This window comes from Phragmites australis, chromosome 5 (assembly GCF_958298935.1).
Source record: "Phragmites australis chromosome 5, lpPhrAust1.1, whole genome shotgun sequence".
In the NCBI taxonomy this organism is placed as follows: domain Eukaryota; kingdom Viridiplantae; phylum Streptophyta; class Magnoliopsida; order Poales; family Poaceae; genus Phragmites; species Phragmites australis.
The window spans coordinates 3222281-3290860 of NC_084925.1; the positions used below are offsets into that span (position 1 = coordinate 3222281).

A 68580-nucleotide genomic window follows, 5' to 3' on the forward strand; every position below is an offset into this window, starting at 1 on the left:
GTGGAGATTTGAATTTGAATGTCTCTCAAATTCAAATCTACTCTTAGATTCTATTCAGCTCAAATCCAATTCAAATTCAAATCCCTTGATTAAAATCATCTTAGGAAGCTCAAGATTCAAGTTCTAATAATTCAAATATGTTTAATTGAATTGATCTCAATCCAAAGTCAAAATTCAAATCACACATTTGAATTTAATCTCAAAACCAAAATTTCTTTCGTGTTCTCCTATTCACTCAATCTCTTGCTCCCTCTCTGTTTTGGCCCAAGCGCCGGTATAGCTCCCTCTCATCTCTTCCCCTACGCGCGCTCGTCCAAGCTCCCGCGCCAGCCCGCGCTCCGCGCACCGATCGACCATCGCGCATCTCCCTCCTTTCTCCTCCCTCCAACACGATGCGCCCATCACTGGCCGCCGTTTTCCCCTCTCCGGCAAATATCCTGCGTGCCCAATCGGACTCCGCAATCTCCGCTCTCTCTCTCTGCTGCCCATGCTCACGCGCCCATATCCTGCCACCGCATGACTTCCGCGTCCACCACCACGCGTGGATAGCGCAGAGCGCCTACGCTGCGGGAAATATGGTGGGAGTCGCTCCGCCACCTCATCACCATGCTACCGCCGACGATCGCACGATGTTATGCGCTGCATCGCCTTGCCGTGCTCCCTCTCCCTCAATAAATAGAGTCATTTGGCCTCTCTCTCTCCGTTTCGCCAAATCTCCACCACAGCTCACGCCACCGTGCCATTCTCTCCATTGCAACTCCACCGTCATCGACCTGCCACCACGTGCTGCCGAGGAGTCTCAGGACCTTACCGCAATCCTTGTGCTACCGTCCATTCATTGGAAGCCCGACGGGAGCCCGCCCGCATCAGTAGCCGAAAAACGCCGCCACCACCTCTTCGACAGATCACCAGCCGCTGCCCCGTCTGCCATCGTTCTTGCGCTTGGTGAGCCTCACAGTCCCCTCGTGCGTCCTCGTAGATAGCATGTCGCTGCCTCGAGCCCTTTCTTGCCCATTTGGTCGCGTGCCACCGTGTGTTGCGTTCCGCTGGCGTGCTGGTGCTCCACGTGTATAGCCGACCTTCGTGCCGTGTTGCCTAGGGGCCTCAGGCCCCGTTTCTTTGCAGGTTGGAACTTCCTAGTGCAGGAGAGGTGCTGCCCATTTTGCCCGCGCCGCTTTCCTTTCCTTCGGCCGCTGTCTGGTGCTATTCTCGTCGCTGATCGCCATCGTTGAGCCCTTATACGCGTTCCCCATAGTGCCTAGGTCACCGGCGTGTGCTTCCCATTGAAGAACTCCAACGGGGGCACGTCTATAGCGAAGTCCCCCGTACGCGCCACCGTGAGTTCCTCGCCGCTAGCCATTTCTCCTTCCCCTCCGCCCCTTGCACACCCGCATGCCTGTGCGCCTGCGCGTATCGACCAACGAGCCGTAGCTCAACCTAGTGGTTGGCTGGCTAGCCTGGTCGGCCCAGCCACCCACTGGGCGCACCCCATGGGCCGACCCAGCTTCCAAGCCCATTAACCGGCCAGCCTAACACGAGTGGGCTAGTACTGTGTAGCCAGTACTATGCACCCCAAGCCCAGCCTGGCCCATCCAGGCTCGGACTTGGCCCAATTCGAGCTCAATTCGGCCAACCAGTACTATTCATATGGGTCCTACTGAGTCACTGTTCATGTGGGCTCAGGTTACTGTTTAGTGGGCCCCACATGTGGGTCCCACCTATGAATAGTGTTATTTCGTAATTTTCCCGATTTAATTTTTTATTAAATCTTTTGGACCCATAACTTCTCCGTTCTGGCTACGATTTCGGCGATTTTTTCGCTGAAATTCATCTCAAGTCAAGATCTACTCATCTGTCACATTGTGATATCTATTATGTCTCATTTGGCTTTCCATTTGGTGTTATTTGATTCTTCTTTAGTATAGCCCTTATTGATCATAATCGCAATTGCAAAGCAACCACAGTTCTACGAGTGCTGCGCAGGAAGTGTCAGGTGCGAGTAGGATCCTGACTACAACTAAGAATTCAAAGAGAATTTCGGAGAAGGCAAGTCCTATTTTATTGATCATATTGAACTTATATTTTCAAGTAATCTACATGATCAACTTAAAACTGGACTAATATTGCAAATCTATGTATTGCGTTTTTACAAACGACGTCTTGATATCTAGCATACTTACGATTGAATACGTCTCCTTGGAGATGTCACTTTTCAAACACCTCTCCTCGAAGATAAGATTTACTATTATCAATGATAACTCGTAAACCATGAATCCTTAATGGTTGTGAATTCTGTGATGGTTGTGAAATCCTTGATGTCGTGTGGGATATGGTGGAAGATGTGTAAAAATGGGTTAAAACTACTTTGGTAGGGGCAGATAGAGTATTACTCTGGACGATGATGCTTTTGGGGGCTTGAGTTACCTTCGTGATATTCATTGCTAGAAGATACATGTCCAAGCCGTTTAAGGACCGAGTCATTTGTAGCCATGTCTTAGTAACCCCGTGCAACCATGCGTCCTAAATGGGCAGGACTTGACTTCCCCTTCACTAGACTGAGTTGGGTATTTGTCGGTGACATGGGAACCAGGGGTCCCCGAGTTCCGAGGCCAGAATAGCAGAGTGCCACGTGGCGACCTCCCTCAGGGATTATCTCCCCGAGGTCCGAGAAGACCAAGTTCCGGGAGAGGGTGCTCGGGGCTATGAACAGTGGTCCCCGAGTACCCGAGTTCCCCGATGACCCGACAAGATCAAACTCCGGGAGAGGGTGCTCGGGGCCATGAACAGTGGTCCCCGCGCACCCGAGTTCCCCGATGACAAGAGAAGTCAGTTCTGGGAGAGGGTGCTCGGGGCCATGAACAGTGGGGCCGCTCGGTGGTTGCCCGGCGGGCCCTCCCTGCTGCACCCGCCGAAAAGCAAAATGATGACGACAAAGACCGGACGGTGTCGGTGTATCAGGAACCGGGGGTCCCCGAATCCCGAGGCCAGGCCAGCCATCCACCACATGGCGCCATCCCGCGGAATCTCTCCCGCGAGGTGAGAAAGAGCGAGTCCCGAGAGAAGGAGCTCGGGGCCGCAGTCGGTGGCCCCCGAGTACCCCAGTTCCTCGCTGATCCACGAAGTCTAAGTACCGGGAAGAAAGTGCTCGGGAAGGTGTACGGTGACCCCCGAGCACCCTAGTCCCCCGACGACCAGGAGAGCTAAGTACCGGGAGAAACGTGCCCGGGGCCGCCGGCCGTGGCCTCTGGGCACCCAAGTATCCCGAGGATCCACCAAAGGAAGTTCCGGGAGAGAGTGCTCGGGGCTACGTGCAGCAGCCCCCGAGCACTCGGTTCCCCGAGGATCCGTACAAGTGTGCCCGGGAGAGAGTGCTCGGGGAGGTGAACAGTACCCCCGAGCACTCGGTTCCCCGAGGACAAGAAAGGGCATTCTCGGGAGAGAGTGCTCGGGGAGGTGAGCAGTACCCCCGAGCACTCGGTGCCCCGACGACCCAAAAAGCCCCCTGGCAGAGGTCCCTGAGGGGCCGCCGATGAGGTGTCAGCCAGTCAAAGGCCCGAGGCCGCATTTAAAGAGCGTGCGTGGCCTGTCACCTCCAACTACTCCCGCCGCGCTCAGCGTCAGTTCCTACCACGTTCTGGCAGAGAGGCGTGGGGTTATTAATTGCACGAGTCCCATCCCGTGCCATCCGGCCCGTCTCAGGATAACGTCGTAAGGACCGAGGCGTTCCGTCTGCCGCGCTGCTGTGGCAGGGGAACAAGACAGGGCGGGCACGCTGGGTCGCTCTGCGGCTGCCCGGTGGGCCCTCTCCACGGTGCCCGTTGCCAGGGTATTTATTGTGACGGATGACCGGGCGTGTTCCGCATTTTCCACCTCCGGTCACTTCGCCCAGAGGAAATGATGATGCCCTTTCCATTTATGGTGTCTCAGAACTCGTGCTCCCCTCCCGTTCGAGGCACGTTGCTGCCGGCGGGTATTTAGAGCAGCCGGCGGCACAGAAGAAAGAAGGGGAATGCATCTGGAAGATATCTGGAATAGATCCTTAAGCACAGAAGAATACAGCACAAGAGAAGCCACGGCTGAGAAGTGAGCAGCACGAGATAGGCCGAAGAACAAAGAGCCCCAGGCTCTTAGATAGACCAAGATTCTTGTAACCAGCAACATCCTTAAGGGACTTCCTCAGGACAGTTATAGTATCCATACAAGAGTAGGGTATTACGCCCCCGTGCGGCCCGAACTTGTTTAAATTCTGGTGCATTTACTTCTTCCTACACTAGGTCATTCCACCACCCCCGGCCGTTGCATTCATTCCCATTTATTTCTCCGACGAACATACTCAGGATCATCCCCCCGGCCGAATCTCTAAAAAGGGGTCTCTCGGGATCCCTGCGACTGGAGTTAATCCTCCGACAGACGGGGACGCGTTTTCAACCCTCCCCGTCACCTCGAACTGCAGCCCATGATGGTTGCTTTCCATTTATGGCGCCTTGGAACTTGCGTCACCCTTTCTGGGCACGCTACCCGCCCCGACGGGTATAAAGGAGGGGCGGGCTTCCCGGAGAAGGAGAACGGGGATCGGACGGAACACACCGAACGAGCTCAGAAGACAAGCCGATGAAGAACAAGGAGCACAAAGATCTAGACTTAGACAAACATCCTTGTGACACAGCAGATCCTCAAAGAGACATTCCCTGAGCATTTATAGCACCCACACAGGAGTAGCGTATTACGCTCCATGCGCCCCGAACCTGTCTAAAATCCCCAGAGCATTCATTTCCTCCTGCATCCGATCATCCATTCTACCTGCACCTCATTTACTCCTATTTATTTCACGTATGAGGTAGATTCAGAATCATCCCCCTGGCCGAATCTCGAAGGGGTCCCTCTGGATCCCCGCTTGTGGAGTTCATCCTCCGACAGTATCATACTAGGAGGTTGGGAGCAGTGAGCAGTTAAGTGATCATCTGTCTCTTTGTTTGGATATTGCTAGTACCAACCTAGTCTTAAAAAGGGGACTGGTCTTCAGTACATGGACTATGGCGCTTGGGGTAAATCTCGTAGAAAAGCACGATAGGAAAGGTGTTTTGACAGTCTTGGTATAATTCGCTCCTTCACTTGTAATGGTTGAAGACTGAGTATATCGTGTTAATAAAGTTGTATAACCTTTACAGAGTGTAAATCTATTCGAATAGCCGTGTCTACGGGACATGCGAAGGCAGAACCTTTCTGACTAGACTCTAGTGCGTGTGTCTTAATGAGTGAGTGTGTGGACTAGATGTTCGTATGATGAGGTTGCTGGCTAAATCCGCTAGGATCTGTGTGGTGCTAGAAGTACACCAGATGTGATGAAAGGTACTACGGAGTGAGGTGTAGCTCTCCCAAGGCCGAGAAACCCCAGATATAGCTTGTTACTTAGTTTTAAACTATTTAAACTGTTTTAAAGTCAATCATAGATGATACAATTGAATATCTACATAAACTACTTTACACTTAAAACTATAACGTAAAACCTTATCCTCGAATCACCCCTTTATGAATCTATCAAATCCTTGATGTAGTATATGGTTTGGTGAGTACCTTCCGTACTCATTCTTGCTGTCATTCAGATAAAAAAGCCGATGGTGATTTTGCCGCAGGTGAATGCAAGGATAAAGAATAGTTTTAGAAGTCGCGTTTGCACCCTAAGTTGCTTGTGGTTTGAACTTTTGCTTGTCGTTGTGTTTTGTTGGTCTCTCGGTTAGGTTTGTAATATACAGTATAGTTTGTAAACCTTTTGTACTATGAACCATAATACTTATGTACGAAGTTTGACTGTGATACTATTATCATTATACTATGCGTATCAGCTACTTGATCTAAAGACTGATACAGGAGGTAAAGGAGATCCTGGGTTTAAGGTCTTATAGTGTGAAACTATAATTTATGTGTAACCCATTTTATCTTCTTTGACCCAAAAACCATAAGCCAATTTCAAATAAAATTTCTTAAAATGGCAACATTTTATAACGTGTTGCAATTTTTATTCTCTCAAAATAATTCTCAAAAATTTAAAAAAAATCACTAATATCCTTTTAAAAAATAAGTCCATTTTAATTCCTCGAACTATCATATTTGTCCAGATAACCCCTGAACTTTTAAACCGTCCATTTTACTCCCTCGAACTATCAATACCGTCTATTTTACCCCGCAGAGTAGTTTTTCTCGGTGGTTTTGATGACGTGGTGGTGGTTTCGCCAAGTGACAGTCCTAGTTAGCGTGCTGACATCAGCGTCGCGCAGTAATTTGATTTTTCTTTTGAAAAATTATTTATAAAAATAGATTATTCCAAAAAAAATAGGTTTTATGTTTAGAAAAAATCCAAAAAATATAAAATGATTTATATAAATATTTTCATATGTTTTTAGCACTATTTTTATTTCTGTAAATAATATTTAATGTTTTATAGTGTAAAAATTATTCCAAAAATGTTAGAATAAATGTTTTAACTTGGAAAATAGTTTAGAAAATATTGATTAATTTTGATAAAGTTTAAAAATATTTTCTCTTATAAAATAAATACTTTTAATATGTTTTGTTGTATATAAATTTAGTTTTAATTCTAGAAAAATAAGGTTTAATTCTAGAAAAATAGTTTTCATCATTTTTAGCTGTAGTTTTCGTGTTGTTTCTTGCTGTTTAAAATTAGTTTAGCCGTACTTTTTAACATATTTTGGGTATATTTGAGCACATTTTGAGCATATTTTAGCACATCTGACACATTTGGTCATATTTTAGCTACATTTGGGCACATTTGTTCACATTTTGGTCATATTTGAGTACATTTGAGCCCATTTTAAACACATTTTTGATACATTTTTGCTAAATTTGGACACATTTAGTCATATTTTGGACATATTTGAGCACATTTGGGTACATTTTGTCATATTTGACCACATTTAGTCATATTTTATCCAAAGATACCCAAAATATGTTCAAAATGTGCCCAAATATATCCAAAATATACTCAAAATGTACCCAAATATGACTAAAATGTGTCCAAATATAACCAAATATACTAAAATGTGCCCAAATTATTCTAGCCCGTTAAATGAGCGACGATAGCCTATACCTACCATTTTTTGAAAATTATATATATATATATATATATATATATATATATATATATATATATTATGTCCGCGCATCCCGTCACCTACTAAATTAAGCCCAACAATCCCCCTAAAAAGAATTAAGCCCACACGAGCACTGCACCACTCTTCTTTTTGAAACGAACACTGTACCACTCTTCTCTCCCTTTTATGCACCCCCTATCAACCATTTCTCGCCCTCTCAAGAAAATCACGTGCGCCTCTCGGAAAAGAAAATAAAGTTTAGTTTAACAACGCCGTACTGACTAAATACTCCCTCCATTTTTTAATATTTATCACTTTTGACTAAACACGTAAATATTTATCACTTTTGACCAAACACGCATACAAGTCTTACCAAAGTTAATACCAATTTCAAATAGAAAGTGACAAAAATACTCTTAAAAACTAGCCCAAATATTCTAGAACCTATCGTAAATAGGTGGGTAAAAGATATTTTATATAAATAAAATTAAAAATTACATCTAAAGTAATAAGTATTTAAAAATAAATAAAATGATTAAAAGTGACGAGTATTAAAAAACGGAGAAAATATGTAGTGAAACCAGACTCATAATTTCCTTCCCTGATTAACAACGCCGTACGGTCGCCGTCGCTCGAGGAAGATGGAGGTGGCGGACCTTCTAGAAGTTTCGAGAGCTTTGACTGTTACACTTGCTCGACGTATCCATGTCTCCAATTCGACGCGTCTGCACATCGGCAGTTGCAGTACTGTACTACTCTCGATGGCCCCACAGAGAGAGAGAGAGACCCCACGACGTGTACATACGTAGCTCCAAGTCCAGAGGTGCACGCAGCAAGATGCCGGACAACGACCGCGTCGGGAGGCTGCACCAGACGCCAGTCAAAAAGATCAGGAGACGTTTTTCTCCGCGAAATCTCGTACTGATCGACTGATCCATCAAGGCACCTATCAGTTGAGCTCTCCAGAATAATACTCTCTCTGTTTGCTCTCCAGAATAACACTCTCTCTGTTTCGAAATATAGATGTATTAAGATTTGAAAAGTCAGGCTTTATAGATTTAGATTGACAATTAGTTAAGCACATGTGCATATTTAGTGTATAAAATATATATCAATAAATTCATATTTCACAGATATTATGATAAAATATTAGTTTCAAAGCAATCGATATATTATAAAAAAATAATGATTAAAATATATATTTGAAATATTTTCCTAAATTTATTGGATTTTATCCTTACATAAAAATTAATAATGAAGTAGCATGACATAAAAGATAAAAATTCTCTCACGCATCATGCTAGTCTTTAGGATTAAGTTAGCAGAGAACCATGATCGAGTCTTCCATTAGACTTATACGTATAGCAGGCTCGTTAAGGCTTGGATTGAAAGCGTGTCCTCATGGATATAATAAGTTAGAACAGGCTGCTCTGCACACCTGATACATTCTATATAAAAAAGAAAATGAGCTAGTACTAAGTATAAGCGCGTTGGATTTTTTTTAAGGGAAATAAGCGCATTTCTCGCGTGGCTGTCAGAAAGGATCGTTCCATTTTCCAGGGCGAGCGGCGAACGGAACCATGGAAACACACGAGGGGCCTCGAAAGTCGCGCGTCACTTTCAACAAAGGACCGGTCGAATTACGTACATGTCGTGGTACGGGAAGGATGCACGAAAGCTCTCTTTTTTCTTTTCGATCGCTCTTGAAAGAGCACGCGTGGCTGTGGAAAATCTAGTCTAGTAATAAAATAAAATGATCGAGAAAAAGTTGCGGACGCCTGTGTACGTAGGAGTAAAACCTTTTACCAATCCACAACATCGTGAGTTTTATTGCAGTCTCCTCCTACCACTTTCCAGCTAAATATTTTTTAACCAGGGAGAGAGAAAAAAAGAGACGGAAAAGGAGAGGAAGAGGAAAAAAAGAGAGAGATTGAGATAGATATGAGCCCTGCTCGCTCCTTGGCATCCGCCGCTGCCATGATTTCGGACTGTACGGTATTGGGTCCATGTGGACTTGGGCACAGTTGCTGCTGCAGCTGCCATGAACACGTCACTCGATTCCTGACGGGTCAGGATGGGCCCATGCATGCTCGCTTGCTTCCATGTGGGGTCCTGACTTCACACGCTCCTCGACCACGATACTACGTCTACTTCTACTACTATGCTGAGGTATTAAAAACTGTAAATAGAATCACAAGTCTACGTCGCGGGTTTGGAGAAGAAAATATCTCGGCACGTATGGAAGAGGAAGCAATGCCGGTGCCGGTGCCGGTACGTCTCGCTCGGTCGCCGCCGCCGGCGCCCCAGAGTCTCCGGCCGTACGAGCCGGACTACGGACGCGGCACGGTCGGTCGCTCACGGCGTCAGCATCAGAAATTCAGAACCATCGGTCGGAGGCGCCGGCCGCACCAAACTAGCTAGAGGCGCAGCACCACGCGCAGGGAGCAGCGACCGCCCGTGGTGGGTGGATTGAGATTCTCTAACTTCAGTATGAAGTCACAGATATACAGTAAACTGAGTCTGATGAGCATAGGTACTGTTCACCAATACTGTAGCGTGATTTTACTGTTTACCGAATACTGTAGCACTAAATCGAACTGTTTATCTACGATCCAATGGCTCAGATCCACTTAAGTCACCTGACTTCACATATGTGTGAAATCAGAGGATCTGAATCCCGGCCCTATACCGCTCGATACACGACCGGTACTAACTTTTTGTTACATTCCAATGCTTTGAAATTTAAAACATTATTGAAATAGTAATGAAATTTTTTTAAAAAATATATAGTATAGATGATGTTATAAGGTCTTTAAAAGTTTTTGGACAAAAATATTTTATTGCAATTTATCTTTTTTCATTGCATAGTAATTGTTGGAGTTAAATTTTTGAACAACTAGATAATAACATTCTTTACACCATGAAATTATTTATAATTTTTCATGATTATTTGAATAGTATTTTGAATTTTAAGTATATTGATACTAATATTTTTTAAGTTTTAAATATATCACTAGTCCGTTAGATATAAAATTTTCAAAACCAACTCATATATTGCAATTTTTATTTAAAAATAAAAAACCGGGAACACGACCGGTATCACACCTTGTACGTCCCGTCCCCTCTCTCTCCTCTCTCTCTTCCATCTTTTATAAAGCGCGACGCACCATAGCCAGCAGGTCCAGCACAACCGCTGCCAAACGCCTCGGCCCTTGCGCTCCAGCTCCGCCGCCGCCCTCCCGAGCTCCAAGAAACCGAACCGCCTTTCTCGTCCTCCTCCTCCTTACCGCAGCCGTCATGAAGCGCCTGCTCAGGCGGCTCTCCCGCAGCTTTGCGGCGGCCGAGGACGGCCACACGGTGGCGGGGGTGGCCATGGCGGCACACAGACGCAGGCAGCTCCGGCCGAAGAAGGACAGGGCGGCCGGCAGTCTGCCGGAGGGGCACGTGCCAGTGTGCGTGGGCGAGGAGGGCGGGCCCGTCGAGCGCTTCGCCGTGCGCGCCGAGCTGCTGGGCGAGCCGGCCTTCGCGGCGCTGCTCCGCCAAGCCGCGCAGGAGTACGGCTACGGCCACCCCGGCGCCCTCCGCATCCCCTGCCCCGTCGCCGAGTTCCGACGCCTCCTGCTCCGTCTCTCCGACGACCCTGCCGCCGCCGCCTGCCGCCGGATGCTAGCCCGCTAGGCGCCATCCCTAGCTCCCCGTCTCCTCGGCCCTTTCTTGACCGCGATATTTACGGCTACATCTCCTCTTTTACGGTTTTACCCCTGGGTAGAATTGTATAGAATGTACAGAGGCTGAGGCATAGTGGAGGGCAGAATGGGGATTTCAGAATGAGGCTTAGTAGCTGATTGATGGAATAACTATGGTGTCCTTTTTTTAACCCCTTTCTAGTTCTAGGATTTGCAGTGTGTGCGTTGTGCTACGGATTTGTGACATTCAATATTAACTAGTGTTAATACTAAACATCCGTGTCTATTTTTTTTAATCTCGAATTCAAGTCGGACTTCATCACCTGTATTGGATTTCAAGTTATATTTGAGTGTCCACTTTTTTTTTATTAAATCGGATACTGAATTCGAATCGGAATCTAACATCCATATCTATATCTAGTGTTTATATCCAGGTAATACTGATATTAACCATACATGTAATCCTTGATTGATGCTACCTTCATGTGATATTATGGAGCTAGTAATTATTAGCACTACATTGTTGTGTTCCTACTTTTCCTTTGCATCTTTGAGATCTGATCCAGGGCTTCGACAGCCCCGTTTGGAAAGCAAGATTTTCACATACATTTTACTACAAACCATCCATCCAAATTCGCGTCGATTTGCCACCCTTGGGACACAGTATTTTCTTTATCTACCTTGTTTAATTGCACTGCACTTTGGGGCAAAAGTTGCCATTGATTAATGCTGTGATGCCAAGACGATGTTGGTGGTCCGGGCAAAGCAAACCTACTGATCTGAGCAAAAAATTCTAAAGGAAGCTGGGCACTGTCTGCATGCAGCTTCAGTCAACACTGGCTTCCCGGGCAACAGTACAAAACGCAATTTTATTGCGTCAGGAGTCACGACAACCGTGTTTCAGCCAGTCGTGCATCTAGTTCGACAAGATATTTATCAGAATTTGGAAGATTCATCGAGCTTGAATCTTGAAAAGGAAAAAGTTGCAGCCTCTGAAATTCTGAATTATACTGTCCTCTGGAAATGTCTGAATGAGCAGTTACAAATTGTGTGACAAAAGTTGGTCAGTGCTTTTCTCAAAACTACCAAATCGTACTGATTGTGAGAGTAAAAACTATATAATCTCCAGTTTAATAAAAGCACATATTCAGTTTAATATACCAGATGAGTTTCTTTTCCTTCAAAAAATCCAAGATTTTACAGGAGTATCATTTTGGCATGCTAGACGAGAAGATATATATGGCCAAGACAGACGCAGAGCGAGACGGAAGACTCGTGCAGAGATGCAGTCCTTTGTTGGCACGGCATTTAACTGATCGTCAGGCTGTCATGAGAACCATAGTTTTGGTTGGCACAACTGAAACAAACAGGGACATGAGACAGCCGAGACGGATTACCTCACTGATCACTATCTTGTTCCCTCATCAAGCCACGAAACATCAGTGTCAAAAAAAATATTTTCTTCCCCCTCCCCTCCAAAAAAATAAAACAAGTACTTTCTGTTCCAAGATAAGAAAGGGCACTCTTGGTAATCACATGCCACTTCAGGTATGCAATGTAGCGCAACAATTTGACACCTCCGTCAGCCGTACCAAATAATAATGTTCCAAATTTCTACACGAGGCCTCCCTGAAATTTCAGAACCCATATTAACGTGTTGCTTGATATATATATATATTCTGTAAGTATGTTCATATTCTGTAAGTATGTTTATGTAGTTCATGTCTGCGGCACACCTCACAAGTTGTAACTCATAGTGTTATCTTCTCGTGTTGTAATTATATATTTATGTACGTGAAGTTGTAACTGATCTACCTAACAAGTTGTAACTCACAGTGTTTCGAGTTGTAAATGGGGGTATGTGCAGTGCGAATAACAAGTTGTAACTCACAGTATTAGCTTCTCGTGTTGCAATTATTCATTTCTGGACGTGAAGTTGTAACTGATCTACCTAACAAGTTGTAACTCACAATGCTTCGAGTTGTAACTGGGGGATGTGTGCAGTGCGAATAACAAGTTGTAACTTACAGTGTTAGCTTCTCGTGTTGTAATTATGTATTTCTGGTCGTGAAGTTGTAACTAGTCTACCTAACAAGTTGTAACTCACAGTGTTTCGAATTGTAACTGGAGGATATGCGCAGTGCGAATAGCAACTGCGCATAGACGCAGAGTAGCCTCCCTGTGTGTGTATATATATATAGAGAGAGAGTACAACGTGAGCTAATTCATGGACTGTCAAGCAGCCCCATGTGCAGAGGCATTGCCCAGTACAGTTGACAACTAACAACTGCTCAACTGTGAGTTAGCTCAGAGGGAGGATTCAGCGTAACTGCAGAGCCTAGTTGCACTCAATGCGACCAATCTCTTCCAAATCGCTGTGCCAGATCCTATGTCAAACTGTCCCTGAGTCGCCTGCCCGAATAAACTAATAATGACATACATCATATACAGAGCAGGTAAGCTGCTGCACATAATTTCTTTTCCCTGTTTGAACAGATGAGAAAAGAATGGCTTACATAAGCGACTGAAGCATTGCAACTGGATGGAAGATGTCGTCATTTCTTCTTTGATTCTCACATGGCAAGCAGCAGGAAGTTTCTCCAGTCTCCACAGCTCGTTCCAACCTGTTTGTTAATCACCTGCACTTGCACAAGTGCGGAAATGGAGGTGAGGTATGGGGGAGAAAAATGTCAAGTGAGAGGAAATAGAGAATGTTACCAGCATTGGTGCCTGAGATGAGAGTCACTGAGTACTCGAATACCACACATTGCCAGGCTTCACTTTGGTTGAGGTCATGTGCATGCGCAGCTAGCAACTGCAGTGCAGGCCACATTGAAGGGCGCCCATCCATCCAAGCAGCAGCAGCAGCAGCAGCACATTTCAGGGCAGACACATGATGGGTCCAGAGGCTTCAGAACACCCTCCTGCCGCTGCCATTTCCGGCGGCATCAAAGTGGAGGCCGGATGATAGCAGCATCCGCCGAGAGGATGGTTTACTTTGAAGCATTTTCGGAACGAAGCAATTTCAAAGCTATTCTGTTGGAAGTTCACATGCCAATGTTGCATTCCTGCAAAAATAGAGTACTTCCAGATTGGTTGTAGCAGAACAAGAGTAGCATATCGACCACGATAAGAAGGGCTGTCACGCGGTATATACCTCAAGTACTTCCAGATGAACGCAAAGATGAGTCACGGTTGCCAGAGGCCAGAGCTAACAATCTAATCCAGATCCCAGACAAGAACTGCCCATAGATTGTACTGTTACCTGAAGCCGGGGCCGTAGCTCTGGTGAGATGGAGCTGGGATTTCGTGCTAACCATCCCGGCCTAGAATCAACCCTAGATTACGCTAAGCACATATACAATATGATGCTTAGAGAATATACTTATGAAATAAAACCAGGTTTTTTCTCTCAACTGTACTGGTATAGGTTACTTAGTCAAAGAACAAGTTGCTTACTTAAGCACGCAAACAAGATAATTAATCAGGTTGAAGCACTTGTAGCTTTTATTTGCATTGGACACTAATTTTTATATGGATGATTAACACTATCTATCCTTAAGCACCTAGCATTGTTCAGACCTAATGGGGACGTTTTGGGCTCCCAAAAATTGCCAGTTTCAAGCGTTTGCCAATGGCAACAGCATACGCGCGAATGCAGAGTTTGCCGCGGTTTGGTTGGGCAAGGAATCTGCAACCAGACATCTCAAAGGCACATACCATACCAATGTTCCCAATAGAACAGCATCACAGTTTCGCATTATCATTACCGCAATTGAATTTTCACATCCAACGCCATCTCTACTGAATTACCACCAGATTTTGTACAGAATACCCAGCATTCAAAAACCAGCCACTGATATCAGAATTTGGCCTGCAGATTTCCACCTGACAATCATGCGGAAAGGGCAATGGAATGTATAAACCTCTCAGCTGTGCCATCCATACTATCTCGGGAACGAAATGATTGGGCACCGCTATATCAACTAGCAAAGCAAGGGCTGACGCACATGTACCAATTTGAGTTTAACCTATTTTCTACCATATACAAAATCCAGATTTTATTCACTGCGCACTGAGCTGTACTTCTCAGCGAGTGCAGGAGTGGCCAGTATCCTGTTCATCAGATTCTTGAACTGCATACTGTAGTCGCTGCCACTGCAGAAGATAACACAAATGATGAAAAAGTAATATTTCAAGATAACTGTAGATGAGGATGAAATGATATTCAGAAAACGAAGTAATAAAAGCTAATGATAAGGATTGATCAATTATTATCTGACAGGAAAGGTACAGGGTAGAATCAAGCCTGACCTTATGCGGCTTAAAGAAGCAATGGCTCGAAGAGCGCTACGAATCATGTCTTCATTCCGATCAACCTCCTGCTTCACCGCATCACCCTTGGGTTTGTGATTTATAGTTTTCACAATAGGTTCAACTAAGGAATCCAAAGCTGAAACGGCATAGCAACAATATTAGAAGAGCAGTTCAGAAAAAAAAAGGAAGAGCATCTGTTACCTGTGAAACATCACTTGAAGGTTTTAAATTAAAACAGACCTGCAACAACGGCAGAAGGACACTTGTCTGCCAGCTTTGAGAGAATCAGATGGCAAGGCATTTTTACATCATAATGGTCTGCAGAAAGCACTATAGTAAGAATCACTGAAAAATAATAACCTTAACAAGCCCGTGTTCAGAAGCCCATTGGACTAACGAAGCTAATACAAATGCAGACATGCAGTACCAACTTTCAAAAAGGAAAAAACAAGATACATTTTTTGGACAGGTTTAGTGAAGAAATGGCAATATGTCGACGATGATACCATAAAATTTAACGACGTGGGTCATACGTTCAAAAGGAAAAGAAACCTATAATATTGCATCGCAATAACAGAAGTAGGCCAGACAGATAGGATTAGTGCATCACCAGGAAAAAGACTTTTGTGCAAGAAAATATTCAAGGGTCCGAAATTTAAGGTTACCAATAGTTGATATCAAATTGATTTTTTTTTTAAAAGAAAAACAGAAGATAGCAAAGATGCACTTTCTTAGGCTTGAACCGACAACCTCCTCTATTCAGGTGGGCGGCTCTTCACTACAACAGGCGCCTGTCTATTGTATAATTACAGGAAAGTAAAATATTTTCTTATTTAATTTTTTTAAAATACAATATAATAGGCCAGATATACATCATACAGAGGGAACGGTAAAACTGGTAACGGTCTAGTAGTCTCTTCTATCATGCTGGTAACAATAACAATCGATAACACTTTTTTTTTTTTTTGCAGTACATACAAGATCTTAAAGAGCAAAGACTACACCAATGGTAATACAATTGATGAGGCATGCCCATATATTCCAAGACTACCAATACATTGACTTGGACCAAAAATGCAGTGATGGATCATGCGACAAAACCGCACTTACCACCTAAGCCAGACAAGAGGAAAGGTACAATAAAGGATGATGGATTCACTTGATCAAGACAACTATCAAGCAATGTGTCCACACATTCAAAGGCAGCTTTCCTGAGTTCAAGCCCATCATCTACAACATGCTTGAAAGGCCCAAGATCAACTATCCTGACCAATTCTTGCTGCAAAGAAAGGAGATCATCACTTTGCAAATGGATAAGAGACTGTAAAATCTTGATGTTGGATGTGTATGCTACAATGCAACCTCCCTGGTTCAGAACAGCTCAGGAAAAAATATAAGCAACTGATAAGAAACAATACCTTCACAACAGTTTGGTCATACAGAAGAGGCAATAATTCGGGAAGAAGACCTTTAATCAAATTTGGCTTGTTGTGGGCAGCTGTGCTCAAAGCCAGGACAGCTGCTCGTCTCACATGCTGTGAAATGCAAATAAAAGGAAAAATACAATAGTGAGTTCCACATCTTGCCACCATCATTTTGTAGAATGTTAAAACTATAAAGAAGTACTATTAGTCTATTACCCTATCACTGTCTTTAATTAACATCAGGAAAGTAGATATTTCAGAAAACATAATTTCATCTATTTTTTCGGGTCGTTCAACAATTGAATATTTTATAGCAATGGCAACTGTAGCTCTTGTGTTTGCTGCTGGGCTAGATGTGCGTTCCTACAAAAAGAAAAATATATCCCATTATTAGTTAGCTGTTAAAGAGAAACGACTGCAAAATGTAGAATAGCATTGCTACTTATCCATGTCACACCTTCAGCTCAGGGATTAATTTGTTTGGTTCGATTAGAGCAATTTTTCCTAAACACTCCGCAACAACATTCCGAACTCCCTCCTCCTCACTTTCACAGTGATTAAAGAGCAATGCCAATATCTTCTCAATGTTTGAATCCCGGAGCTCACTCTGGCCAGTATGATCAACAGATTGTCGCACAATTACCTGACATATTTTGAATATGAGCACACGTTAGGAAACAGTTAGATGGGAATGCATGTTACAAACCAAATTCCAATAGGAACCTACCTCTTTAAGTGAATGAAGCAACAGATACTGCTTCTTCTGTTGATTGTCAATCTGATCCAAGATAAATGGTAAATACTTGGATAGGTTGCCAACAGCAATGTTTCCAAGAGCATAGGATGCTGCAGATTTGATCTCCTCAAAAGGTGATTGAAATGATTCAATGACAATGTTCTCAATTTGAACATGATTGCTGAAGTCCTTCCTCCGTCCAATTTCTCCCAAACATAGTAAGGCCATGTGTTGTTTAGCCTGAGATAAAGATTATACACAATTAACAAATGACAAATTATTATTTACATACAAAATAGCATACAATCAACTGATAGAAAACACCAATAATTTGGCGATGCCAATCATCGCTAACCAACCAACAGCAAATGCTAATAATTCGGCGATGTTCATAATGGCTAATGGACTACTACCAACAGTTTATGATTTTCCCAATTACCATACAAGGGTGTAAGATTGATGGACTACAGACCATCAGCCAATACCTTGCTGTGTATTCTCAGTTACAAAATATTTTTTGACCTTCCAGAAAAAAACAGACCATGCAAGATCAATCACAGCAGCAACTTAGCATCGCAGCAATTTTAAAAACCGGGAGACATGGGAAACAGATAAACAAAGACCATGTAGTACCCCGATTTAACAATGCTACAGTATATAAGACCAACAAGATAAAAGATGCCTGTGGATAAAAGATCTAAAACACTTCAATCGAGAATGAAGACATGGCACGTCTTCCACCACAGCGCACAAGTATGACATGGATGCAAATGAGTAAATCTTCTGAACTATAGACATATCCATGATCAGGAGCAAGCAAGACTTACAGAGTTAGTAGCACTGTCATCTTTTAAAATGCCTTTAAGCATTTCAATTGTAGATGCACACTTCTGATCACCAGCTGCTAAGCACAAAACAGCAACACACTTTGCAATGGAAGACAGCGCCTGCTTGGCAAGGCCACCTGACTGTGATGGTTTAGCCGCACAAATAAGGGAATCTAACAAGGCATCAAAGCTAGTATTTGCAGATTGGACTAGTGAAGCAAAAAACCTCTGAAGTGCCTGTAACAATAACGACGGCATATGTTAGTTGCTACTTAAGAACAAATCAAGTACTCAAATCTGAAGAAAAAAACCTGCAGTGCTTGCCCTTGCAAGAGGGCACTCCTAATCAAAATAAGGGCCTGATGCAAAATCTTATTTCTCACAGCTAAACTAATATTTTGAATGGATTTTCTGTCAACCATTATTGTGCAACAAAGTTCCAAAGCAAGAGCAGTCATATGCAAATCCATGTCACTGCCACAATTAATAAGTCAATATCAGTATTCATGGCAGGGCATATGCAGGAGTGAAGAAGAATGCTAGAAAGAAAAAATAACCTTATGAGGGTAGAAAGTTCAGCAATTATTGTCTCATACGAAGAAGAACCTATTTGACCACCATATGTGACAACCAGAGAATTTAGTGTTCCCAATGTTGCCTGCCTAAGAGCCCTGTTGGCCTGTCAATTAAGGGATAAAAAAAGAAGACTTTTATCTTTGAGTTTGTTACCCAAGCTATTTTTTTCGAGGAAAAAGATCAAAACAAAGGCAGTAAAGATCTGTGCAAAAAATATCAATACCTTTCGAAGGAAAGCTGTGAGCTCAGAAACAACATGGTCCAGGACACACGAGAGATCAATATGATGAGGTGAATTCGCAATCACTGAAAATGCCTGTAAAGTGAAAAACAGATTACAACAGCAGAATAACGCAACAAAAAAATAACAAGTCATAGCCTTCAAATGCAACTCACACATAGGCATCAAGCAATGGATGATAGGATATGAAGATAAGATTGTGTGAGCAAAGACGAAATAAATAAATTGATTAATTTACTCCAGCTATGATTATGAAGAAACAAAGGCACTATGGAACCATCTCTCCTCCATGCATTCATCCAAAGAGAATACTCAATATTCTGGTTAATGATGCAGACACAAATGCAAATGTTTAGAGAATACTTTAATGCAGACACAATCGAATAAATGTTTCAACATCTGAGTTTGAATGTTAAATATAAATGCCATAAATAAGCATCACGCATAAGGACTGAATTGAGAAGGTCAAGAACTACGTTAAATGTTGAACAAGTTTTGGTATTTTAAACATGCAGTCAATAGCTTACCTTGACAGCTGTAAGTCTTGTAATTTCATTACCCATTCTATCAACGAGGATGGGAAGGCATGCTGGTAATTCTCTTTGAAGACCATCACCAAAAGTGGAGACCACAAGACTCATGCAAGATATGGCACATTCTTTAACCTCCTGGGGGAACATATATTTGCATGAGACGCACATATACTGTAACACAAGAGGGAGGGGGAGGGGAATTTTGCTAAACCTGATCTTGATCTTGATTAGCCAAGCGTCCCAGTATAGCATTATAGATTGGAACAATATATGGCCTGAAATCCACAGAGCTTGGCTGTACCACAGAATAACAAAAATAAAATAAAAAACAAAATAACTGAATACTTCATGTGTGCAACACTTAGTACAAGACTGACCTCGAGATTTGGACGAAGGACACGGACTAGCTCTCCGCACACCCGTAAAGCCTCAGCAGTGACTTTATAATATCTATCTCCAATAGCAGATAATATTGGGCCAGAAAGTGCCTGGAAATTTGATTTTCAATCAGCAACAGCTAAAACCGTCTTAAGTACTATCGACTAACGATAGAAGCTATTTTACCAGGATGTATGGATGAAACACAGATGGCGAATGTGAAGCCATAACAAGCCTGGTAAATACAAGGGCCTCAATCTTCAGGTTGGAGGTAGATGATTTATCCTGTAAAATTGACGACAAGTTTAAAAAATAAACAAAAATCTTACACAAGGAATTTCCTTAGGAAATGCAAATAGCTAACATTCAAAGCCTTCTCAATGCCAGGAACGAGTGAGCCAAAATGATCGGCAAGACAGTCAGGTAGCACAACAACAAGCTCCTTCAATACCGAAAATGCCCCAACCTGAAAATGGTGGGGATAAAATCAGAATTACGAGCCCAAAACATGAATTGCAGGGTAGTTGAAGAACTAACCTTAGTCTTGATCGATTTTTCACGCAACTGCCTGTTGATAGACTTGACAACTTTTGGTACCTCTTGTTTCAGCAACCATCGAGGACTGCAAAGCAAAATAGATTGACAGCACAGGTTCATAGCTTAGAACATGCAATCTAAATGCAGAAATTTTCCGCTTAGCATAACAACAAAGCCAAGATGAATACCATATCTAAACTTCAAGTTCTAACTAGGAATGAACAAACAACTGCATCAGATGTTCTAACTATAAAACGATGTAATGGAAGAAAAAAATCTCACCTAGACTCATCGATCTCAACTTGTCCTTTTGTTACATTACCAGTTTGGCGTAACAACTCAATGAAGGTGTTGAAGATGTCCATCTAGAACCAGATAGAAGCCTTCATAAGATTTGACAAACAAGACAACTCAAATTTTATATAGCAATTCAATGTCATGTAATTACCTTTACATTCTCCTCTCTCTCCCTAAACCGTTCAATTAACTTTGGACAAGCCTGCACAAAACCAAATATATTACTCAAAATGCAGGCATTTACTTGATTAGATAGTATTCAAGACAGATTATTAAACTCTTTTTTTTTTTTGCAGTAGATAGTAAACACTATCTCAAAAACATTGTAATCAACTCGGCAAAATTGGAAAGATGCTGTCACAACAAACAAGATTTTTCAAATGAGCACATGTTAGTTTAATTTCTGATGTCAACATACCTCCAGATACATATTCAACAACATTTCAGGACGGGATATTATAATTGCAGATAGGCACTTCGCTGATGCCCTACGAACTTTCCAGCTCACATCCTCATCATCTGTGTACTCATTTGCACTCTCACTGGGGGAAAACGTTAAACACATTTTAAATATGTAAACAGGAGCCAATTAATTTACAGTGCAACTCTGTAAGCATATTAGTGGCATACTCATCATCATCCTCATCCTTGCCTTCCTCATCAGTATCCTCCTCCATGCTATCAGTGAAATTAGGATCATAGCTCACATAGTTCAAAGCAAGATTCAAAATGCCGTCACAATATGGGGATATATCCCTTGGGCACCTGAGCATAAAGCTCTCAAGAGCCTGTATGGTGGAGATAATTTAAATCAAATTGAAAGAACACTCATACAAAACAAATGTTAAAACACAATAGAAATTCTCACCTGCAAGCTGTATTCACGGATCTCTTCATCATTTTCTGATGCACTTGTACAATAGCTTATGAGCAAGGGAACCGTTTCAGCAAGGTGTGGTCCAAAACGATATCCAACAGAACGACTGCAAGTCAAAACACACAATGTTAGAAGATGCATTAAAGAGTTTTCACCAAGTAGCAGATAAGATTCACCAAGTCACCACAAGTGAACTAGTAAACCTTCCCTTTCATCCCAATGATTTTTCCATGCTAATACGAACCACGTTGAAAGTTATCCAATAATTTTCAATGTTATCCAAACATTTTTCCATAGCTAAAGTTGAGGTCTAAAATGAACTCACATAAGCTATCATGAATAAACGAGCATATTGTGTTCCCTAGAACTCTTCCTGAAGCCTTGACTGAACAGTTTAAAGGTTGAATAATGTACCTTAGAGAACCAATCATCTGGATATTTGTTCGGGTTATTTCAGATTTTGCACTTCTATTTTTCAGTAATTGGACAACTTGCAAAGTTGCCTTTGCTAATAAATCATCTGATAAACTTGGAGCAAGCGATGCTACAAAACAAAGTTAAGTGTTAATAGTGATTATAAATACCTAGACATGTTCATGAGATCATCAAAATAAGCAAAACAAGAATCAGACATGGGCTGACTTACCAATGCAAGATATGGACTTTTTCCTGACACTTGCTTGGTTGGAACCCAACTGGGACAGAAGTGCAGTGAGCATATACTCATGATCTTTTGTAATCAGGTTGCCAAATTTATTAAGTGCATCCCCCAATATGTCAAGACATTCACATTTAATTTCAGCATTTTTTCCCTGACAACAAACATGGTATTACGTTTAATATATAAAAAGACAAGCCATGTGACGATTGAAAGCATTCATGTGCTGCAAAGTCAAGAAATATTAAAATATACAGTCTTTTATTCCATAGGCAGATGGTTAAGCTGTCATGCAATCATACATCTAAATGTAACGACAGAAGAAACTAAGAAAGCAACAGCATACACTCCTAACCTGATAGCATTGACAGAAAGCAAAGAACCGCAAACAGAGTTGCCATCTTACTATTATTCTATGAATCTTCAACATTGTCAACTCAATTCCCGCAAGCTATGAGCATATTCAGTTGCCAATTTCCGAGCTAAGATTCTCCATTCTTAAAAAAATTGCTCCATAAATGTCTTCAAAAAGCAAGGCTTGATACTTTTAGCAATTTCATTACCTTCACTGTAGTGGATAAAATCACAGTTCCAAATTTCTAACATCTAGAAAATCCGGTAACATCGACTGACCTGAAAAACCTTACATCGTCACAGCTCAACTTAAAATAAAGATTTGAAAAGGCACATCCATTAGATTGTAGAGCTGCTAACCACACTGCTAACCAGAAGATGGCTACAGTAATTTCAACAGTAGTTAACATGTCTATACTTATGCTGCTGTCCAAATGAACAATTATTCTAGATAGCTCGTTTTTGTTTAAGACAGAATAAATGAATGAACTACTAGGAAGGTATACACAGCTACTCTTGACTTGCAGACGAGACACTGCTGTTATACAACTCAAAATCAGAAGCTGTCCACACGAACGAAGTTTCCAGATAGCTCCTTTTTGTTGCTAGACAGACCGAACAAATGGATGAGCTACTAGAAAGGTGTACATAGCTACTCTTGACTTCCAGAAGAGACACTAATGTTATACAACTCGAAATTAGAAAGCTCTATGCCTCTATCAGACGTATTAAAGCTTAACTAGCATGTGCGCTGAACATTTCGAGTACAATGCCAAACTACAGGGTATGAATAAATAGGATTCAAAAGCACAATTTCTGACACTCAAGAAACAAAATAGAAAGCTTACAGTATTGACACCCTTAATGAGCTGTGGGGCAAGCAAAACCAAAATCCTTTCAGCAAGTGATGCCGTAGTAACTTCCGCAATGATCGTCTTCAGGGCTATACTAGCAGTATCTCGATGCTGGTCCTTCCCATTGAGCAATTTATCATAAAGTTTGTTGGTCATGTCCACTACCCTGTCCTCGCCAACCTTCTTGACAAGTGGAGCCAAGCTAACAAAGACATGATGTAACAATAGTTCACATAGGAACGGATGTAGGAAAACACCACAAAATGCAGAAAGCAAGAATTGTGGCAAAAAATAATAGAACAATCAATTTCAAATTTCTATGCAAAGAAGTGGTTACACTATGCAATAACTAAGGCTAACAAAACAGCACTTAATAGCAAACAAAATTATGTTCTTTCATGGAAAAATAATAAGAATTCACATTAACAATAGCTACGAAAGGGACAGAAACTCAAATGCCCCACAAATTCTATCAGGAAGGAGAGGATAATAACCGAGAAGATCATTAGCATGCAGAATTCCTACTCCCCCAACCCCCACACCATAAAGAAATGTTTAGCATGTTATACAAGATAGATTGAACATAGACTTGAAAAGGCAAAAATGACGAAAAAATGAATAGTAATGAGATGATATTGTGGTTAAAAAAAGAAGAAATATTTTAAGCAAAGAACTAAAGAAAGCATACCATTTCACAGCTAAACCAGAAACATCTCCTGAAGCATCTTCCAGTTGTTGAAGAACAGTACTCGTCAACTTTGGCTCAAGGTCTTGATCAGCTTTGAAGCCCTCTTTGTTCAATTCACTAAGCAGATCTGATGTTGCCATATATCTGTAGTCTTTATCCTTCCCTGTCATCTGAAAGAACATTTACAGAGTATATTAGAAGTCAAAGCTATCCAGTTTAACCCAACTTCATGCAAATTGATGTAATGGATACCTTCTCTAAGATGTTGGTTATGTTCAAATTTGTCATTGTAGCAGGCCTGTAAAAACTATCAAAGCCCTCTTCAGAAAGAGTATTCACCAACCTCCTGCTGGAAAACAAATTAGGTAATGAGACAAATCTCACTGTAGACAGACTGAAAAAATAGCTGCATTGTTGAGTGTTCACTTGCTGGTATCCATATAGCTGTCAACAGTGGAAGGAGACATCAAACTATAGTGAAATTCATTTTATGATCCTAATGAGAAGACCGGTCATTCAACTACATAGTGTGCTTGATAGACGGAAAAAATGCTTTAGTCCTTTACAAACGATATTGGCATTAAATGATGTTGGCATTACAATGACGACTTAAACTTCAATTATCAAAATAAAAAAACAGCTAAAATTATAGTATTTTTTAGAGAAAACAAATCATTGAATGCTTGTCCGTCTGTAGATAGGCGAGTAGGCAACCAACCAAAATTAGCATAGACGTAAGTATGCAACCAGCAAGGATTGACAACGCCTTACATAACAATGCCTGACAGTACCATTTGGGAGTAGACGGGATTCGTAGTGGACACACAACTAAGCTACAGAAGAAACAAGGAGGAGCTACATCAACCGATTCTGCCACCCTAACACAGCAGGGACGAACTGAACGTGAGGGCATGGCATGGGGGTTCGGTTTGAACCGAACCTCCCAAAAGAACTGTGGAAAATGAACTGCACCTGCATCCAGGATACAAACAAGTTTTATACGGCACGGAGCATCTAATGCCGATCTCGCGCACTGATGAAGAAGCACCCGATCGAACCACGGATAGATTGGACTGAACTGCAGTAGTAGCGCACGGTACCACGCAGCACCCGGATCCACAACTAACTGAACGGAGAGAGATTTGGATTCGACTGAGAGAACAATGAGATGAGCTCTTCGAACAAGGGCATCCATCCAAGCGAGCGAGCTAGGGGTTACTCACCAACGGATGAAGAAATCAGTTTACGTCCGGATGGATCTCCGCTCCGCTGGAGCGAGGGAGGAGCGGCGGGTGGAGGGAGGATCCGGCACCGGCAGTCGGCGGAGCGGGGGAGGGGAGAGGTCTGGGCTTAAGAGGAAGCGGAGGAGTGGTGGTGAGCCGTGGGCTAAATGGGCCAGAAGCCTAGTTGGAGCACAAGTTCGATGCGATACGTCGATCCAAGTTTTATTGTCCGGAGTAATTAATTTCTTGTTTGGTCGATAATTTTTGTTTGATTGAATAGGTACCGTGATTTAATTTTTTATTTGGTTGTCTAGATAAAATTTATATAGAGTTAGTTAAAATTTTGTGAGACTTGTGTGTTATGTATTTAGTTTTTTTATCAGAATACAATCATGTAACACTAATATAATCATAATGAATACAATAGTATAATTGATCACAAATCGGATAAACGATTGAAGAGATAATATCATTTAAATTATACTGATAAAAAATATATTTAATATAACCAAATAAAATAAACCATATTAGTTGGGATAAACCTAATACAAAATATGGATGGCTTCGTCCAATATTTTTTTCCGGATAGTCCTATCCAATATTTAGAAGAATATTTTTGGAAGGTAACTAGCCATGTTTGTCCTTAAACGTCTTTAAAAATTAAATGATCATGTTCCATCTAGAGATATCCTAATAGGCAGATATCTAACGGGCCTACATGAGTTGTACAACAGAAACAGTTAGACTAGATTAGGCCTTAATACGAATGGGCTTTGTTCCATAAGAGCGTGTTTGGTTGTTCGCCTAAGTTTCTAATATTTGTCTAGATGGGTATTTAGGTCTGACTTACCGGGTCTAAAAAACGTTGTTTCAGCTTGGTTCTATGGAAACAAAAACGATATAGAAATATGCTCATTCAATAATGGTATTAGTGTATAATTAATAAATATTAACTTATATTAGTATATTTTAAATTAGATTAAGATTTAATATGATAAATTAAGTACTATAAAGTGTATTTATAAAAAACAAATATCATGTTAACTTTTATTAGCATTGCATGCACTGAGCCATAGAGCAACAAACGGACCCTAAGAGGCCCGTAAGATTTCTTCTCTACTATTACGTCTCTGTCTGTCTCGGCCTGAATCGTGCGACGCCGCCGCTCTCGGCTCGCCGGAGGCGTCAACCGTTCAACCCCCACCCTCGACTCGCCTCGACGGAATACCTGGCCGGCGAGTTGGCGCTGCAGCTTCCTCCTCCGGTCTCCTCCTTCCTCCCTCGTCGCCGAGCGAGTCTTCACGACTGCTCGTCGGTGACCTGTGAAAAAATTTTGCCCAAAAAAATCGATAAACCCGATAATCCTGTTTATCGGCGGGAACCGGTAAATTTACTTATCGGTCAAAAATTTCGGTAATTTTTGAATTTGGCGTTTTTTATTTCCGGATCCAATACGCCAGCAAGAAAACATCGGTGCAGGCCGCCAAACCATCCCTTCAATCCTAATTCATTTATGTGTTATTTTTTATATGAAATGGCTATTTTTTTCTATGTGATTTTATAGATAAATTGGGTCATTTTTTTCAAATTTTGTCTGAAATTTTTTATCCACCGTCAATATAATTCCGATAAATCTGATAATCCTATTTATCGCTAAACTCTAATAAATTTTTTTATGGATAAATTTTTCCTTGCCGGCAACCGTCACACCGGCACCCAGTATACATCTTCCTACCCAAGCAGCTCGGTCGTGCCATTTCGTGATCAGTTGGTTCCAAAGATTCGATCTGCGCTACAAAGTTTACGTAGGTACGAGCCAATTCTTGATCAGTCGGTCCTGAGTGTTCTATATTTGCTATATGTCTGACGCCCGCAGGGTGTTCGATAGAATGCCTGGCTATCCGGCTGGCTGGCTGCGAGCTTTATCTTGATTATATCACTCATCATTGAACGAGTCGATGGCAAATATGTTTCTTGTGGGGGATGTCTAGAATCAAGATACGCTATAGAGTGTAGATTCTTGCTATTGCCATTGTTTTCTGGGCGTTGTGTTCTTATTGTGTGGTTGTAATCTAATCATAGTACATTTTTTGCTCTTTTCAGTACTAAAGATTGTGGTCCATCCACTCCGTTTGTTGCTAATGGAGCGGGATCACCCGATTTTGAAGAAAACAAGATTGGACCATGCAATGGATTCTGTAATGGAGGCAGTGCCTTCCAGTGCAGCGGGTATGAATCCGAATCTGCATTGGACCCAATGGCAGATACTGGACTCCATCCTCCCCACAGGTGGTTTTGCGCACTCCTACGGTCTTGAAGCCGCAATGCAATCTCGCATAGTGAACAACCAGGAAGACTTGAGGTCATTTGTCATCCAGATCCTGGAGAACACTGGCAGCCATTATACTGTCATTTGTCATCCAGATGCTTCCATTCGTATACTGTGCTAGCGAGTCCCCTGATGCTTCAACATGGGTCCAGCTGGATCAATTGCTGGAAGCTACACTGACGAACGAAGTTGGCAGGAAGGCTTCGACATCGCAAGGCTCAGCTCTGTTGAGAGTGGCTGCGTCTGTCTTCACTGAGACTCAAGCGCTGCAGGATCTGCGACAGACGTTTCTCAGTTCCAAGAGCGTGTTGCTTCACCATGCACCAATATCTGGGCTGATATGCGGGCTTGTTGGATTCGACAGCGAGACAGCGCAGCGCGCCTACATGTTTGTGACGATGAGGGATGTGATCTCTGAAGCCACAAGGCTCAACTTGATCGGACCGCTGGCCGCTTCGGTGCTGCAGCACCAGGTTGCTTCAGATGCTGAAAGGACGGTGCAGAAGTGGAGGGACTGTGATGTCGTAGAGGCATCACAGACTGCCCCTCTGCTTGATGCATTGCAGGGTTGCCATGCTTAAATGTTCTCCAGGCTGTTTTGCTCCTGACAATGAGGTGTGCTGCGATCTTTCTCTTTATTTCTCTTTTGTACATAATCTTTGAACAAATTCGCCACACTGGTCAGTATTATGATACATGCATCCGCCCGCAACCCGGCCAACACAACATTAGGGCCGTCCCCCCCCCCCCCCCCCCCCCAATTCTATGCTGACCCGGGCCGGGGCTCGCTTTTTGGGAAGCCCGTTCCCACCGCGCTCACGGCCCGGCTGGCCTGCCTGCGGTAGTGGGAATTCTCCCAGTGATGCTTGATATTGTTCTGATGAATTTCAGTTACCTAGTTCATAGAGATATGTGTTACTCTGCATGAAACATTTTCAGTTGCATATGATGAGTGATGACTAGCAAAATGCAACTGACTCAAAGCTTCAGCGAGTGATGTCCTCTAACAAGGACATGATGGCCCATTCAATTGTTACGTAATCATGATGTATATAATAAGGGAGATGTATTGATTAGGCAACTGATTTTTTTATTCTCTTACGTCGATGCGTGTCAGCCATTCGATGCAGATTGGACGGAGCTCCTCTCTCTTCTTCTTTCGATCGATTGCTCTTGTTCGTCTTCTTCCTTCAATCGGACAGTGCCGCCCTCCACCACCATCTCTGGCAGTAGCAGCGCCGGGCAGCAGATATGCCGCCACCAACCCCGCCCGCTGCGCCGCTGCCGTCATCCACCACCGGTCTGGCTGCCGCCCAGCCTCCCTCAAACCCCAGGGGTCACCGATGGATCTCACCGTTGCACACCGTCGACTGAAGAACCCCTAGGCGCCATATAATAATCTTAACACGGTGCTCATCTGATGGCCTTATTCTCCGTAGTATAGTGGAGATTTGCTAGGTCCATTTTGTGTCATTCAAGGTCACAGAGAAGAAGATGAACACGTGATACACCCAACAAGATGCCTAGATGGCCTTATTCTTTTTTCCTTCTTTCAGGTTGCTGAATGCAATTTGCTGTAATTCTGTCCGCAATATTGCCTCGGAGGAAGTGGAGGAAGTAAAGTTTCACTGCCTTTTGTTGAACAAAAATAGCATCAGGTGATTACAAGCGTCCCAGGGACATATTCCTCATTTCTATTATGCTGATTCTTATTTTATTTTCAAGCAAACTTGTACACCACCGATGCCAACAATGCATCATTAGTATTCTGGTGTCTGCCCTCTTTACCATGTATTACACTGATCATATCATATTCAACGATTATAACATCAGCATTTCAAAGCATATCCGTTTCGTTTGCCCCATAATACAAAGTACTACATCTATTGCTCTTGCTCCAGCACCTATCCTAGGATTGCTGGACTACAGCAGCTTGCTTGGCTTCAAGGGATTTCTCATACTCCTCGATTGACTTGAACAGCTCGGAGAAGTTGCCCTTGCCGAACCCACCACAGCCGCCCTTCTGGTAGTCTTGCCCCTTCTCATCCTTCTCCATGCACCCGATCCTTTGGATTATCTCCAAGAACAGCGTTGGCCTGAATGAAATAGCTGATCCAATTAGAGTTGGGATAGCATAGAGGTAGAGGAAATAACAATGGCATAAGAAATCACAAGAACACTGTCTCGTACTAGAGCACTGACACTGGACTCCGGAACCTAAAATTTTCATTCATGATAAAGACGAAGTGCCCATGGAGTTGATAAAAGACTTTTTTCTCTCTTTTTAAAACACTGATTTGGATATAGACGTCAACATTTAAGTGCAAATTACCATCCATGATAATCTATAGTACATGTAATCAGTTGAGAGCTAGAGTGAAATGCTTGCAAGAAGCAACACACATTGGCTTTTCACTCTGCACATCCCTATTTATACCCTTTTAGTTGTAACAATCTTAAAAAAGAAGTATCATGTATGCAGGCATAAAAGGAGTTCCAAGAGAAACCTAATATTCCAAACCTTTCTGTACACTATGCATGCAATTAGCTAATTACCTGACTAGAAATCTGCCTGCATGCATGATCCAATGTGAAAGCTGCAAAAAGATCACATTTTTACCTGTCTCCCACTGGCTTGGTGAAGATTTGGAGCAACAACCCCTGGTCATCCCTGTCCACCAGCACCCCCAGTTCTTGGCACTCCTTAATCTGCGCCTCCGAGAGCACGTCCCCGGCGCGGCGCTTCACGCCGTCGTAGTAGTTCGACGGTGGAGGCGCCAAGAACTCGAACCCGCCCATAGCGGAGCGCGCCCGCATCTCCCTCAGCGTCCTGAGCACGTCGTCGCTGGCCAGCGCGATGTGCTGCACTCCCGGGCCGCCGTGGTGGTCCAGGTACGTCTGTATCTGGCTACGGCGCTTGGTGCCGTGCACCGGCTCGTTGAGCGGGAGCAGCACTGTCTCCGAGTTGTTGGCGAGCACCACCGAGTTGAGCCCGCTCTCCGCCGTGCCTACGTCCTCGGCCGTGAACTCGGCGAACTCGTGGAACCCCGTGAACCCGGCGACGTAGGCGGCCACCGGAGCCAGCTCCGGTACGTTGCCGACGATGTGGTCGAACCGCCGCAGCCCGTAGTCCAGCGCCCCCGGGCTGCTCACGTCCTCGAAGCCCGGCAAGAAGGGCGCGTCCGTGGCGTCCCGGTAGCTCACGTAGCGGAGCACGACATCGCCGTAGAGCTCGACCTCGGCGAGGCGGAAGCCGAGGCCGAGCTCGACGGGCTCGAACGCCGGGCGCGCGCCGGCAGCGACGCTGGCGCGGAAGGCGTCCTCGGCGTCGGCGACGCGGAGCGCGACGGCGCGCACCGCGAGTCCATGCTCCGCGGCGAAGCGCCGCGCGGCGTCGGCGGAGAAGGAGGGAAGGGAAGCGGTGGCGGCGTCGGCGCCGTGCGCGTAGGGCGCCGTGAAGAGGAACGCGAGCGAGCCCGAGCGGAGCAGGAGGGACGCGTGCGCGGAGTTCCCCGTGGAGAAGTCGGACCGCGCGCCGAGCGGCGCGCCGAGCGCGAAGGAGAAGCGGCCCGCGGCGGAGGCCGCGTCGGCGCACCAGAGCTCGACGTGGTGGAACGCGAGCGCGCGGAAGCGGTCGGTGTGCGGGTTGGCGCGGACGAAGCGGCGGTGGTTGACGAAGCGGGACGCCGTATGGTCCGCCGCTGCAGGTGCCACGGCGCCGCCGGTGGCGGTGGTGGGCGTGGGGGGCATGGCGTCCGGGCTTCTGCTCTCGGGTGGGGGAGTGGGGGTGGTGGCGGAAGCTTGCAGTTGCGCTTGGGGTAGATGGGGGACTAGGCGTGACAGGTGAGTTGCGCTTGGGGTAAATAAAGGGAGGAGATGGTGCCACGTGGGCAAAGGATTCTGTGGTTGCGGATGGGATTTGTCTTCTGGCGTTTTTGGGTAGGTGTTCCTGTGAAGGTGATGGATGAGTTGCTGACGGGCCTAGGGCACCAAGGGCCTTGGCTTTGGCTCACGCCTACTCGTCAAATCTGAGCGAGCCAATTTTTTGGTGCAAGAATCGGCCTCCCACGTTTTCGTTCAGCGTGGACGTGAAAATAAACTGGTGTGGGTGCGAGAGCAGGACGAGGAGCCCTGACGTCCGTCATAGCTGACGCGTAGAGCCGAGCCTACGTATAATCGTAACGGCGATATCAGATAATCCGGATCCTCGAGAGCATGGGTGAGCCAGCCGTTGGCTTCAATCCAAATGACTAAGCACCCGCTGGGGTGGATGAAGGGGTCAATGGGTGAACCGAGGCTCGGCCCACCTAAAAAAATTAGAATACTTTGTATCCTCTTGGCCCAGTTTAACTCCAAGCTTAAAGACATGCTCAGCTCACCCATGCTCAGACACCCGAGTCGGTGTGTCCCAATGCCTTGCTCACTCTAGCCGCCTAGACCATGTAGGCTACCGCCCTTTAGTGCTCTAGCCCTGCTGTGTTACCTCGCCGTGACTAGTGACACACTGATCTGTGATGGTGTTGCATGCTCTGTGGCTTGCTGGCTCCACGCCTCCTCCGGCTATCGAGAGTCGACCCGCCCCAGCCCCCAATGGCCAGTTGGCCACTAGCCAGTGCCAAGCTGGCACGCCCCGTCGGCTCTCGCCTTCACAGGACTACACCTGCGCCCCCACGCCAGGACCCCACGGTGGCACTGGCATGGCCCCAGTGTGTGCAGCCTCGCACATCAGGCATGTCTGCCCTCCGCCCTCTCCAGATACTGTAATTTGTCTAATTAAGAAAACCCAGAAAGTTATGGCCCCAGTGTGTGCAGCCCCACACAACAGGTAGCCGTAGTGCCACGGAGCGTTTACCCTCTGTCCCTCCCCAGATATTGTAATCTATCTAATTAAGGAGACTCAGAAAGTTTGAAGTCAGATCCAAGTTCTTTTTCTGTCAGGTTTATTGGCGATTTCATGTTTGTACTGTTTGATTTGTTTCATGCTGAATTGTTAATTTGTTTGATACTGAATTGTTGAATAGTTCATACTCTTTGATACTGATGTAGATTTGTATTGTTCGTCTATTTGAATAGTTCATATTGAATTGTTGATTGTTGAATTGTTTGATATTGGATCGTTGATTTGTTTCATACTGGATTTCTTTAGATAATTTACAATTTATATTCATGTAAAACTAACTGGTACTCTTATTTAAACAATTTAGGCTGCATTTTGCTTAATTTGAACCCTAATTTCATTATACTTGTGATATAATATGTATGATATGTGATATGTTGTGTTAGAACAGGCATACTCTTAATTTTTTCTTAATCTGTCACTGTGCACCTGCAGGGTCAACGTCAAAAAAAAAATTGGAAGGGCGAGGGTTGGCCCCTGTCCAAATAGACCCCCAAGAGGCCCAAGAGCCTACGACAATGGAAATGTGGCAGGAATAGCCAGAGAAGGAAATGCTGCTGTTAAATTCGGGTTTTTGTAGAACTTCCTATTAAAACTTTTTTGGAATTTTATTTTCTCTACTGCATGTTTAATACATGTATTTTTTTTATACTTTTGTTTTCCTTTTACTTCATTTCCTTTATCTTTCGTCTTTTGTTCGTGCTCGTTCCGTCTAAAAATTTATTCGGTTTGATGCATAGACACGTCAACTGACAAGCTATAGGTTTTGTCTAAACGAGCAGATGACGTGAGTATCACCTCACACAAAAATGGTTGAAGATATACAAAATTTGCCGATTTTTACGGTGAAAGTCGAGATTCTCATTCATACAAGCCAATCTCCCTCTCCAAATTTTCTTCTGGTTTGGTTTAGTAGACATCTAGGACAACCCTCAAACGTAAATGACCAAGAAATGGCTGCGACATGCGATAGTTCCAGCCCATGTTACAGCATGGTTGAAGATAAAAAAGATAATTTCCCCGTTGTAAGATTAAAAAAAAGTAGAAGCCTCATCGATTACAATGGCTAAACAGGATAGACATGTCTAGCACTGGTGTCATACTACGAGTCAGATATCTAGGCATCTATAACATATATTAACGCGTTACGAATTGGCAAGCTTTGAGGGTATCGAGTTCTTGTAGCTATTGTTCGTAGTCGTTAGCAAGTGGGCCACATTCCACTGCACGTTTCGCCCTTCCAGACTCCACTTGTGACGTTTGATACGCCCTTCACCGTGTACCAGCCCGCGCTGCCCCCCTATAGCACTACTCCCCAACTTCAATCTCTCTGTTCATACCCTCGCCGATTCACCTGCGTTGTTGCTACCGCCCGGCCACTGCAAGCTTCAATCCTTGCCTTCACGCCACCGCTACCCCCCCCCCTCGATGTCTTCTCCTCCGCCAAGCCATAACTCGCCCACCTCCACTCCAACACCACATCCGCTTCCATCACGTCGCCACCGCTGACCTGCCCTCCCTCAATCTCCATGCACCTGCCGGAGATCTACCGGCCCGCTCGTAAATAAGGACCTACAGACCACTAGGGGCATCGATGCACCGTAGCTCAAGGTGACGACGTTCACCTCCTAGTTCTCCCCCGCTTGCCCCGCTAAACGGGCCTTCCCCATCGCTGGAGCCACCGCTCCATCCCCGGGCCCTCCCCCTCTCCTCCCTCCTCCTCCTCCAGTGGATCAATGCCACCACCACCCCATTCGATACCACCATCCCCGACGCCTTCGCCTCCGCCAAGCCGCACCTCATCCACCTCCACTCTGACACCACCTTTGACCCCACCTCTGCGCCCGCTTCCGTCGCGTCGCCACCGCCGAACTACCCCGCCTCGATCTCCATGTACCTACCGGGGATCTACCGGCCCGTGCACAAATAAGGTGATTTTTCTTTTTCTCCCTTCTGATAGTCCTCTTTACGAGCACAGGAACAAACAAATCAGTGATGATTAATTAGTTGTTCTTACGATATATATGATTTGACCCCTCATTTGTTGATTTCACTGCGATTACATTGTGCTGACTACATATCAGAAGATATTTTAAGGAAAAGCATATATGTGTGTATATGAAGAACAGGGTTGGTTGTGGTTATGAAAAGCAAATGAATTAGTGAGGATTGAAATAGTTGTGCTGCAATCTGAGTAGAGAAGCTTGATTAATGGCTGTGTCAAACATGCTGAATTATGTCTGTATTGTGTAGCTTGATAGTTCAAGTGATTTATTCGAGAAAAGAATTCTACTACTTTGGAGTCATCTCATACAAACGCTTACCTTGCTCACTGCTCTCAGGAGGATTTCATCGCTAGCAACAGCGACAACGACCGGCACAGTGTAGTGCATCCTAGCTTTGGTATGCTGCTTTCTTTCCCTAAAATTGTAGGAAAATCTGACTTAACTTGGGGAGAACCATTAAGCGTCAAGCTTGCATTTGGACCACTGTCACTCTGTGATATTTGTCGTGGTAGTGACAGAGCACTGAAGATACCTATGTTAGCTTATGGGATGATACAAAAATTTAGGTGCATCAAATCAATTGCGGTCTAAAAAATTATAAATGTTAAATATATAGTGGCTTTTATCTTCGCTTTAATTATATATTTACAAAAAATGGAGTTGGTTAGATGCATATGCAGCAATTTTTTGAGCTATTTTGTATGAGATGCTAAAGTTTCAATGCCATATTTTTTGTCTTAAGATTTTTTAATAGATTATAGCTTTATTTAAGGTATACTTAACCTATATAATCTAAAAGGGCTTGCCTTCCCACATGGACAGTTATACGTGACCATTTCAAGAGCGATATCACCAAGTGAAATAAAGATTCTCATTGAAAATGAAGATAGAACAGCTAGAACAATAACAAAGAACATCACGTATAAGAAAATATTAGAGTACATATGAATCAAATATGAGAGCTCTTGAAGATAAATCTCATATACATTCTTAACTTTTCACGTATCTGATGTTTTTCTAGAATTTAGTCCTTAGCCTTAATTATATGTACCACTTGTCATAAATATTTGCTTACTGAATAATGTTATTAATTACATATTGACATTGATGTCCCTATATAATATGCCTAGTCCCTAATTTTTTTTATCATGTCATGCCCTCAAATTGCACTGTAATCTATATCGATTATCTCTGTAATAAACATGTACTACTTCTGAACGTACTTACTCACTTTTACTTCGCTCTATAACAAATATGGAGAATAACTCATCTACTTAATTTTAGACAATATTACCATATAAGTATTGCCTAGACATTATCTCCTTTGGTCTGATTAAACACTAAAGTCTCATGATCATAATGATAGGTATTAATTACTTATATGTATTTTACCGGACATCTCTGTTATTTATACTAACAACTCCACACCGTTACATCACCTTGAATGCTTTTGGACATTCGGACAATGCCATTTTCTCCAGCATCATTTTCCTAAGCTATACCTTTGTCTGTGCAAAGCAAGTTTCGTAAATTTATGAATTAATATGTTTGAACACATTTTGTATAGGACAAGGATTTGATTAAGTGCATAATTGTAGATTTGTTGTCATAATGTCCTTTTGTGAAATGAAAATTTTTCTCTAATCCTCTCTTTTTGTTTTCAAATTCCTTCATGATTCCATTCAAATTAGTAAGAGTTAGTAAAATAATATCTTTACCTCACATCAGGAGAAGTCTTGCGAATGCCATATACTTCATGATTTTGGTACAAATCCATCAAGCAAATGTGCTCCAGCAGACTCAAGATATAAATCCAGCTTTATTTAGAGCATAATAAATCCATCTTTTACTATCGATGCTGTTTTGCAATGACCTGTAATTTTTTTGAAAGGAAAAATAAATATGATACTGATGTTTAAATTAGCGCAACATAGAAAATTTTGCTTTGCAAAATATGCACCCCTCCAGTTTTGAAAGCTCAATGATCAAACAACCTAATTAAACTCAGATGCAGTTCAGTTACTTTGTCTGAACATTAATTATAGTAGTATGATGTTTCTAACTATTTTTTTTAGTGCCTCTCATTTCTGTGTTCTACATTATACTCTGTCAAATTTATCTATACATTACTATATGCACATTGAAGATAATTATTGACACCGATTTCATCTAAATAGAAGATTATATTGCATGACCAAACACTAAAGTAGTACTATTTCATAAATATTGTATTCCAATATGTATTTCTACCTTAGCTTCAACAATTATTTTTTCATACAGACTATAAATTAGTGCAGCGTAGCGCGCCGATCCGTCTTCTTCTCTTTTCACAGATTGACGCTTCCAGATTGCTAGCTCTTCGCGCACGGTTCCTCAGTTAAAACCAGTTGGATAAGTAAAGGATGGTCAAGCGGATATGCATCCGAGCTGGATGTGATGTGCGGCACAGTTCGAGTTCCTTGTCCGAGTGTCTCTGTTCAACCACCTAAGAGTCTCATGTGCCATCTTGTTAACCATTGACGGACCCAAAGATTACCTGAAAGGAGCTCTCTTCTTCTTTCTCCGTTTTCTTTTTCTTCCTCATCTTCATCCTCCTACTTCATCTATTTTTTTACATGTACCATTTGTACATGTAAGTTGAATCAGAAGTGAATGTCCATGTTAAATTACTCTAAAGTAAGGTGGTCATGTAAATAAACGATAAATGATTCTATGTGTGATGGTTGCCTAGACTAAAGGATTAATAATTAAGGGTTGAAACACCCTCTGCTCTCCCTTAACTACAATTAAAGGATAATTTTGCGTGTGCTAATATAAGTGTTTAATAGCCTAACATGAACATTGAAAAAATATTTGTTGCGTGCACGCACTTGCTGCCACCTAATGCGTATGTGGCAGGACACGCATGCATGCATCCTGTGCCCCAGCGGTTGTTAGATACTAACTCTGTTTTCGTTTACTTGTCACCAGCTGTTTACTGTAGCAATTTTGACTTATGTTTTTTTCTACAAAAGTTTACGAATACTTAAAAGTATCTAGTACTAATAAAATACATTTCACGATGAATCTAATGATATGAAAGTTTTAATTATTTACAAAAAAAATTTAAGAAAAAAATGTAAAGTCACCATTGCTACAGTAAAAAAATGATGACAAGTAAATAAAAACGGAGGTAGTACACACTATAATATTTAACGCAAGGAAAAGAAGGTTAAGAGAGTAGCACACATATATTCTCTGATCATCAAAAGAACAATAAAACAGTAAGGAAGAAAGGGGAGAAAACGAAAGAAATGGTGCAAGGAGTCAACATGCCATGTTGTGCTCAGCTCCGCAAAGCAAGCGATGATGTACTAGGGATTGTTTGGTTATCGCCCCTAAGAAGCCTATATCAAAACTAGAGTCATGTCAATATTTAGTCATGTTGAGTAATATTTAATTTAAGACAAAGTCAAAATTTTGGTTGGATAAAAATTGAAGCGACTATTTTGAGTGCCAAATTTTTACCTTGCTTTACTATTGAAAAAATTTGACCGACCAAACTTTTCGAGGCACGACCAAATTTTAATATTAATCCAAACAGAAACCAAATTTCTGAAACGTGACAAAATTTTGACTTGTTTTTTTGACGCGAACCAAACAGCCCCTAATCAAGTGCTCTGTTCCATCTCGCTGCCACGTGGCCACTGTTGTATGGGCCCGCCCTGCAGCTGAAAACCCATGGTGATGCTATCGGGCCGGCTGCACTAGAGTTATTCGGCCCGCTGGAATCCTAAGCCTAAAAAGCCCATCTAGGCATCTCATCTACCTCAAACCGGCCACAAAGCCCAGCCCAGCCCATCCAACAAAAGCCCAACCCAGCCCGGGACGCGATCAGATTCCCCCTTCCCCTCCACCTTCCCTCTTCGCCCTCCGCCTCGATTCAAATCCCGCTGCCTCCGCCTCCGCCTCACCACAGTACTCACCTCCTCTTTCCATTCCCGTTGCTCCCCGCCCGGAGCCCCAAACCCTAGCTATCCGGCCCGAACCCTCGTTTGCGGCGTTGGCTGGGGCCGCACGTGCGCGGTGGGCTTCCTCCTCCTCGGCGCCGAAGTCGCCATGGGCTGCTTCCTCTCCTGCTTCCCCCGCGGCGGGCCCGATCAGTCAGGCGATCTCCGCGTAAGCGAGCCCCCCTATGCCCTCCGAACTCCATGCGCCTCTCGATTTGTTCGGTTATCCACGTAGTGGTGTTGGTGAATCTGTTTCTCTGATTGCGCGTTTGCTTGGTTCAGGATCCGCTCGTGCGAGAGAGCCGCCTCGGGGACGCCTTCCTGGATGACGAGAAGAGTATGCTCCATATTGTTGCCGTGCCAAATTTCGTCTTTTCTGTCGGTTTTGAGGCTTGTTACGAATTACTTGATTTTTGTGTTGCGGTGTTGTTTTTTAGAATTTGAAGCGAGTGGAAGGCAGGAGGAGGACGCGGCTAACAGTGGAGGCGTCGACGAGGAGCTCCGGCGAGAGGTACCTACCACTGTACCAGGGTTTTTTCTGTGTTTGTTACTGTATGAGACCGTATTAGACCTTGTTTGATACGAGGAGTGGCAAAAATGAATTGGACAATGCATTACAGTCCATTTCTTTGTCCCCGTCGTCCTGGATGGCTTTAGTTAGGTGCTCAATTTGGGTTTAGGATTTTATAGCATACTATAAACAGTGTGCAGCTCTGTAATTTTTTGGTGGAGATGTACATAGCAACTGATCAAAATACCATCGTTCAGTTTAAAGCCAACATCTTAAGTTTGAATATAGGCCATGCTACACTGGAGATGATTGCATCATCGATGCAAAGAACATTGGAAAGCTTACAAATGCTAATTTTCCCATGCGTGCCTACACTTACGTGCACAATCAATTAAATTGCAACTACTGCAATTCTTTTTCAACTTTCAGGCATTGTGGAAGTATAAATTAGGTGTTCAATGCATAGCCCTTTCGTTGTGCTCTTGTTAATATAGATATTTTTTCCAAGAATACTTCATATAGCTATATGAGATGGGTGGCTGAGATCAGATCAGATTATAATCTTAAGATGTAGGCTGGGTCTTAGTGGCTGTGACTTGTGAGCTTGCTGCTTAGGATTTTCTAGGCAAAAAACCTTGAAATGTTTATCAATGATCATTTTATATTTGTGTTTCTAGGCAGATATGCATAACGATTATTACCTTTCAGCTTCTGCAATTCCATCTGTTTTTTGAAGCCTCATGAAATCATATTCAGATACATTACTTTCGTGGTGTTCCGATAACCAGGCAAATTATCTCAAATCCTGTGGCACGATATCACAGACCCCACCGGAAATTCTAGAAGTTTCAAGCCCAATCAGTTCAGAAGATACTAATGAGGTAAGAACTGTGTATATCTGCAATCTTGTCCTAAAATTCTCCATCTCATATCTTTCTTTTTTAAACACGGTGCAATGACGTATCCACCAATGTGCAGCTGATGAAAGAGACATCGCTACTCGAAGGGAACTTTTCTGAAGTGTAAAGAACAACCTTCATTCTTTTCATGAGCGAAACCTTGTGAACCAGTATCTTCGCCATGGTTGCAAAATCACTGATCTGTTTTTCTTTCAATGCAGGTTCAATTCTGATGAGCATGATATTTTGAAGCATGTACAGAACATTGATGCAGCTACTCTCATGGGGGAATCAGAACCTCGATCATCCTTTCAGGACAAGCCTTCGTGTCAGAATGTCCAAAACCAGAGGAGTGATTCTAGTGATTCACCTTATCCAACTCCTTTGGTTCTCAGAGGTGACTTCCAGACTCCTGGAACAGTATATACTGCATGTAAGGGGACTTCAAAGTCTGGAAAGCGTGCAAGGGCTAGCAGACAGTTCATCTATCCTGTTCTGAGACCCATCGAGAACAAACTGCAGTGGATGGAACTAAGAGTGGACTCGCCTGAGCTATCATCAAATCCTCCAAAAAGAAGGTACTTGAACGCAGATTCTAGCGAGAAGTGTCAGCAAACTTTTGCAAGTTCAACGGCTACACAGACAGAATCATCAAAATATGTATCCTTCCCATTTCATGACAACTGCGCAGCGCAAGATGAATTTATATCTCCAGAGGAAGCCAAGGGTCAGAACGGTAACCAACAGCCGTTAGAAGGTGGAGAACTGCTGAAACAAGATTCAGAATGTGGAAAGCATGGTGTTTCAAGCCTGTCATATTGGCTGAGGCCTTCATCTGCAGATGGTGAGAGCCACAGTGACACTAACGGCAACGTTGGGAAGGAACCAGAACCATGCTATGAGAAGAGCGTTTTTGAGGTTCCTATCTTTCCAGCTTTTGGTTTGAACTGGGACAATGACAATCCTACTCCTGTGTTGCCCAAGGCGTGGGACGGTAATGGGATTCCAAACACCACAACCAAGTACAAAGAGGTATACCTTCATCTAATTCTCTCCTTATCTCGCAATTAGTTATGAACACGAACTTTTTACGATAGTCCTTCTCTGTTCTCAGGACCAGAAAGTCAGCTGGCATGCCACGCCGTTTGAAGAAAGGCTGTTGAAGGTTTTGTCGGATGAGAAACCACTCCATGAAAGGTCTGTTGCAGTCCTGCGTATATTTGTACCACTTGCTGTCTATGGATATCGAATACGTTGATTAAGTTTCTATAATCTTGTTGTTTGTATCAAAATTAAGATTGCAAGCTATAAGTACCTAGATTTTCCAATACTCACATGTGATGATCTCTTTTAGCAGGAACATCAGTGGAAAGCTGATCCACCTGGAGGAAAACGCTGAGTAGAGAGCCTTGCAAGTTGCACACTGCGTCCTCCCACATGATCAACAGTCTGAAAGGGTACAAGCGTTGGCCAATCCAGCATGAACTTCCCAGGCCGTGCATGATGTCACCTGCATGGCATCTGTAAATATAGCGTCTGAAATACATTATTTCCAACTTCAGTCCGCAATGTTGCGTAAATCCAGGAACCAGTCCTTAGCTGTCAACTGGCTATTGGATGCTCCTCGCTGAACAAGTTTTGCTTTATAGAGAGAAAAAAGCCTGGTACATGCGACCGTGAAGATCAACTGTCGATTGATGTTTGGTGTCAAACAATAAAAGAAAGAGCTTTGCTTAGCCTTTTTCCTTCGGCTTGCCCTTTCTCTGCTTATCCTGTATTCTCTTGTAGTCTTGTGTTGTTTAGCTTCATCTTTAGGCATTTCAGCAAATATGGGAGACATGTACTTACACATACCTTGAAATCCACGCTTGGTTGCCTCAGGTCAAGACCATTGCCGTGTCTCTTGGATGAGATCAGAGCTGCAACTGGCAGGCAAACAGTGCGAGTACTCTGGCAGTCTGAAGTGAAGCACACCCCACACCAAACGCAACTGTATTCAGTGGTGAAGAGTCAAAAAAAAAAAAAAACGCAGCTGACCGCTGCACTGCATACACATCCGACAGATCCTCTATTGCCCTCTCATCGGCATCGAGCTCGATGGCCTAATCATTCATGCGTCTTGGTCCATTAGCAGACGTGCTGCAGCCTGCAGGTAATGTTGCTCACAGGATCACAGTGCCCGGTGCTGTGGTCTCAGGAAATGTCACGTCCGGCAGAAAGGCATCCGGCAGAGAGGCATCGTCTGATGATTTCTTTGCAACACCCCGGGCCCGGCCCTGAGTGAATTTGCAGTAATACCGTGCGGCAAAGTTATTGACCTGTATATATCAAACGGTTTATTTAAAAACCTAAGCTGATAAAAAAATCTAGATAATTCACTTATACTTTAAACACTCTCCTCATGTGGAGGTTTAATTGGGTCTCAAACGTAAAAATAAGAGCTGACAGTAATTTTTTGCTTAATTATACTTATAGAGACTCAAACTTAAGTTGTCTAATTTTAATATCATATTGAGCTGTATACACCAACCAATTCATCGAAAACCTAAATTGATAGGGAAAATATGAATAATTCATTTATCCTTGGAACAAAAGTCAAGCACATGCTTGGCAGGTCCATCGGTGGGTAGCTGGGGGTGTAAAAGCACTGTACGTTGCACGCCCCCACTGACACTAAGGGAGGAGGAAAGAGAAGATCCTGCTTCCATCTACACGATGCAGCCGGCCAAAACGATTGGCGATGCAGCCGGTAGAAAGTTTTTTTTTTTTTTGAAAAAAAGAAGAAAAAATCACAAGAAGGTTTTACCATTTGAGACAGGAGAATCCAAACGGGAAATATAATGTACCGATCCTTCCACCGCTTAAGCTGTGGGTGGAATGGAAACCTAAACCGTGGGCTCCCAAATCCAAATCATGGAACTGGGAAGACGAACGAGCAGGTAGCGAAACAGGCTCTGACACCTTCAGATCTAACCGGATCTTGGAAACGGTGGCAGGACAGAAACAAAAGGGCACACGTTGCATGCATGCAGCGATGTACACACCAGCCACAGCCAGGCTTGCGTGGTGCTGTTGGTCCACGGCGAGATGATCACGCACCAGCACCCTAATAGATCGACAACCTATTTCAGCGCCTGGAAACTTAAAAAGTTTTTAGGTGATTATGTGAATGCATCGGCGTTGGTGAGTTTAGGGGAGAGTTTAAAGTTCAGGATTCACCGGTGATCCAGAATTAGAGGGAGGTTAGGGTGACGGGTAGACCGATAGTGGACTGTAATAAGGTGACGACGTCGTGCACGGTGGGTGAAATTGACGATAAGAATAATTAAAATAGAGCGATTAGCCTGGTGATGAGCGCAGATCTAACCACGGGAGAGCCACCGGAGATAGAGGCGAGTGGGAAAGCATGCAACGCGACGCGATGGGAAAGAGAGAGCGTGATGATTTGGTAGGTGATAGAAGAAATAATCCGGTGGATCAAATGAAGATCGGACGGACCACGTCCATCGACCGAAGAAAATGATAATTTCAGGCGGTTGAAATATATGCTTATGGGTATATAGAATCATGCTGATCGATAAGGTATGTATGATGAATTGAGCTGGTAATAGCCGAATCTTAATCGTCTTATTCGTCGGACGGAAAGGTGATCGAGCTGGAATCGGTGCTAAGACTGCACAGTTCGTCGAGCCGGCCGGCCTATGTGCGTGCAACTGCAGGGTCACGGACTCACGGGGACGGCAGGCAGGCAGGCTGACTGCTTGCCACGGGGGTCGTCTCTCTCCGGCCATACCTGAAGCAATGAAAAGAAAAGGGCACCCAGATTCCCCTGTCGCAGAATCCATGTCGTTTCCTCCGCAACTTGCACGCTGAATCGAATCGACCACCTCCTCTACCCTCATGTGGCCCATGATCTGATCTGATCGGATCATGCGATTACTTTGACCAAATGGTAATTACTAACGATATGCATGCTCTGCACTCGAGTGATATGCATGATTGCTGGTCCATGGTTGCCGAGGAGGGAGAGAAAGAAAGAGGTGGAGTCTCTTTTACCTGCTGCCCTGCATCCGTCACTGGTTGGAAGGTTAAACTTTTCCTTTCATCATATACGGAAAATGCGTTAACTGTTTACCAACTACGAATGTCTATCTTTCCTGTTGCATCCAGTTTGTTCGCTCTTTCCCTTTGGAAACTTCCCGTTTGGATTCAACGGCGGATGCAACGAGACAGAGCGTGCTCCAAAGACGGGGCTGTGAAACCTGCTTTTTCGCTGTAGAAAGGCATGCACAACAGAGTGAGTTCAGCAATTCACCAGTGGCGTCTGGGTGAGAAAAGAATTAAGCTTGGGACCCGAGGTGTCCTCCTCTCGCTGGCTCCGTGCGCCCTGCAGCTGCCTCAATCCTGATCTCAATTCTCAAGCCAAGCAACCGGACAAATCCCTGAACATTGTAACAAACAAATAGCAACATGCGCTTGAGTTCAGCAACACACGCAGCATAGTTGTGACTCATTGTAGTTCACTATTGCACCACTCCGCAGTTACGATAAAAAACAGTATAGTTACGACTTATAAAATAGATCAGTTAGTACAAATATATATGGTCGTAATTGAGCACTTATCTAGTTGTAATTATATTTTTTTTTTCATATGATCGTAACTGGGTCACCTCTGCGCATACTCTTAGTTACGATTCAAAAAATAGTATAGTTGTTATCGTAACTGATTTTTTTGTCATGTGATAATAACTCAACTATCTGTGCTGTTGTAACTGACTATTTTTTTAGTCGTAATTGTGATCGCAACCGGATCACCTTTGCGCACACCCCAATTACGATCCAAAAGGCATTATAGTTGCTATCGTAACTAATTTTTTTTTCTTCATATGATCATAACTCAACTATCTGTGCTATCGTAAATGACTAATTTTTTTGTCATCACCCGTCACTAATAACCTATCATTAGTGACGCGACGAGAGTAACGGGTGCAGGACCCGTCACTAATGACTTTTTTTCACGTAATGGTAATATATATCTCTTAAAAAATCAGTTAGAAATATATATATATATATATATATATATATATATATATATAAAGCAATATATACATCAGTTATAATAGAATTAACTATAAATCAAACTAGAGTATATACACAAGAGAGTACATATTAGTTGTCCTATATATGTATGAATGTGTGCATGCTAGGCAAGCACATTGGTTTGCAAATTGCAGCCTCGTCTAGTCGTCTGCTTGCTGTTTGTCGATCTTCAGCTAACTAGCTTCACGGGACGAGCTCGCGTAACTAATCAATCAATCAATAAATTAATTAACCGGTGATAGACTTTGATTAGGGACTGGTTAACCACCCTCACATGTTTGTACGTATGCATGCATGGCGTTAGAACATGTTGATTAACATGCACTTGTATTTTTTTTTTTTATTTGGCGCGTACATGCATGCATGGATCAATGGATGCGTGCATATATGTATATATGTTTTGGAGATGCAACTCGTACGTACTCCTGCATACTTGTTGGGTTACTACGTGCCGTGCCGTGATGTTCAAGTTGTACTTTGAAACGGCGAGTAGTTTGTTTTCAAAGTTTGAGGCAGCTGTAGCTCGTCGACGAAGACAAATATGCTCGGTTTAATATGATTGTCCTGCTGTTGCCTTCAAGTTGAGGTTCAAAATGCGGTAAAATCCCCGCTTTGCAACATACAAACAAAGAGAGTAACAAAGGCGAAATGAGAATAGCTTAGTTAGTTAGGGTGTTCGTGGTGGAATCTATCTATCTCGATTTGAGTCCTATATTTGGCATATGCGTTGACATACTAAGTGAGGTTATATCTTCAATCTTATTTAGATATGCTAGAACGCATTCACGAAGATGTGTATAGACGCATGAATGGAGCCTAGTGGAGACCAATCTGAGTTCTGAGCCCTCTTGCCCAAAACAAAATTCTCAATACACTGGCAGTAGCGGTGGTGCGAGAGCTCGTGAACTCACTTCTTGATGTGCTGGCTCACCTCGCTCATCGGTCCCCACGCTCGCCGTGCTTTCTGGCCACTAGGTAGCACCGCAAGCCCATTTGGACCTAGTGCTCACATCGCTCGCTGGCCCCCTTATTTTGTTTCTGTTAGGAAACCTAGAAGTTTACAATAGATTTTGGGCTCATCTCGATCTCTAAATATTTGATCTTCTAAGAATAGGTCTAGAGATTGATTCTATCCCTTAGAGGTTTTGACACTATATATATACGAGGCAACACCTCTCTAAATACAGATGAATAACGAATAGACAGATTTTTTCCTATATTGTGTCTCTCTTTTGCAATCATTTTCTTGTGGAATCACTAGACTACGCTCGATAGCAGCAGTTTCTCAATACGTTATTAGCACGAGACTCTACTTGGATTGAAAGGATCGGATCGTCTCGTTCGCAAGGATTGAAAGGTACGAACTGTTCGGTACGTATACTCGTTGCTACTGTTTTCTTTACGTCAAATTGATCTGTATCGCATGACCAGTAGCAAATACGTATGAACCGTAGCGAGTAAATAGAGAATATCGCATGAACATGTCGCAGTGTAGAATCGAATCATGAACAGTACTAGCGTGATGAACAGTAGCACAACGAGATCGATGTGCACAACAACGTGACCATGACTGGTGGGGCACGCAGCCACCACCTCTCTGTCGGCTAGCACCAGCGACCATCGTCTCTACATAGATCCATAAAGAAGAAAGGATTTGGAGGGGGGAGATGCATTGCCGACATAAAAACCGGTGACCTCCCAACTATACTCGCAGCACCACCACCTCATCGTTGTCGGCAAAACAGCAAGTCGGCAACCGCCCCTGCACAAAACTACGGTGGCTCAAAGGCCACCGCCACAGATCAAAAAGAAGAAGAAGAGAAGGGGGAGGGGGGAGGCGCCGCCCAAAGTAGCGCCACCTCCCCTGTGCTGCCTTGATGGCGATGCCGATCTATTTTGCACCACCATGCTTCGACGGCCGAGCCGTCCTGATCCGGCGACTCCCTCGCCTTGCCGCGACCGGCCCTACCACTCCCGCACGAGCGCTGCCACATGTCGTGCCTCGACGCGTCATGCTGCCTGGTGTTGGCCCCGCCATTCCCGCACGAGCGCCGTCACCCGCCGCGCGTCGACGCCCCTCGATTTATGGAGGCGCCACAGGTCGGGCCAGCCCAATAAGTAAAGAAATCCAGTAAAAAGGAAAAGTAAAAGAAAAATCAAAATTTTATGTTTAGACCCCTAATTTTTTCCTTTAATTAAGCGTAAACCCTAAAATTTTGCATGAAGTCCCTGGTAGTTTCAAAAATTATCCAGAAGCCATGTTTTTGCATAGAAATACCCCTAGAAATCAAATTTTGTATTTGTTTTAGCATTTATGCAGTATTTAATCTCGTTATTATTATTTTTATGCTGTTAATTATTATTTTACTGTTTAAATTTCCTGTTATGCGTTTAAATTCAGTAAAATTCGAATAATAGCATAGAAAATATAAAAAAATTACAGTAATCCAACTTAGCAATATGATGCAACTTTACTAGTAGTAATGCTTGCATTATTAAATATGTAGATGGTTGGCATCAGAAACAAGGAGTTCGCTGAGCTAAGTCCTGATGGCCGTAACTATCTCACTTAGGCATCGGATGTCCGAATTGTACTGGGAGCGAAAAGACTTTACGCTGCAATTAGCCTAGGAACAAGTAGTGCAATGGTTCCCACAGAGGATGATAATGACCAGGCACTTCATTTTCTCCGCTACCATCTCTCTCCCACTTTGAAGGATGAGTACATGGCAATGACCAGCGCTAAAGCACTATGAGACGCACTGCAGGAGCATTTTGAGCGCCTTAAGTACACCATCAAGCCTTTCGCGAAACAACAATGGGTCCGACTCCTTTTCTGTGACTTCAAGCATGTTAGAGAGTACAACTCCATGCTGCACTGTATTTGCACACTACTGTGTCTCTGTGGGAAAGAGATCACAGAAGAGGAGAAAATTAAGAAGACTCTCTCCACTTTCCATCCGAATGCGACAGAATCCGCACGCAATCACCGTCAATCGAATTATAAGAAGTATTCTGAATTGATTGATGTATTGCAACTCCATAAAGTTCATGATAAAGTCATAAATAAGAATTTCTTATCCTAGCCGTAAGGGAAAATCAGTGGTCTAGAAGTCAATCACAGCTCTTTTAAAGCGCGCAAGAACCGCAATAAGAAGCGAGCCAAGGGATGAAAGAAAATTGTGACAGACAAAGTCAAGCCTGATAATGATAATGGAAAGACAAAGAAAGAAGTCAAGCCATATGGTGAGCAGAACCAAATATGCTATATGTGCGGTGTTTGGGGCTATTGGTCTCGAATCTGCAAAGCACCAAAGTATATTATGGAAGCATACTGGAAGAAGAAGAAGGAGCAGTCAGAAGCACACCTCACCATTACAGTGGGGATGGAAGTGGACAAAGCAACAATAGTTGAAAGGAAAGCATCTCACATGAAAGTTGATGACGCTCTCACGCCGACAGTGAAAGACCTTCCAATGAAAGATGCGGAGGTCTCTACTTTTCCCTTCTCCACTACCATAGATGATGCCGTAATGGATGAAGCGAAAAAGAAAGCATTGAAGATAAAGTGATCGGATATTTCACAGACTCTATCTAGAATTATTGTAATTAGCCATTTACTTAGTTGCTGAATTTAGAATAATTGAGTGAATACATGTAAGCTCTAGAAAAGCAATCTTAGCTACAAACAATATTTTTTAAAATATGTATTTTTAGTCTGTTAGAAATAGCTCTAGAAAAGTAATGACTGCCACTGGTAGTGATAAATGCATAGTAGATTCTGAAAGAGCCACAATCATACTACATATGAGAACTACTTTGCACATTGAAGAAGCATTGTTGTACCATAAATTCATAAGGAATCTCTTAAGTTTTAAAGATATTCGTGCTAACGGTTTTTACGTTGAAACTGGCGAAGAAGATGATAAGGAGTACCTATACATCACTAAGTGTGATAGTGAAGTGAGAATACTGGAAAAACTTTCCTCCATGAGCAATGGCTTGTACTACACTCGCATTAGGGTACTTGAAGTGTTCACTACCTTGAAGACTGTATTTTGTAGTGTATAATTATTCTCTCTATGGAATGATAGATTAGGTCAACCTGATTTTAGAATAATAAGGAACATAATTACTAACTCACAAAGTCATAGTATAAATGTGAAGAATTTCCTGAATCATGAAGATTTTGTATGTCCTGTATGTGCTATTGGAAAATTAATAATAAGATCGTCTAACTTGAAGGTACAATATGAAATCCCTGCATTCCTATACCGAATCAGGTGATATTTGTGGTTCTATTCAGCTGTTTTTGACCTGTTTTAATACTTTATGATATTAATAGACGCATCAGCGAAGTAATCGCAGTATATATATTATATATTCGCAACCACGTCTTTTCTGTTGCTGTAACGGTGGCACTACTCGAATTCACTGTTGCTGTAATAGTAGTACCGAGGAGCAAACACGGAACGCGAGCTGCCCGGTCGCCGCCGCCTCTGCATGCGTTCGTGGTCCCGTGGGGCCCACCGGTCAGCGCCCCCACGCTGTAACTGCGCCTCCGTTTACTGATCCTCGCCCGACCCATGAACCCAACCCAAGCGCAAACGCGAATGCTTCAGACGGCAAGCGCAGCCCAGGAACCATGATGCCACCGCCGACGCCGTCCTCCCTCCGCGACCTGCTCGCGCGGGAGCGCATCGACCCCGAGGAGCCGCCGCCCCCGCGCTGCGCCGCCCTGCGAGCGGCGTCGAGGTCGAGGTCGAGGTCGAGCAGGCACTCGTCGCCGCCCCAGGCCGGGGCAGGCGACGACGGCGCGGTGGTGGCGGTGCTGTCCGGGTACGTGGGGAGGTTCCTCAAGGACGCGGAGTTCAGGAGGGGGCTCCGGGAGAAGTGCGCCGCGTGCCTCGCGCCCGCCACGGAGGAGGCGCGGCGGGATGGCGCGGGGCACGCCGTGCTGGCTAACCTCGAGCTCGGCATCGAGAGCATCGAGTGCCTCGCCGCCGACGGCGCGGCCCCGCGCGACGCCAAGATCCGCTCGCTCCGCAACTCCATCCGTCTCCTCAGCGTCGTCGCCTCGCTCCACGCGCCGCAGCCGCAGCCGCAGCCGCGCCCCGCCGCCGCGGAGGGCCGCACCTGCGGGGTGCCCAACTCCCACCTCGCCGCGTGCGCGCAGCTCTACCTCTCCGTCGTCTACAAGATGGAGCGCAACGACCGCGTCTCCGCGCGCCACGTGCTCCAGGTCTTCGTCGACGCTCCCGGCCTGGCGCGCAAGAACCTCCTCCCGGAACTCTGGGACCACGTCTTCCTGCCCCATTTGCTCCACCTCAAGGTCTGGTTCACCAAGGAGGCCGACCTCGCCGACGACTGGGACGCTGACGACCGGAGCAGGAGGACGAAGAACCTGCAGAGGCTGTACAATGACCACATGGACAGTGGCACGGCTCAGTTTGCAATGTACTACAAGGAGTGGCTCAAGTCGGGGGCCAATGCGCCTCCTGTCCCCTCCGTGCCATTGCCTTTGATGCCCGGGAATTTCTATGCTTGTGGGAAGCACTCAGCTTCAGTGCGCAGGACCTCAATCAACAGAAACCTGTGGGTGAACCTTGCCATAAATTGCATTGTGAAGAACTTTGCACAGCTTATCATCAGTCAGTTAGTATAAAAGTGTTAACAAGGCTATCTGATTTTACAGGTACAATGCGGTTTTCGGCACAGCACTTGAGCAGGAAGATGTCAAAGATGCAAAGCTGGACGATGAGACTGAATTGGTTTTGGATTTGGATGTGGAATTTAATGATAATTCAGTGAGCTTGAAGACGGAGAAGCTTACTCATGTGAGTCAACAGTTCCTTTATCTTCTTTAACCTCATAATAATATATAGGTAATAGGTTTGTTGGAGTGTCAAATTAGTACAAGCATGTTTTAGACAAGTGACAAATTGTGGTCACTGATTGCGGTTCTGATATTAAGATGATGTCAAGGGGACAGCTGTTTGAGCTCCAGTCCAGTATCATCTTTGCTTTTTATAGCGTGGGACCTAGGAAATTTCGGCTACATTCCTAGCTTTTTAAGGTTGTAGGCATGGAGCTAGTCCTTTTCTTAATTTCCACTTAGCTTTTCGGTTCAAAAGTTGCCAGGGAGCTGAAGAACATTGTATCCTTTATGCCTAATTTATTTTTACAAGTAAGTAGTCATCAAAATTTGGGATCCACATATACTATTAAGTTGACCTTGCCAATTCTTTTCTTGTTTAGAATGACATTGTATTACAGTGCTTTCAAAATTTTTGTTACTGTTCTTGGTAGCTGGCACACAGTTTTCTACATCTTTCTATTCATCTAGTTTTATTGTTCACTTGATTGGTGCATTCAGATTGTGTAGGTATGTTGCTAGCTGACTGAATTTACTAGTACAGGATTTCCAGTATCGCTAGAGCAACGCTAGCAAACAAGTATTTTCTTGTTGTTCATTCTTCTTTGCAGCAATTGCACTAGATATACGTGTAAATGAGAAGTTTTGTAAAGGGACTCCTATCGTTTCTCTAACATCCTTGCAATCTGGATTTGTTATCTTAGAAAAGCAGCAAATTTCGTTGACATTCCTTTATTATTTGAAGCATGCTAAGTTCCAATACTCATTCCTCACAAAAGCTGAATTGTTTAGTCCTGCATATACCATTGAAGTTATTTAACTTATGCCTGTTTTGAGTAGACAGAGTAAAATGGGGCTCCCGGAAAAGCATGCCTGCTCTCGGAAAGAAGGTGCTATGCCAGAAACAGCACCTACACCACGCAAATCCTACTCTTTCCGACTATTCTCCTGCCGTGGAGATCTAAGCAGGAATGTTATCGATCATCCTAAGATAGCAAAGAAGGAAGTTGTGTCTGTTGAGAAAGAGGTAGACAGCAACGAGCTATCAATGACTCTAGAACAAGCAATTTCCGTGGTATCCAATTCAGACAGTCTTAGGCAGTGTGAATATGCTGTACATGAAGTTGCCAAAGCATGTTCAAACTTGCAAGGGGATCCCAATCTTGTAACCTTGCTGTCATGCCCCTCTTTTATTCAAGGGCTTCTCGAGGTTACATTCACCTCAAAAGATGATACTGTACTGGAGTCAGCTATCTTGATAATGGGAAAATTGGTTTTGAGGAATGAGGTAATTAGACAGATCATGCTTAATGCAGATCCACAGCTTGAGGTTTTCTTGAGACTTTTGAGAAGCAACATGTTGTTCCTGAAGGCAGCTGTAGTGCTTTATATGATGAAGCCTAAAGCTAAGCAGATGCTATCATTGGACTGGATACCACTAGTACTGCACGTATTGGAGTGCGGTGATGAGGTGCAATTTCTGTCTTCCGTGAAATGCGCACCAAAAATTGCTGCATTTTATTTCCTAGATCAGCTCCTTATGGGGTTCGATGTCGACAGAAATGTTGAGAATGCAAAGCAGATGATTGCTCTAGGTGGTTTAGACCTGCTCATAAGCAGGCTTGAAGTTAGTGATGCCCGTGAGAGCAAAAACTGCATCTCTCTCTTGACCTCATGTATTCAAGCTGATGGCAGTTGTCGACACTACTTAGCTGATCGTCTGAAGAAAGAGCCTATTGTTCGACTTCTTGCGGGAAATCACAAGAAGGCTAGTGCTGCAGCCCTTAACATGATGAGTGAACTTGTCTGCCTTAATAGGTAAATAGCACTACATTGTTGGTAATGTTTATTTCCTGAAAAAAACATATCTAAAACATCCTTGAGGTTGAACTAATTCTTCCTTATTCAAATAGAACAACCAAAGTTGTGGAGTTCCTCAAGGAGCTGAAAAATAGTGGCTGCTTGAATACAATGCATATTTTGTTGGTCTATCTCCAGCAGGCTCCTCTTGTCCAAAATCCGCTAGCAGCTTCCATGTTACTTCAGCTCGATCTCCTGGTAACATCTCGAAAGATGAACCTTTTCTCCAATTTCTCAGGCATGCTTTCGGTATTTGTATGATCCCCATACGACAGTTTTCTTGCAGGGAGATCCTTCGCAGTACAGTGTTTACAGAGAGGAAGCAATTGAAGCTATGATAGCTGCTCTTGAGCACGGGTCGCAGAGCAGAAAGGTCCAAGAACAGTGTGCTCGAGCTCTTTTAATCTTGGCAGGGCGATTTTCATCCTCGGGAGAACCCATAGCAGAAGCATGGCTACTAAAGAGAGCAGGTCTAGATGACTCCCTCTCAGAATCCTTTAGGAAAACTGAGATATTCAAAGATAAGAGCGCACGAATGGTACACTCAATGTCTGAAAACTATACTGTATGGATTACCTTCCAATTTTGTTCAGAAAATATTTACCTTTGCATTTTCATACTTTTCATGTTTGTCTTAATTACTAGGAAGAAGAAAAGGTTGTTGAAGAATGGCTGAAAAAACTTGCCTTAATGTTACTGAACAGTGGGAGCAAAAGGTTTCTCATGGCACTGTCAAACTGCATATCTGATGGAATCCCGACTCTGAGTCGATCATGCCTCATCACTGTAACATGGATGAGCAGCTCCCTCTCCCCGCTGAGTGGGTGCATCGATTTCCAGCCTTTAGCATGCTCCATTCTTGCGCCTAAGCTTTTGGATAGCTTAAGTTATGACAGAGTTTTGGAGGAGAGGGTGCTTGCTTCACTGTCACTGTTGAATGTTGTGAGACATCCAGGTACATTTCTGTTGGCCATCTCCAACATACTATTGCCCACGCTTCAATTTGTCTTTACAGTATGCAGATCTTCTACCGGCAAGGTACACACATAAATTTGATTGGTCTCATGAAATATCAAGAAGTTACTTTATGGGGAAGACTCATTTGGCATTCAATTTTTTAAATAACTGGCATTTAATATTTATAATTGTCTTATAATCAAACTCATCTGTATGGGGAACGATTTTCATATTACCACAGGAAGATATGCTCTTAATCCTCTATAAGATGGGCAACTGTTATGTGGGTTGCTGGTCTAATAATCTAAGCAATGTCTCTTTGGCGATCTATAAGACATACCTAAACAGGGTGAAATAGTGATGTTTCTGTGGCAATGCAAAATTAGCAACGCCCATTTTCCGTAAAATTATTACATTTGCAATCTTGCTGCAAGCCAGATCATTTTAAGCCAACCTTTCCTCCTAACAGAATGCATGGAGAAGGTCTTCCCACTGAAGAAAGAAACAATCGAGTCACTGCAAGATCTTGCAGAAGTGACATGGACTGCAAAGGAGCTCCTCTTTGCCTGCTGCAGATGACATGCAACGCAAGATCAGTTTCTCGGTGATCAAGAGCCACACACCACCAGTTTTTCAAAAAAGAACCACTCAGCAACGTGTAATTGAAGTGATTGGTTGTGAGAAGTTGTATTTGGCCACTGCTGTACACACTTATTTTGTTGATCTGTAAAGCCCTATAGTTTCTTTCCCTGTAATAAACTTCAGTTTTCGCTGTTGAAGTCTGAAAATGGCTTCCTTGAATTGTACACTGTTCTTGTCCTGACATGTTTCGGGTGAAATATGGATACACCACATTTCACATCATTCACCATGAGATGGGTATGTTGAATTGTAGTTTTTGCGTATAAGCGTACCCATCAATTGGTATCATGTAGCTTTCGCAAAAGAACTTGTTTTGAACTGTAGCTGGCTCCTTTGAATAAACATCACAAAAGAAAACACACAGGAGAAACAAGGGGTAGATCTTCTAAGGTTTGCATTAAGCATGACGTGCACAATGTTGTTCAAGTTCAATCCGAACAAGTTCTATTTGTTTTTATTCTGATTATGGATTGTAGTCCTAAAAGCAAAAGCAAAAATAAAAGATTATAATATAAAAATTGATTCTTATAATACATAAGTTAAGTTTTACTATGAAATTACACAAGTCACAATCTCACAGGAAGAGACTTTCACATATTATCATAATCTAAAGCTAAAGCAAACAAGCATTTGTGATGAGCTCATTTCCGTTAGAATTGAACTGTTGGGAATCAGACTGTTGTTTCATAAAATTTCGACAAATTCTTGCGAAACTCCTATGTTCAAAATGGGCCTCAGGTCTCAACAATTGTAAATTGCTTGGGGCTTCTCTTCTCAATTCTGTAAAGAGCCACTGAATTGTAATCGATTTTATAAGGAATCGCTGAATTGGAATCGAATTCCAGTTGGGGGTGTTTTGCTCCTCCCGGAATTCGAATCGCTGGCTCCAATTCAGTTCCGAGGAGGCGTAAGATTCTTCGCCAAATAAACTCGAATTCATAAGATTCCACCCCATTCGCGCGACCACGTCTTCCCACGCGACGTGAGCCTCCGAGCGCCCCCCCCCCCCCCCCCCCGCGGCGATCCGCGCCTCCTCCGCTCGGCGCCGCGAAGCACCAGGGCCGGAGGCGCCTCCGGCCCTAGATCGGGAGCCAGGTGCCGCCTCCACCTCCTCCACCAGCCGCCGGTCACTCCGCCTGTCCCTCCGGGTGAGCTCGCCGTGGAGCTGAGAGGTTGCCTCCGGCTGCCGTGGTTACGTGGCGTCGCCCGTGAGGACCGAGAACTCCTCCTCGCCCTTGTCGCCTCCCTGGAGATCCATCGGGACCGAGTTCCGTTGTAGGTAAGAAAGCCCTAAACTTTCTGTTTGGATCTGATTTCACTTCGATATAACTTGTTCTGGTCTTAAGCACAAATTTCATCATGGAATCATTTTTTTTTTCATTTCAAATTTTCGTTTCATTTTTTAAAGTACAAATTTCCTGCCATACATCCAATTAGTGTAACTACATCTATTATCTATACTCATTTAAAATGATCGAGCTGTAGCAAATCCAAATACTGTACATCTTACATGATGAAATGGTTCGCAATCAAAGTTGGTCCCTGTCTCTTTTCCTTCCTTCCCTGTTTATTTCCTAATCTGCTCGTCAAATTAATTAGCAAATAATTTGGAAACCTCAATCAATGCACACGCTAATTTGGAAAGCCGCGTTAATTTGGAAGCGTCTCTTACGCTGCAATCAATTCCCTCCACCCGCCTCTTACGCATTATTATTGATTTCATATGTGTGTAACACGGTTGCTAGTGGAATCAAATTTCCAACTCCAGTTGCGAATTTTTTAGGCAACTCGACACACCACTGCATCTTTTATCGAAACAAATTTCCCACTCCAGTTGCGGAATCGTTAGCTGAGCCATCCATATGGTTGATTACTTGGATCCTATTCGTCCTCAGCGCCAGTGAAATCGATCTCAGTGGTGTCATATGCTCACACACCCTATAGGATAGGACCCAAGGTGCATCAGGCCCTGTAAGTGTGTATCCATGCTTCGGTATCAACAAAACATTGAGTTGATGAAAATTCAATTTGCATGCTACTTTACATAAATTCAGGATTTCATGCAAACATTGTGAACATGATAGTGGGCCTAATAGTGAATACAATGAGAAGAAAAGCACTTTATGTGCCACATAATATTTTTTTCTTAAAAAATGTACAATGGATGGAAGTACGAGTGTACAAAAACCTTGAGTTTGTCTTTATTTCCCTTTGCATTTGCAGATTCTCAGATCGAGCATGTACTAAACTGATAATGGAAAAGCTCAAAAGTTTGCTGATTTTTGTGCTTGAAATATCCAAACCTGCCACAGTGGATGGGGGAATTTGTGAAGCTGCCATAACAAGTGTGTTTGGCTATTGATTCCACTAAATTGAAGTGTGGTCTTATTTCGTCGAAAAGTTTTCAAAGACAACTGCTTATCATGCAGCATGGGTGTTGGTAATGAGATAATCTGCATGGTTGGGTGATAGAAGGACTTCTTACGGATGAGAAGGGTTTAAAGCACTGTTCTGATGAACATCCTACTAGACCTTAAGCATCTCAAGCTCATTAGCTTGCCCGCAAGGCCTGTTATTTGCAAAGGCCTTCTGATAGTGATTGCTTTTATTGTATTGAGAACAATTGTATCTCCTTTTCTTGCCATAAACTCGTCTCAGAAAGAAGAATTTTACGAGTCAACAGTCCCTGACTTGCTTCCTGGAGTTAGGCGAGACAAGTTTGTTGAGGTCCCACAGATTATATGGGGATTGAACAACCAGAAGATTGCATTTGCCAGAGCATGCTTGACTGCGAGATTTCTAAATAGATCTCTTCTCATGCCGAGTCTGAGCGCCTCGCTCTTCTACAAAGAGGTTGACTTGCTGCGGCCTATCAGTTTTGACAAGGTATTTGACTTTAAGAAGTTCAATGCACGTTGTCATGGCTTTGTAAGGTTAGCCCGGTATTCAGAAGTTTCAAATCGAACTGAGCCTTTCAAACTCCAAAAGGGGAGTGGTAGAAGGTGGACAGTGGAGAGAGACTTGGATCAACTACAGCAATCCAGAGGGGGTAAGGTAGATGACTTTGAAGTCATTGAAATCATCGGGAAACATCCATTTCTGTGGCCTGACCACTGGCCAGTCAAAGATTATGCCAGGATCTTTGATTGCCTTGTCTTAGCTCCTGAGATAGAAACTGAAGTGGTTAAGGTCATATCCAAGATTAGAGAGGCAGACCAAAAGGCAAGACATGAAGCTGGCATTTCTCATAGTAAGCATAGGAGAGATGGCTCAACGAATTTGCCTGTGCCGTATATTGCTGTTCACATGAGAATAGAAAAAGATTGGATGATACATTGCAAGAAGTGGGAGCAGCGGTCCAACTCAAAAGAAATCTGCAGTAGTAAAGAAGAGATCATTCATAAGGTCTCACAGATCACTGATCTACGTCGGCCAGTTGTAGTTTATCTTGCAGTAGCTGACAGCCTTCTTGAAGATGATTCAATAACCAGTGGGTGGAGAGTAGGTATGGTTGCTTATGAGAAGAAGAAACTTGGAGTTACTGACATCTATGATAGGCAACCATATCTTATAAAGTCTGCCATTGACTTTGAGGTCTGCTCGAGAGCAGATGTGTTTGTTGGCAATAGCTTCTCAACATTCTCCAATCTTGTAGTGCTGTCCCGAACAGAAAGGTTATATAACCTGGGAAAGGTGAGCTCATGCGGCGAGAACGTTGGGCTTTCATCTTATGCATACAATGTCATTGGAGATGATGGTGGGCCACAGAGATGGATGACAGATATGTCAGATACAAGCCTTCAAAGGTTAAGTTATGGAACGAATAATGTTTCATGCCACTGACTCGCAATAACACTTGACTGAACCTGATCATACACGGGAGAACTTGGCCGAGTTTCATTTTTATCTACAAACGGAACAAGTATGTGCAGCTAATCTATGGTGCTTCCATGTTCGAAGCCGGAAACAATGCGTCAGTCTTGTGAAAGACTTTGGCCAAGAATTGCTTGTACACTTGTGAGTGTCTATAAAAGTTCTGAAAGCATTAACATGTATTGAACAGTGTCAGTCTTTAGTTTGTAAAGCTAAATGCTGTGTGATGGTTTGTTCATCTGGGACCTTCTTTTAGTTTTTATGGTTTCAGAAGCAGATTTACAGTGTTGAGAATTTGACTCTGAGATTTTACTCATTTGTTTGAACTGTATTTGTTCGTTTGTAGTGTGCTTTAGTGCGCCTTCTGTTTTCTGAAATGGTTTGTTCTGAAACTATTGGTCCTGGAGCACCAAAGACCATAGTAACCTCCATGCGAAAGGAATCTGCCTCGGATGTTTGCTGCTTCTGCAAAGGACGGACAAGAGAATTAGAAGAAGGGATGGGTGGAAGGATCATTTTGGAGGGGGTCAAATGACTCGAAAGTCGAAACTCAAAAAACATAAACGAATAAAATACTAAACTACAAATAATTGGAGTATCTCCTAAGCTATAAAATGACAAAAACAGATCGCATCTATGTCATGGAAAATCCTATAGTTCAATATTTGCAGTTACAAAAATATCTAGAACCCCCCCCCCCCCCCTTTTTTCTCACCCATCAAGCATTGTTTCGAATTGCCTGCTGGTGTTTCATCGGTTTACTATATGACAGTTTTTTTTACAGTGATTGCAAAATGTGTGAAATTCAATGATCCGCCATCAAAGGTAAAAAAAAGTCTTTAGGTACGATTAGGTTTGTTTCTCACCCTAAAAGGTAACTTCTTTCTCACTCTTCCCCTCTCCCTCTTTAGGTATGATTAGTGTTTTTTTTGTACAGTTGATCAACTCGGGTTTTTTTTAAAATTTTTTTGCTGTGGGGATCTCCCCCCACAATGCTTCGTAAAAAAAAGTAAAAAAAACTTTTATAGATTTCAGGATTAATCCTATGGCACTTGGTTACTAATTCTTAACATGGACATGAAACCAGTTGCATTTTTCGCAAAAATGAAAAGCAATTCCCCTAGATTCAAAGACTCAATTTCTCATATCTGCTTGAATGAATCTATGCCGAAGTTTCTCCCTGCAAAGTTAATGGCCTAAACTTCACAGCAAATAGTTCAGTTTGCCACCCAACGTTGCACACTAACAGACTGCGCGCGCCATCCGTCACGCGCTCCATCCATCAGCTGCATTGCCAGTCGCCGCCGTCGAGCCGGACGAATTGCACGCCGGCGACGTGCGCTGCCCACCGTCCTGTGCCACAAATTTACACACCTCCAACACCTCAGAAATGTGGATAACGCAATGGCCACCGAAACAGGCAAACAGCCCAAAACTGCACTGGTAAAATTGAGGCACTTCACTGTACATAATCTTACACGAGTCTGTTTCCAGGTCATATTACAACTTGCAGCATTAGGAAAAGGCAAAAACTAAGCAAGGTTACAGATGCTGCTGGACTAAATAGAGAAGAACAAGAGCAGATCCAAGAAAACACCGAAGACTATTGGGCTAGAACAGCCAGTGCTTCTTTTTAGTTTTGCGTGTCGGCAGATCTGAAAGTATAGAGCATGTGATAGATTACGAGGTCAGACGAAGTGGTGTGCCACAGAAAAATTACAGTACAAATTGTTGGAATACAAGCAATCAAATATTGGGGAGCAAATCGTTAAAAAAGAATCAGGGAGCAATATACTCCTCACCTTCAATTGCATACAATGAATTGTAGTGTACTTCGCACCAGAAACTTAGCCAAAGCTCTGCAAAAAAGGATGAGCGAATGATCAAGCACTACATTTTTCTGTTGTCAAATATTGGTATCATTCATAAGGATTGGGTGTCCAGAAACATAGCCAAACTCTACAATGAAGAAAAAATCACAATAAAAAATGGATGGAGTAATGATACAAAAGTTGATACATAATAGACTGAGAGAATCGGAGCATACAGGACCCAACTCTAACCTCTTGTGGGCGTAGCATCTCTGGGGACTATCTCGACTAGGCATGTGTCTCTAAATGACGTCAACAGACATATTTTAGCAGCAAACTGATTAAACAGATAAAAAGGGTTGCTGTTAGAAAAATACATATGATGCGTACTAATAATATAACAATTGAGTACTCTACGGAAACAGTTTGAAAGCAATGACTAAAGAAATATATATACAAAACAAGCACACAATCTATTATTAGCTTCAAATTTTAAGGGAGTTTTATTAGGATGGACTAATAAGAAAGCATCAGACTGAATCTACAGCTATAACTAGAGGTCATAAGATAAATAATGCCAAAACCTGTAGATAAAATGATTTTTACTCATAGAAACCAATCAGCCATCTTGAAAGTGCTATGTTACCCTGTCTGCAGCTGCCTGTAAGGTCACATGATCTCCCCATTCCCCAGATCTACAGTGTCATATATAAGAAAGCTACACTTCAGGAGATGAACAACAAATAGAACGTATCACATGACAGAGAATTAGGCATCTCGAATCTAATATGGACTAGAACCTTTTCATTTTCTTCAAATAAACCTTATATTCCATTGGTACATAGCCTTCATAGTGCTTCTTGAATTCCTTTAGCTAGAACAGAGAGATAATACTTCAGAATAGTCACATATCCAGGAAACTAGCTCTAATTAAGATAGCAAGCTATTTTCCTATACAATAAACGAGTTCTGTTGGCAACAGATGTATCAGAGAAAGAGAGAGGGAATGGGTGACATACCTGTTTGACTACTGCCTTCCTCACATGTTTGTGATAGTCAGGATTGCGGAATATCTGGTCTGCCAGAGCTCGGAACTGTAAGAAAAACACACCACACAAAATGGAAAAGGTTGAAGGCTCAATAAACTCCACATTGTAGATGAACCAAAATATCATAATAAGATATGCTCATAGGGGGAAGAAGATATAATAAATCACTAATAGCTAAATAGAGGATAGATTCAAGCAATAGTACCCGCTGACCCACTAAGTCTATCAGTACAAATGGAAGATGAATGTACCATACAGCAATTAATCAACAGAGAGCTAGGTGACTAATTTAGGATATAATAAAAATATTTCTAAATAGATTTTCTTCACAGAAGCGAAATGTTATTCTGTTAAGCATGTAAAAAAGCTAACCTGACAATTCCCGTCTCCTTCTATTTGATATTCAGCTAAGCCGTATGTGCCTAATCTGTCACCAAAAAGTCTAAATGAACCTAACAGAGAAAAAAACAGAGGATAAAAGCAAGAACACAATGAAACCTTTACCTTTCCAACAATGTTTCATGATCTATCGTCGCATTACTAACATCTGGAATTTTCCCATTAACTCGAGGAGTGTGCTGACATTAAGGACATCAGTAACTTAGTACAAGGAATAGAAGATGAACTTGCAGCATAGAAATTTGATTTAATACTGAATGCAGATAATACTATTCTATATCTAAGTATAGAATAGTACAACAACAACAACAAAGTCTTTGTACCAAGCAAGTTAGTGTAGGCTAGAGATGAAACCCACAAGATCCAATTAAAACCATGATGATAAAACAATAAATAAAGGTACTAGTAATAGTAAAAGTAAAATTAATAACGATACAAGGAGACTGATGCATAAGTTATGGTTCTGGCATGTGGATTGCTAACTTCCACACACTTCTATCTATGGATAGCTCTTTAGTGATATTACATTCCTTCAAGTCTCTCTTTACAGACTTCTCCCATGTTAAGTTTGGTTGATTCCTGTATCTCTTCACATTATCAGCGCGCCTTAGTATCCCGCTATGTACGGATGACGCTGGAGGCATCCGTTGGATATGTCCAAATCATCTCAACCGATGTTAAGCAAGCTTTTCTTCAATTGGCACTACCCCTACCCTATCACATACTCCCTCCGATTGCAAATGTAGATCGTTTTAGACTTATGCATAAGGATTAAGAAAGTATATCAAATGAATTTGTTACCCCTTATTTATTCTGCATTGGAAAAGATAGCTCATTCATTTGTGAGAGTGATAGCATTTATTAAACAAGGGTAAGAAGGGAACAAAAGAAAAAAAAAAGTGTATAGAAGTTTGAAAATAACTTATATTTAGAGAATAGTTGAGGAAGCTAAAACGACCTACATTTACAATCAGAGGGAGTATATTATTATTTCGGATCCAACTCTTTCTTGTATGGCCACAAATCCATCGCAACATACGCATCTCTGTTGCAAATATCTTTATTGAATGCTATGTAAACATGTTTTATCTCATGCCGAACAACTCGATAAGGAATTGCTCCATCCAGGAAATATGGTAGATACAGAAGATAACAAAAAGGAAGCAGAAGGCACCAACATTATCAGAAAAGCATATTCAATAACAGTGAGATTAGTACCGGGATAGAATCTAAGTGGGACAGGCGTCTTCCAAGACTCTTTCCACTGTTCGGCGCTTCAGTTGTAAGGGTACCAATGGTCACTTCCTCCTCACTCCCCGGAGTACTGGTGCTAATACTTGAGCATGAGCTTTTGCTAACATGATCCTGTTGTTCAGACATGCTACCTCAGAAGGAACATTAAGAATGCACGAGTTGTCTCTAGGCTGCAAGTGAAAAAAAGAACGTTTAGTGGATAATAACACGGACAACAGGCACAACTAAAGAAAATGGCAGCAAGTAGCAAACAAGTAAACAACAAGCTCATGTTCGAGACATAACATCAAATGGCTTCTACAATAGCATTATCCATCTTTACATTGAGACATTTCAACTGCTTGTTACTCCGAATTAACGCTGCAGACTATGAAGAACAAAATTATATGGCCATATCCGTACTACTCCAAATAAAGCACCAAGACTGGCATTTGAGCGTACAGATTTCTAGTGTCCATTTCATGCATGACAAAGATAACAAGCCATCTGGTGACCATAATTTTCAAAAGAAGGAATTCCTGGCAAAACTGATGACCAGTACGGACTAGGTGTTGGCATCACAATCTACTATCTTCTTTAGATTCCATTCTTACTGTCTACGCAATGAACTTTTGGCCACAGATACTATAGCACAAGAAACAAACGCGCCGCGCGGGAACAGGAGTACCTACTACCCACGCGCCGAACACCGGCGCCTGTCCGGCGTCCGCTCGATTTCGCCGGAGCGGGCGGGCGGTCCTGGGGACGCCGGCGCCATGGCCGGTGCCAGCATGTTGACCCGCCACTAGGCACCTAAGATCCTTTCCATGGAGCGATATAATAGCAAAAATGGCTCACGGTTGCACGCGCGAGAGAGAGGGGAAACAAACGCATCCAAGAACCCAAAGAAACGGGGCGAAACTTCGCGCCGCCGCGTCGACGGATCCAAGGCCAGGGACTGCCAGTCGAGCGAATCGGTGAGCGCGCAGCGAGGAGACTCACCGGCTGCTCGGATCGGAGGCGGTGGCGCGCGCGGCGAGGGAGCCGCTCGAGTTAGCAGCACTTCGCTCCTCTCTTTCGCACCAAAAACTCAGCTCTTGCAGGGAGAGAGAGAGAGAGAGAGGGGAAGTTCTCCTCCTGGTCTGGAGACCTGTTAATCGCAACGACCCCCCTGGATTAATGCTCTTGTTGCAAGTGGGACCCCCAAGAAACATGATATTACTACGTGTTTGACTATATTCTTCTATCTTTTCTCTTTTAGAAGGTGTTGATGGATTCTTAATCCTTTAGCGATTCTTCTTTTGCTTTCGACGCGCAACAACCATAATAAGAGCAACAACTTCGTACTCCCTGCAGTAAAAAATACTTGATATTTTAGATACGACATAGTCCCTAATGTGTAGCTTTGAGCACTACTCCCTCCATTCAAGAATACCAGTATTTTATTTTGGCTCAGTCTTTAAATTTAGATTTTGATCATTGCTTTCTTATAAAATATATAGTTTATGGCTACAAAATCAATATAGTATGAAAGATTTTTAAAATATGAATCTAATTGTATAATTTTTATACACTAAATATACTTATAATTTGATTAATTATTGATCAAAATATATAAAATTTGACTTTTTTCAAAATAAAATGCGCCTTGTATTTTTGAACGGCAGAAGTATCTTTTACTAACATATGTTTATACAATCTAATAAATTTACGAGATAATGAAAAAAAAAATCTTCAAGACAATACAAATATGATTTTTATATTTTCAAACTAAATATTTTAAAAGTTATTGATAATCAAAAATTTAAAAATTTAATCACACCTTATAAAAAATGTAAGTATTTGTGACTAGAGAGGGTAGTTAAACATGTTTAGTGGTTGTTCCGTGACTAGAGAGGGTAGTTAAACATGTTTAGTGGTTGTTCCGTAGTCGCATGGGGCATTTCTTTCTTCTTCTAGGACTCAGTGGGGAAGTGGGGACTCCAACTGAAAATTTCATTCCAAAACAGTTTACATGACACCCGCTATAATATTTTCAAAAAGGGAATATACTGATTCCTATAAAATTTTGGCGATCTAAGAGTTTTGATATAGAGAACCTGTAAACACCTTTCAGCTATCACAGTTGCTGAAGTTGCGAAAGCATTCCATAGTTTTCGTGCTTACAATCTATTCTTCGACTCAACTGTGTGCATCAGTGTGCTCTGCACGCGCCGAACAATCATGTTGCAACTGAATTGAATAAGCATATCAACATGCCTAGATTATGAGAAAGCATCACCCCCCCCCCCCCCTCCCAAAAAAAAGGTTAAAATCAGCGAGGAGAATCACCAACCTTTTGTCGCAACATCGCAGAAAGAGTACCACTGATTATAATTATAAGAGTATAATATCAACTAACCATGTGTTCAGTGTTCTACACAGGGAGGCATCTCTCATCTAATATTCTGCTCTTCAAAAGCACCTTCCAGTTTGTTGAAGAAGCATAAGAGAGATGCAGTGCAGGTCTGATGTGAAATAAGAATAAAAAATGTTCTCATGCTACCCAACTTAGGACCAGAAGCAAAATAGTGAATTTGATCTTGAGAATTACGTTCCCTAGATATACCGTTGTATGTCTTTCAGTACCTTACAATCTGTATCTGTGCAATTGAGATTGATCAAGGAGTGGATGGACAGTCACTATGTTCTACACATATTACAGAAGGGATTGATCAGATCCTCGCAAAGCAGAACAGCTATAAATGTTGCCTTATGCTGATTAGCTCGATGTCAAAGATAAGTGTACCAAGAGTGGAACCCTCGCCATTTGCGAGGCGTGTCGGGTTGAATATGGTAGTAAATAATCTCTGCCGATCAAAGAACTGCACATGAAACGACAGGTAAAATTAGTATGTACGTGAAGTAGTTCCAGTCAATGATAGATACACAATAGATATTTTCTTAATCTAATCACATACATGTATCTCAAGGAAATATACCAATAGCAAAGCCATTTTTTATTGCATTGAGCATGCAACAGAAAGTAATGATTAGTAGTTCGTTGGCTAGATTGGAGATACTTTAGTTGAGCATGAGTAACATAATATAATAATAAATCTATAATTATTAATAGTGCGGAAGTTACATTCGGAGGAATTGGTTCTTGCGATGTGTTTTGATATCCCTGTGATGGTGGAATGATCACACGGCGAAGACCACCAACTCTCATGGACTTCACTGCTGCTTCAATACCAGGTATAACCTGCAAGACTCATGTATTATATTATGGCAAGATTATCACCCTGGAATGATTTCAGAAATGAACATTCCAAGAATGTATCGTGTGCGACATCAGATAATAGGGACAAAACTTCACCAAGACCATGGTTGATGAATAATTTTGAGGGAACGCAAGAGCAATAAGAATAGGTGATTTGTACTTCTAGAGATGCATCTAGCATTGTTAAGCTAATATAAAATAGTCTTCCGTGACTAAATTTCACAATAAAACAGGTATAGTATATTGGAAATCAGTTGACAATCCTCTTTTAGGAACAAAAAAATATGCATGCTATGCTGTAACCTCAAACTTTCATGAAAGAAACTCCACAATGGAAGAGTACAAATTTCAGGTACGATCCTTATCTAAAATTGCAGAATAGAGTGTAGTACCAATACCATAGAATACAATTCAGTTCTTTCACAATGAGTTAAAATGAATTCTGTATCTCACTTTTCCAGACCCAATGGTGAAGACAAACGGCATGGGATCACCGGTCTCGTCCTTGTGATCATAGGTGGAGTCAAAGCGCCAACCTTGCTTCGCTGCCAATCTCCCATAATAGTGGATTGCAACCTTTCAAGTTCATAAGTGAAGAAACATAGGACCTGTCATGTACTTTTCCTAAAAAAAATACAAATTACAAACAACAAAAATGGCTGCATAAGCATTCCCTGTACTTATAGATTCATCACTCGTAAGCAGCAATTGCAGTGCATTTATGCCAATAACTAGCTCACTATATGTCTATATCAAGTGGTTAACTAGAGCAATTTCAAGGAGTAAACTTGGTTAACTAAAACAGGCAAGAATGATACTAATAAGCGCAATCAGGACAGAAGCGCGGCTCCTTTACCTGGTCTCCGTCGGCCGGAACCTCGCCAGAACCCTCCCGGAGGTCTAAGGCCTTCACGCCGCCGGAGCTAGGGATCTCGGCGAATCTTGGGGCCGCGGCTGAGGCGGCGGTCGTGCGGAGGGTGGGGGCGGCGGCGGCGGCGGCGAGGAGAAGGTGCCTTCTTGTGACGGTGGCAGGTGTTGTTGGGGCTACAGTTACGGCTTTGGCTTTGGCAGGCGGCGGCACGGCGGCGGCAGCCGCCGCGACGGCAGTTGTGACCATCGGCGGCCGTTATTTCGCAGTACTCCTATCCCCTTTTTTTCTTTTTATTTTTAGCGTGATTTTCCCTTTATATTCTTCCTTTCCTTGTCTCCTTCTGAATTTGTTATTCTTTAACTTTTCATGTTTAATTTTATTTTATTTTTGGGAAATTTCATTTTTATATTTAGAAACATCGTGAGGAACAGGAGATTAAAATCTGCTTTGTTTTTTTTACTCATCTATAGAGCAATGGATAAATAATGGAAAGAGCTTAGAGCATCTCTAATCGAGTCCTCTTTCCACCTCTTATCCTATATTTAAGGAGAAAATGATGTATATTCTTTAGTCTCATCTTATAATCGAAGTGGATGAAGACCAACTTAAAAGAGTTTTTCTCATCCATTCACTTAACATGTATGGATGAGATGACTAGAAGAACACACGCGCGCACTTGCTCGCCTTGCCTAACCATGGCCGGGGCGCGGGTGCATGGCACCTGTGTGAATGGTTTGTCGAAATTGAGTCTAGTTGCTTATGTAGGTTTAGCCTTATTTTTTACAATTTCTTTCTTTTTGTTGTTTAGGCAAATAGATAAATATATAAAAATCATGTTGATCAATACTTTGATCGCAGCGGCATAACTGTCTTCGATCGTGGTGCCTCTCAACCGCGTGACTCTCTCTATATATATATCTGCCAACCGCCGCACAAAGTAGAGACGTGAGATACCATACGCAATTAGGGTTTTGCCAATTTCTCTTTGTTACGCCGTCGTATGTAGTCTACTCTATTCCGTTGCGCCGACATGCATCGATGAACGGGAGAGCAGGTCTCTGGAACTGTCGGAGGATTAACTCCTGTCGCAGGGATCCCGAGAGACCCCTTTTTAGAGATTCGGCCGGGGGGATGATCCTGAATAAGTTCGTCGGAGAAATAAATGGGAGTGGATGTAAATGCAACGGCCGGTGGATGGGGGATGATGGTCTAGTGCAAAAAGAAGTAAGTGCACTGGGATTTAGACAGGTTCGGGCCGCACGGGGGCGTAATACTCTACTCCTGTATGGATGTAATAACTGCCATGAGGAAGTCCCTCAAAGATGTTACTGGTTACAAGAATATTTGTCTAACTAAGAGCTTGATGCTCCTTGTTCTTCGGCAGGGGTTGTTCCTTGCACCTTGTATGCTGTGTTGTTCTGCTCTGTTCGATCTCCTTGTCCTGTATCTTTCTATCGGTGGCCTGTTCGGGCCTATTCTTTGTGCATTTGGTCGCCCCTTTCTCTTCTGTGTGCCGACTCTTTTAAGCATTCGCCGGCCAAGACATGCCCCGAACGGGAAGGAAGGGGCTCAAGTTCCAAGACGCCACGACTGGGAAATGCGTCATCATTTCTTCTGGATGAAGTGACCGGGGGTGAAAAAAATGTCGCACGCTCGGTCACCTATCACCATAAATGCCCTGGCAACGGGCGCCGTGGAGAGG

At 43.0% G+C, this 68580-nt stretch overlaps 8 protein-coding genes, 1 long non-coding RNA gene and 1 pseudogene across 15 annotated transcripts; 5 read left to right on the forward strand and 5 right to left on the reverse strand.

Annotated features, from left to right (window-relative positions):
* The first annotated feature begins 10274 nt into the window (after nt 1-10274).
* Nucleotides 10275-11069, forward strand: LOC133917370 (auxin-responsive protein SAUR71-like). The gene has a single exon (XM_062361273.1). It carries the CDS (start codon nt 10407-10409, stop codon nt 10785-10787), a length of 381 nt encoding a protein of 126 aa, XP_062217257.1. The 5' UTR covers nt 10275-10406; the 3' UTR covers nt 10788-11069.
* A 1054-nt stretch (nt 11070-12123) lies between these two features.
* On the reverse strand, nt 12124-13939 carry LOC133918427 (uncharacterized). Its single transcript, XR_009909759.1, has 3 exons — nt 13514-13939; nt 13312-13434; nt 12124-12424 (listed from the first exon to the last, which is right to left on the reverse strand). It is a non-coding gene; the product is annotated as an uncharacterized LOC133918427 (long non-coding RNA).
* Nucleotides 13940-14523: 584 nt separating this feature from the next.
* On the reverse strand, nt 14524-25479 carry LOC133918425 (cullin-associated NEDD8-dissociated protein 1-like). Of its 5 annotated transcripts, none has more exons than XM_062362303.1 (29): nt 25316-25479; nt 24345-24438; nt 24093-24262; nt 23399-23606; nt 22185-22350; nt 21953-22082; nt 21530-21644; nt 21292-21449; nt 21080-21203; nt 20813-20863; nt 20647-20729; nt 20365-20449; nt 20192-20293; nt 20014-20112; nt 19827-19937; nt 19661-19744; nt 19444-19584; nt 18899-18991; nt 18657-18778; nt 18411-18573; nt 18100-18336; nt 17264-17512; nt 16994-17179; nt 16753-16899; nt 16531-16647; nt 16223-16391; nt 15353-15430; nt 15110-15248; nt 14524-14953 (listed from the first exon to the last, which is right to left on the reverse strand). In XM_062362303.1, the coding sequence occupies exons 2-29, from the start codon at nt 24378-24380 to the stop codon at nt 14857-14859; spliced, it is 3660 nt and encodes a 1219-aa protein (XP_062218287.1). In that variant the 5' UTR covers nt 24381-24438; nt 25316-25479; the 3' UTR covers nt 14524-14856. The 5 variants fall into 5 exon arrangements, with proteins under 5 accessions (XP_062218287.1, XP_062218286.1, XP_062218290.1 ...); XM_062362302.1 differs by having other exon boundaries at nt 24345-24441; XM_062362306.1 differs by lacking the exons at nt 23399-23606; nt 24093-24262; nt 24345-24438; nt 25316-25479 and adding an exon at nt 22760-22777.
* LOC133917326 (urease accessory protein F-like) lies at nt 25346-28252 on the forward strand (annotated as a pseudogene).
* Nucleotides 28253-29254: 1002 nt separating this feature from the next.
* LOC133918428 (4-hydroxyphenylpyruvate dioxygenase-like) lies at nt 29255-31682 on the reverse strand. The gene is made up of 2 exons (XM_062362307.1): nt 30265-31682; nt 29255-29740 (listed from the first exon to the last, which is right to left on the reverse strand). The coding sequence occupies exons 1-2, from the start codon at nt 31392-31394 to the stop codon at nt 29554-29556; spliced, it is 1317 nt and encodes a 438-aa protein (XP_062218291.1). The 5' UTR covers nt 31395-31682; the 3' UTR covers nt 29255-29553.
* Nucleotides 31683-38236: 6554 nt separating this feature from the next.
* Nucleotides 38237-41692, forward strand: LOC133917371 (protein JASON-like). Of its 2 annotated transcripts, none has more exons than XM_062361274.1 (8): nt 38237-38705; nt 38819-38873; nt 38974-39047; nt 39836-39928; nt 40026-40069; nt 40168-40978; nt 41061-41143; nt 41301-41692. In XM_062361274.1, the coding sequence occupies exons 1-8, from the start codon at nt 38646-38648 to the stop codon at nt 41347-41349; spliced, it is 1269 nt and encodes a 422-aa protein (XP_062217258.1). In that variant the 5' UTR covers nt 38237-38645; the 3' UTR covers nt 41350-41692. The 2 variants fall into 2 exon arrangements, with proteins under 2 accessions (XP_062217258.1, XP_062217259.1); XM_062361275.1 differs by having other exon boundaries at nt 41304-41692.
* Nucleotides 41693-49637: 7945 nt separating this feature from the next.
* Nucleotides 49638-54539, forward strand: LOC133918429 (putative E3 ubiquitin-protein ligase LIN-1). Its single transcript, XM_062362309.1, has 7 exons — nt 49638-50641; nt 50742-50883; nt 51766-52739; nt 52835-52979; nt 53068-53319; nt 53427-53736; nt 54208-54539. The coding sequence occupies exons 1-7, from the start codon at nt 49692-49694 to the stop codon at nt 54315-54317; spliced, it is 2883 nt and encodes a 960-aa protein (XP_062218293.1). The 5' UTR covers nt 49638-49691; the 3' UTR covers nt 54318-54539.
* A 794-nt stretch (nt 54540-55333) lies between these two features.
* Nucleotides 55334-58555, forward strand: LOC133918430 (O-fucosyltransferase 23-like). Its single transcript, XM_062362310.1, has 2 exons — nt 55334-55659; nt 56604-58555. The coding sequence occupies exon 2, from the start codon at nt 56895-56897 to the stop codon at nt 58221-58223; it is 1329 nt and encodes a 442-aa protein (XP_062218294.1). The 5' UTR covers nt 55334-55659; nt 56604-56894; the 3' UTR covers nt 58224-58555.
* A 1103-nt stretch (nt 58556-59658) lies between these two features.
* On the reverse strand, nt 59659-63900 carry LOC133918431 (OVARIAN TUMOR DOMAIN-containing deubiquitinating enzyme 11-like). 2 transcript variants are annotated; one of them, XR_009909760.1, is made up of 10 exons: nt 63748-63900; nt 62731-62936; nt 61618-61691; nt 61486-61540; nt 61084-61158; nt 60865-60938; nt 60711-60759; nt 60301-60401; nt 60056-60112; nt 59659-59908 (listed from the first exon to the last, which is right to left on the reverse strand). XR_009909760.1 is itself a non-coding variant. In XM_062362311.1 (10 exons), the coding sequence occupies exons 2-10, from the start codon at nt 62890-62892 to the stop codon at nt 59865-59867; spliced, it is 675 nt and encodes a 224-aa protein (XP_062218295.1). In that variant the 5' UTR covers nt 62893-62936; nt 63748-63900; the 3' UTR covers nt 59659-59864. The 2 variants fall into 2 exon arrangements, 1 of the variants encoding a protein (XP_062218295.1); XM_062362311.1 differs by having other exon boundaries at nt 60317-60401.
* Nucleotides 63901-65313: 1413 nt separating this feature from the next.
* On the reverse strand, nt 65314-67157 carry LOC133918432 (peptidyl-prolyl cis-trans isomerase FKBP17-1, chloroplastic). Its single transcript, XM_062362312.1, has 4 exons — nt 66864-67157; nt 66461-66583; nt 65873-65989; nt 65314-65609 (listed from the first exon to the last, which is right to left on the reverse strand). Exons 1-4 carry the CDS (start codon nt 67122-67124, stop codon nt 65484-65486), a joined length of 627 nt encoding a protein of 208 aa, XP_062218296.1. The 5' UTR covers nt 67125-67157; the 3' UTR covers nt 65314-65483.
* Between the last annotated feature and the right edge of the window lie 1423 nt (nt 67158-68580).

Coding starts and splice junctions, on each gene's coding strand:
- LOC133917370 (XM_062361273.1), top strand. CDS start 10,407: ATGAAGCGCCTGCTCAGGCGGCTCTCCCGCAGCTTTGCGGCGGCCGAG.
- LOC133918425 (XM_062362303.1), bottom strand. CDS start 24,380: ATGACAAATTTGAACATAACCAACATCTTAGAGAAG. Junction 24,263..24,344: donor TAACCAACATCTTAGAGAAG/GTATCCATTACA, acceptor ATGTTCTTTCAG/ATGACAGGGAAGGATAAAGA. Junction 20,730..20,812: donor AGAGAGAGGAGAATGTAAAG/GTAATTACATGA, acceptor ATCTGGTTCTAG/ATGGACATCTTCAACACCTT.
- LOC133918428 (XM_062362307.1), bottom strand. CDS start 31,394: ATGCCCCCCACGCCCACCACCGCCACCGGCGGCGCCGTGGCACCTGCA. Junction 29,741..30,264: donor ACCAAGCCAGTGGGAGACAG/GTAAAAATGTGA, acceptor TATTTCATTCAG/GCCAACGCTGTTCTTGGAGA.
- LOC133917371 (XM_062361274.1), top strand. CDS start 38,646: ATGGGCTGCTTCCTCTCCTGCTTCCCCCGCGGCGGGCCCGATCAGTCA. Junction 38,706..38,818: donor ATCAGTCAGGCGATCTCCGC/GTAAGCGAGCCC, acceptor TGCTTGGTTCAG/GATCCGCTCGTGCGAGAGAG. Junction 38,874..38,973: donor CTTCCTGGATGACGAGAAGA/GTATGCTCCATA, acceptor GTTGTTTTTTAG/AATTTGAAGCGAGTGGAAGG.
- LOC133918429 (XM_062362309.1), top strand. CDS start 49,692: ATGATGCCACCGCCGACGCCGTCCTCCCTCCGCGACCTGCTCGCGCGG. Junction 50,884..51,765: donor AGACGGAGAAGCTTACTCAT/GTGAGTCAACAG, acceptor TTGAGTAGACAG/AGTAAAATGGGGCTCCCGGA. Junction 52,740..52,834: donor GAACTTGTCTGCCTTAATAG/GTAAATAGCACT, acceptor TTATTCAAATAG/AACAACCAAAGTTGTGGAGT.
- LOC133918430 (XM_062362310.1), top strand. CDS start 56,895: ATGAACATCCTACTAGACCTTAAGCATCTCAAGCTCATTAGCTTGCCC.
- LOC133918431 (XM_062362311.1), bottom strand. CDS start 62,892: ATGTCTGAACAACAGGATCATGTTAGCAAAAGCTCATGCTCAAGTATT. Junction 60,760..60,864: donor TATTTGAAGAAAATGAAAAG/GTTCTAGTCCAT, acceptor ATGACACTGTAG/ATCTGGGGAATGGGGAGATC. Junction 59,909..60,055: donor TTCATTGTATGCAATTGAAG/GTGAGGAGTATA, acceptor CTATACTTTCAG/ATCTGCCGACACGCAAAACT.
- LOC133918432 (XM_062362312.1), bottom strand. CDS start 67,124: ATGGTCACAACTGCCGTCGCGGCGGCTGCCGCCGCCGTGCCGCCGCCT. Junction 66,584..66,863: donor TTCCGGCCGACGGAGACCAG/GTAAAGGAGCCG, acceptor TGAACTTGAAAG/GTTGCAATCCACTATTATGG. Junction 65,610..65,872: donor AAGAACCAATTCCTCCGAAT/GTAACTTCCGCA, acceptor TTTCATGTGCAG/TTCTTTGATCGGCAGAGATT.